This window comes from Arachis ipaensis, chromosome B10, assembly GCF_059453495.1.
Source record: "Arachis ipaensis isolate K30076 ecotype BB chromosome B10, ASM5945349v1, whole genome shotgun sequence".
NCBI classification, from domain to species: Eukaryota; Viridiplantae; Streptophyta; class Magnoliopsida; order Fabales; family Fabaceae; genus Arachis; species Arachis ipaensis.
Genome location: NC_142435.1, coordinates 89,228,307 through 89,300,395, shown reverse-complemented (window position 1 = coordinate 89,300,395; position 72,089 = coordinate 89,228,307). Strand labels below are relative to the sequence as shown.

The following is a 72,089-nucleotide window of genomic DNA, read 5'->3' as shown; positions in this document are numbered from 1 at the left end:
TCGTTAAAAAATTATTGGAAAATACTCCATATGAGATATGAAAGCGAACTCCTTTCACAATGTATTACTTTTGTGTTTATGGATGCAAGTATTTTATTTTAAACATTAAAAAAAAAACTTAAAAAATATTTGATCTAAAACTAATGAAGGCATCTTTGTTGGTTACACTACAACTAGAAAATTCATAGGATGTCTGATGAGTGGATATTTTATACGCTTTTTGCCATAGTTTTCATATAGTTTTTAGCATGTTTTGTTTAGTTTTTATAGGTTTTAGTGTTAAATTCATATTTTTAGGTTCTACTATGAGTTTTTTTGTTCTTGTGCAATTTCAGGTAATTTCTAGCTGAAATTGAGGAGCTGGAGCAAAAGTCTGATTCAGAGGCAGAGAAAGCATTGCAGATGCTGTCCAGATCTGACCTCCTTGCACTTGGAAGAGCTTTTCTGGAGCTACAGATGTACAAATCGAGCACTCTCAATAACTATGGAAATCTTACTTCCAGAGCTTTCCAGCAATGTATAATAATCCATACTTTGCTTTGGATTAGAAGGCCCAAAACTGGCATCCAATGCCAGCCTTCTGCCCCCTTCCATGCGTCCAGCGCCCAAGGAGCAGAGCCCAGCGTCCAAACGCGCAGAAAGGACCCCCTAGCCAGCGTTCAACACCCTAGAAGCCTCATAACACATGGATCTCATCAAAACTCAGCCCAAACACTCACCAAGTGGGCTCTAGAAGTAGATTTTAGCTCTAAAAAGACTGTTTTACCCTTACTAGTCATTGTTTAGTATTTAAGGGATTAGATTTATGTTATTTAAACATCTTTACCATCATTCAGAATATTTTCGAGTTTTACATTGTATTTCCTTTCAATCTGAGTTTCTAAACCTCCTAGGTTGAGGGGAGGAGCCCTGCTGAGTCCTATGAATTAATAAAAGTATTACTATTTCTCTTCGATCTGTGTTTGATTTATTCTAAGATGTATATTCGTTCTTCATCAATATGAATGCGTTGAACTGGCATCAGGTAATCACATTCCATATGGGTTCAGAGTGCGTCTTTCATCGGACAATGATGAACCACCAGCTTGATTATACATCTCTCAGATGGCTAATCCACGACTTCGTTGGGGACTTCTCGAGATATCAGTTCAGCCAATTTACGGGGAGATTAGGGTCTCTGTAGTAGAGGCTAGAACCAAAGGCACAACATCCTCTGATCCCAAAGATTTGACCTTGTCTGTGGCGTTTTGAGTAGGATCACCAAGGAGAATGAACTGCAGAAGCTTCACCCTCAATCAGAATGGATCCGCACTAACCCTGGTGGTGCGTGTACATAAACCCTACACCTTTTTGTACGGGTAGTACCAGCAAGTGCACTGGGTCGTCCAAGTAATACCTGAGTGAGTCAGGGTCGATCCCACGAGGATTGTAGCTTGAAGCAAGCTATGGTTGTCTTGTAGATCTTTGTCAGGCGGATCAGAAGTTGTTGGATTAAGTTTATGGAGTTGGATGAAGTATCATGAAACTATGAAAGGAATACTAGGAATTATATGATGGGAATAGAGTTGAGAGTTGGAGTTGCTTTGTCTTTCTGATTTAACTCTAGTACTACTGCTCTCCTTGCTTGTGAGTGATTTCTTCAATGGCAGGCTGTATGTGATTGACATTGGTTTGAGCAGTGATAAAACCCCAATTTTGTGGTTTATGTTTTGCTTATTTTGGGGGATTTTATCACCTTTTCACACATTTATTCAATGAGATAGCATAGTTTTGTAATTCTCCCTTAATTTGTGCTTAAGTGTAAAAACATGCCTTTTAGGCCCTTAAATTGGTGATTTTAATTCACTTTAATTTCATTCGATGCCTTGATGTGTTTGTTGAGTGATTTCAGGTTCATAAGGCAAGTATTGGATGGAAGAAGTGAAGAGGAAAGCATGCAAGTGGAGAATTCATAAAGAAATGAGCAGTTGGAGAATTGAAGGCTACGAGAACGCGTAAGGCACGCGTACACGTGCATTGAAGATTTGCGAGCCACGCGCACGCGTCAAGCACGCATACGCGTGAGTAGAGGTTTTGGTCAACGAGGCGCACGCGTACGCGTGACACTTGGCACATGACCCACTTAAAGTGAAATCGCTGGGGACGATTTCTGAGCTGCCCAGGCCCAAATTCAACTCGTTTCTGAGGGTATTTGATGCAGAGTTAAAGATTGAGCAAAAAGAGAGCAATTGTATGGAGTTTTTGTATCATGTAGTTTAGTGTCTAGAGAGAGAAGCTCCCTCTTCTCTCTAGAATTAGGGTTCCTAGGGTTAATTTCTCTTAGATCTAGGTCCAATTTCATGTTTTCATCTTGTTTCCTTTATGAATTCTTGCTTCATCATGTAGTTTTAATGTTAATTTTACTTTTATGCCTCTTTTATGTTCATGCACTCATGTTGGATTTGGATTTGGATCTCTTTTAATGCAATTTGATGTTGATGTGCTTTTATTGTTGATTTGAATTGTGATCTTACTTTCCTTGCAATTGGTGGTTGTTAGATTTTATGTTTTTTTTTGCTCATGATGGTTATGGATCTTGTTAATTCTTGCATTTGATGATGTTTACTTTTATTGCACTCTAGATGTTTGCTAAAATATTTTCTCTAGTTTTTGAGTAGTTTTCTTTACTCTTGGCCTAGGCTAAGGGGATTGAGTGACCTTGAGTCACTGGGTCTCATTGAATTGGTGATTTGAGAATCCTATGTGGTCAATCTGATGTCCATTGGCACTAACCTACTATTAAGTTAATTAATAGCTAGATTGGGACTTATGGTTGATGTTGATCAAGCCTATTTGACGTACTTCAAGCCTAGGAGTAGATATTACGTACTTAAGACTTTTGGAAGTAGACTTAATAGGTTAGTCCATCATAATTATCAATATTTGGTTTGTTGACAAGGATGGTGATCTCAATTTTTCATGTCTTAGTCAAGAGTTCTTCCCCTTTCTTTTGTTAGTTCTTGTTATTTTACTTTCCTTGTCATTTATTTTATTTCCTCTTTTATCAATCAAACCCCTTGTTCTTCATAGCCAATAATTGACCATTTCATTGTAATTCCTTGTGAGACGACCCGGAGTCTAAATACTTCGGTCAATTTTCATTGGGGTTTGTACTTGTGACAAAATCAATTTAAATTTGATGTGAGAATTGTTTGTTGGTTTTGAGCTACGCTTACAACGAAGTAATTCTTTTCTATAAGAGAAAATCTAGACCGACAATAATTCTCGTGTCAAATTTATGGCGCCGTTGCCGGGGAATTGCAATGGTACTATGTTGTTGGCTATTGTAAATATTGTGAATATGTTTGCCTTTTTCTTCTTCGTTAGTTTTTGCTAGTTTTAGGATTTGGTTTTCTTTGTTTCTTGTTAGAATTTGTTTTTGTTTTCTCTTATCACCATGAATTCTCATCACTTTGGCTATGAGTGTGGTTCAAACTATGTTGTAGGAAATGGAAGCTTCAATGAGGATGTGCATCAAGGATTTGGAAATCAAAGATGGGAGGAGCCCAGGCTTATGGACAACCTTCTTGGCAACAACCTCCTTCCGAATCAAGTTTGACAAGAGTGCTTGGGGATATGACTACTCTCCTCATGGAGATGCGCAAGGACCAAAAGGCATTTTATTCCATCCAAGCCGTTCAAGCGCCACCCCAACATGACTACTCTTTGGATTCTTATGGGTATAATCCTAATCCTAATGCATACCAATCTAATGTATGTGACGACCCTTATTGTGATTGTCAACCACAACCACCACATAGATATGATCCCTTCCCTCAACATAGCCCTCAACAACCATACTCACAAGCCTCATACCACCATCCACCTCCATATGATCCTAACCCCGAAGTGAAGCTCAATAAAAGTCAATGCATATGTGTGGTGATCAAAAAGAGAATACATGAGTGTGTGAGAAAAGTGAAGAATGGGTAGTTAGGTTTGTTTAGACTTGTATAGGTTGTCATAGATTAGGTGGGAAGTTTAAGTTAATCAAAGATTCGAATTTCTAGCTCACTTAACCATATGCATCCTACCTTGACCCTAGCCCCATTACAACCTATGGGAAAGACCTCATGATATTTGTATACATGCATAAATTAATTATTGATTGTTAGATGAAAAACAAATCTTGGAAAGCATGATTAGGGGAGAATTGAGTGAATCAACCCCATACACTTGAGTGCATAGAGCGGATACACATCCGACGAGGGTTCGATCGCTCAATTACATGTTTCCACCCATGATCATCTTTTATTGCAAGTTTGTGAACTCTTTCAATGACTCAATCCAATTGTGGTTTGCTTAATTGCTAACACCTTGGCCCTTGTGCTTGTATGCGTATTCTTGGAGGCTGATTCATTTTGACTAGGCCATTGCATTCGTGTAAATAGATTGCATATAGATAGATTGCATTTAGTAGTTGCATTGAATAAATGTTAATACCCTTTGCTTCTTCTTGATTTTAGCATGAGGACATGCTTAGTTTAAGTGTGGGGAGATTTGATAAACCCCGATTTCGTGATTTATCTTGTGCTTATTTTTGGGGATTCTGTCACCTTTTCTCGCATTTATTCAATGAAATAGCATAGTTTTATAATTCTCCCTTGAATTTTGCTTAAGTGTAAAAACATGCTTTTTAGGCCCTAAATTGGTGATTTTAATTCACTTTAATTCCGTTCAATGCCTTGATGTGTTTGATGAGTGAATTTAGGTTCATAAGGCAAGTATTGGATGGAAGAAATGAGGAGAAAAGCATACAAAAAGGGAGAATGCATGAAGAAACAAAGATTGAGAATGCACCAAAGGACGCGCATGCGCACCAGGTGCGCACGCGCAAAAGTGGTTTCGCCTATAGACGCACACGCGTACATGTCGCGTCTGCGCGGGTTGAGAATTTGCCAGTCGACGCGCACGCGCACATGGCGTGCACGCGCCGATACTCTCACGTGGCCCACTTGAAGGCAAAATGCTGGGGGCGATTTCTGAGCTGCCCAGGCCCAAATCTAACTTGTTTCTAAGTGTATTTCATGCAGAATTGAAGTCCAAGCAAAGGGGAGACAATTAGTTTAGCCAACATGAGCCTTTAGTTAGTTTTCTAGAGAGAGAAGCTCCCTCTTCTCTCTAGAATTAGGTTAGGATTAGGTTAGATTATCTTAAATTCATGTTTAATTACTTGATCTCATCTTGTTTCTTTTATACTTTCTCCTTTCTACATCTTGATTCTCTTAGTTTTTATGTTAATTTCCCATTTTTCTCTCTTTTGTGATGATGACTCATGTTGGATTTGTTTACATTTAATACAATTTTGATGTTGATGTTTCTTTAATTGATGAATTGAGTTGAGGTCTTACTTTTCTTGCAATTAATAGTGATAGATTTTAGTATTCTTGCAATTTATGATGTTAACTTTTATTGCATTCCAAGTGTTTGATGAAATGCTCTCCTTAGCTTTTGAGTAGTTTTGTCAACTCTTGGCTTAAGCCAAGGGGCTTGAGTGATCTTGAGTCTTTGGACATAATGGATTTGGTGATTTGAGAACCCTTGGTGATCAATTTGAAGCCCATTGACGCTAACCCACTACTAAGTCAACTAGTAGGTATGTTAGGACTTAAGGGTGGATGTGATCAAGCCTATTTGACATACTTAAAGTCTAGGAGTAAATGTTACGTACTTAAGACTTCGAGAAGTAGACTTAATAGGTTGGCCTCTCATAATTGTCAATAATTGATTTGTTGACTAGGATGGTGATCTCAAGTACCCAAGTCTTAGCCTAGAGTTCTTTATTTTGCTTTCTTTACTTATTTACTCAGTTTACTTTCTTACCATCTCATAAACAAAACCCCCTTTTACCCCATCATAGCCAATATGCATGCACTTCATTGTTTCCTAGGGAGACAATCCGGAGTCTAAATACTCTGGTTAATTTTCATTGGGGTTCGTTATTTGTGACACAAACCCATATCTTAATTTGATGCGAGAATTGTTTGTTGGTTTGGGGCTATACCTGCAACGTAGATATTTTGTGAAATTCTTTACTGACAATAAATTCTTGCGTGTCACCAACCACCATATGAACCACATTTAGAGCCACCACCATTCCAATACCAATTCTCCCATGAACCACAATTTTCTCATATACCACTTCAGGACTTTCACCAATATGAACCACCTTCCAACTACAATACCTTTCCCTCAAACAAAGAACCCTCTCTTCTACCACCGCCCCCCAATGAAGCCCTTACGCAAGAACTAAGAGATCTTGACTCTCATATCCAATGGCAACAAGATGGGACGGAAAAGGAGTTTAAAGAGCTAGAGGCCAAGATGGGTATCATGGTAGAAGCCATTAACCACATATCCTCTCATCTAAGCTCATGCATTCTAAGTACTCCCATTGAAAAATGTGGAGGATCAACCAAGGAGCTTAGTAAGGGAATGAACTCGGAGCTTCAAGGGGAAGAAGAGGAGTTAAAGCAAGAAGTGCAACAAGAGGAGGAGGTAGAGATTATTGAACAAAAGAAAGTAGTGGTTGGGTATTTAGGATATGTTGAGTACATAGAGGAATCTCAAGTTGAAGAGCCTTCTTTCACGGTGTTTGGAAGGGATGTTAAAGAGGAGAGTGATGTTAAGGAAGTGATAGAGAGTTGAGGGAAATTGATTAAGAAGTAGATTCCATCATTAGTGATTTTTTGTCCACATTGATCAATCCCCTTGATGATCTTGCTGAGCCTTCTTCCATTGGACCAGAAAGCAATGTTGAGGAGGATGTGCAACCTCCAAGGCATATTGTGAGTGAAGAATTAGAAGAAGTGTTCCAAGGAACAAGCCCTCCTATCTATGATGATTCCGCATCAACATATGATCCTTTTGAGCATGATGAGTCCTTCCCCACTATACTTGAAATTAATGATGAGGTGGACTTCACTAAACCTCCTATTTATGATTTGAGTGATGAGGAAGAGATAGAAGAACTTGGTGAAGAAGAAGGTGAACTTGAGGAAGCTTGGAAAGAGGTAGAGCTTGAAGCACCTTGTCAAGCGGTGGAAGCCTTTAGAAGAGGATGGACGGGAGTGGAGCGTGCTTTGTCAAGACTGTTGAGAACTCCTCCACCTAGGTTGTCATCTAATCCTTTATTTGAGTGGGTAAAAATTCTAACTTTTAGCTTTATTATCCCACTTGAATTTGGTTTTCTTGAAACGGATGGTCAACTTAGGGCGCTTTGTGGAATTAAGTGTAAGAGGAGGATGTTTAGTGGTTGGCGTTGTAAGTCTAGGCTCACTATGGTTGGAAGCTCGAAATTGAGGAGCATGGATTGGTGTAGTACTCAATTGAATGGGTCTAGGAGGATCGTTTGGTGCCTTCATAAGAATTCGGCTTCTCTACCACCCGGAGAGAATTACCATGATCAACTTGAAGACAGGTGTGAAAACAAAGTGTGAGATCCGGGATTACAAGGTGTGGATCAATTTTGGGAGCCTATGGTTTGTGAAGAACTCCATCATGGAGTTATTAACTTTGAATGATGAAGCACAATGGAAGTCCAAGCATTGGTGGATGTTCAAGGATGGATTCAAGCACAAGCCACCTTGATGAAGAGCTCCCCATAAGTCCAACTTAAGGACAATAAACAAAAGTGTTAGGTGGGAGACACCCCACCATGGTAAACTCTTTTTATTTTCTCTTTTGTAAATATTGGTAATTTATGTTTAATTTCATGTTTTGTTTAGTTAGTTGAGTTTAATTGGGAGTCTAGTAAATTAAATAAGGTTTTATGATGTTTTGGTAGTTGTTTGGAGGTTTGGAATGCTTGGTTTGGTGCAAGAACATGGAAAAATTTTGAAAAACAGAGCACCATCCACGCGTACGCGCGCTCCACGCGTACACGTGACTCAAGCATTTTCGACCATCCATGCGCACGCGTCAAGCACGTGTAAGCGTGGATGCAAATTTTTCACCTCCCAGCCTTTTTCCCTAGAGTTGCGCCTGCACTGCGCGCGTTTTGTGCCTTTCGCGCAAAGCTACTCACGCATAGGCGTACCTCATGCGTACGCGTTGCTCTCAAAATAACCCATCGACACGCACACGTGCTTTACGCGTACGCATCGCGTCCAGTCCACCCCAACCCATGCGCACGTGTGACGTACGCGTACGCGTGGATGCCCTTCTTTCACACACTTCTTTTCTCATCTTCTTTCCATTTCTTTCCTTTTTCTCTCTTCTCTTCTTTTCTTTCCACCCTTCAAATTAAACATCATCCAACATTACCAAACACCATATAACACTATTTCTTTTAGTTAGTTACTTAGTTTAATTTTTGTCTATTTTTTGTTTTCTAATATATTACTAATTTTGTTTACTGTTTACTGCTGCTTATTACTAATAGGATGTTAGTTTAACATTATTGTTGTTATTGTCATTGTTGGATTCCTTTGTTGAGGTTGTATTTGGTTACTTGGTTTGGAACTTTTCATGCTTAATATTTTTGAATACCAAGTACTTGTTACGTTGCCTTCATGCATCCTAACTCTTTGAATTGCATGTTTTGGCCACCATGCATTCATCATCTATTGTTAGGCAATTGTATATTACCGATGCATTATTTCTTAGGTGTTGCTCATTCATGCTTGACCCTTATTCATATCACCTATTTCATGCATTGAGATTGTAGAATTGTGAAATTGGATCGAAAGCTTACCTAGTGACATATTTTTGAGCTTTCTAAGCTTTGTGGACCATGCTTGCTATGTGATTGATTTTTGACTTCTATATTCTTTTTCCTAAGGTCCATAGCATCCATGTCTTCCACCTCTATGTCACTTAGGTGTTGCAACAACTTCAATATGTGTCATTGATTGTTGTGTAAGTTTCATATACAATTATGTTCATTAAGTTTACCTACACATCAATCAATGTCCATTCCTTATCCATTTAATAATTGCTTGACTTTTGGCTTGAATGCTTTCATGCTTCTTTATTGCTTGTTGGGTTGTTTTAACCTACAAGTTTAAAAGCATCTCAAGCACACTAGAATGAGTGAAGTGTATACTTTCTTTTATGTACTTGTGACATAACTTTTTATGCTAATGTGTGTGTATTCTAAACTGCACGCAACTTAAAACCCACACACTATTCTCTAATGTCACACCAATTCACTCACTCAATTCTAGTGATTTACCTCATTCCAACATTTTACGTTTCCTTGCTTTTGTATTTTCTCATCTTACGGTGTTACTCTTTTGTTTTTCATGAATGATGCACCACAAGCAAAAATGGAAGCGGAAGAAAGAACACGCATTAACCGGTTGACCTACCAGCTGAAGGTAGCAATTCAGAGAGTCGCTGTACCCCCTTGTTCATTTTTGAATGCACCGAGGACGGTGCAACTTCTAAGTGTGGGGAGGTCGTCCGACCAGTCGACGCTTTTGGGTGACAAGTTTCTAATTCCAACACTTTTGCATTTCATTTTTAGGTCTTTTAGGATATTTTGTTGCATTTCCTTATTTTTCATCTATATATAATAAGCTTAGTCAAAATAATGAAAATTTTCAAGAATTTTATCTATAGCGCACCCCAATTGATTGAAAAAAATTTTTCGGGACTTGCTTGAATTATATACATTGTGGATCATGTTTTGAGCTTAGAACACAAGCATGTGAGACTTGAGCCTAATTGTGTGGTTACATCATATGACCACTTATTTTCATTCTTGTGTGCATTATTCTCTTCCTATAATTGTAATCTTTGATTTGTTTAATTCTTTATGTCCATTATCTTGTGTATACATGCACTTATATGATTGAGGCCATTGTTTCAAATAGCTCACTTACCCAAACAGCCTACCTTTTATCTTCCATTGTTAGCCAATTTTGAGCCTATGCTTAACCCATTCATTCTTAAATTTATCACATTACAAGCCTAAGTGAAAAATAATAAATGTCCTTAATTTAAATCTTTGATTAGCTTAGGCTAGTGAGAGTGTTCATTATTTGATTTTGGGAGAGTTGGGAACATTGGGTAGAGATAAAAGTGTGTTTGTGTTTTTGTTGAAAAATTTTGGGAATCGGGTGCATACTCATGAATTAAATATGAAACCATATGCATTGGTACTTGTATATATACTTTATTGCAAAAAAGAAAAAATATATATATATATATATATATATATATATATAGAAAAAGAAAGGAAAAAGAAAAGCAATAAAAAGGGGACGAAAATACCCCAAAGTTCAAAGTTCAATAAAAATCAATGCATATGTGTGGTGACAAAAAAAAAAAAAAAGAATGCATGAGTGTGTGAAAAAGTGAAGAATGGGTAGTTAGGTTAGCTTTGAGTTGTATAGGTTGTCATAGGTTAGATGGTAAGTTTAAGTTAATCAAAGATTCAAATTTCAAGCTCAGTTGACCATATGTATCCTTACCTTGACCCTAGCCCCATTATAACCTATGGAAAAGTCCTCATGATATTTGTATGCATGCATGAAATAATTGTTGATTGTTAGATGAAAAACAAATCTTAGAAAGCATGATTAGGGGAGAATTGAGTGAATTAACCCCATACACTTGAGCGACTAGAGCGGATACACATCCGGTGAGGGTTCGATCGCTCAATTACGTGTTTTCACCCATGATCATCTTTTCTTGCAAGTTTGTAAAGTCTTTCAATAACTAAATTCAATTGTGGGTTGATTTGATTGCTAAAGCTTTAGCCCTTGTTTGGAAGTTGATTTATTTTGACCAAGTAGATGCATTCATGTAGATAGATTGCATATAGATAGGTTGTATATAGTTAATTTGCATTGAATAAATGTTGATACCCTTTGCTTCTTTCTTGATTTTAGCATGAGGACATGCTTGGTTTAAGTGTGGGGAGGTTTGATAAACCCCAATTTTGTGGTTTATCTTGTGCTTATTTTGGGAGATTTTATCACCTTTTCACATATTTATTCAATGAAATAGCGTGGTTTTGTAATTCTCTCTTAATTTGTGCTTAAGTGTCAAAACATGCTTTTTAGGCCCTTAAATTGGTGATTTTAATTCACTTTAATTCCATTTGATGCCTTGATGTGTTTGTTGAGTGATTTCAGATTCATAAGGCAAGTATTGGATGGAAGAAGTGAAGAGGAAAGCATGCAAGTGGAGAATTCATGAAGAAATGAGCAGTTGGAGAATTGAGGGACATGCACACGCGTAATGCACGCGTATGTGTGAGTAGAGGTTTTGGTCAGCGATGCACACACGTCATGCACGCGTACGCGTGACGCTTGGCACGTGACCCACTTAAAGTGAAATCGCTGGGGGCGATTTCTGAGCTGCCCAGGCCCAAATCCAACTCGTTTCTGAGGGTATTTGATGCAGAATTAAAGATTGAGCAAAGGGGGAGAATTGTTTGGAGTTTTTGCATCATGTAGTTTAGTTTCTAAAGAGAGAAGCTCCCTCTTCTCTCTAGAATTAGGGTTCCTAGGGTTAATTTCTCTTAGATCTAGGTCCAATTCATGTTTTCATCTTGTTTCCTTTATGAATTCTTGCTTCTACACCTTCATTATCTTAGTTTGTGATGTTAATTTTACTTTTATGCCTCTTTTATGTTCATGCACTCATGTTGGATTTGGATTTGGATCTTTTTTAATGCAATTTGATGTTGATGTTCTTTTATTGTTGATTTGAGTTGTGATCTTACTTTCCTTGCAATTGGTGGTTGTTAGATTTTATGTTTTTTTTGCTCATGATGGTTATGGATCTTGTTAATTCTTGCATTTGATGATGTTTACTTTTATTGCACTCTAGATGTTTGCTAAAATATTTTCTCTAGTTTTTGAGTAGTTTTCTTTACTCTTGGCCTAGGCTAAGGGGAATGAGTGACCTTGAGTCATTGGGTCTCATTGAATTGGTGATTTGAGAACCCTATGTGGTCAATCTGATGTCCATTGATACTAACCTACTAGTAAGTTAATTAATAGCTAGGTTGGGATTTATGGTTGATGTTGATCAAGCCTATTTGACGTACTTCAAGCCTAGGAGTAGATATTACGTACTTAAGGCTTTTGGAAGTAGACTTAATAGGTTGGTCCCTCATAATTATCAATATTTGGTTTGTTGACAAGGATGGTGATCTCAATTTCCCATGTCTTAGTCAAGAGTTCTTCCCCCTTCTTTTGTTAGTTCTTGTTATTTTACTTTCCTTGTCATTTATTTTATTGCCCCTTTTATCAATCAAACCCCTTGTTCTTCATAGCCAATAATTGACCATTTCATTGCAATTCCTTGTGAGACGACCCGGAGTCTAAATACTTCGGTTAATTTTCATTGGGTTTGTACTTGTAACAAAACCAATTTAAATTATTTGATGTGATAGTTGTTTGTTGGTTTGGAGCTATGCTTACAACGAAGTAATTCTTTTCTATAAGAGAAAATCTAGACCGACAATAATTCTCGTGTCAAGTAGCTGCCAATACTCCTCCAGGTATAAACCCCAGCTTTAGTGTGGATCCATCTCTACTTGAGGGTGAAGTTCCTGTAGGCTATTCTCCTTAATGATCCTACTCAAAACGCCACAGACAAGGTCAAAACTTCCAAATCAGAGAATGCTGCTTCCTTGGGTTCTAGCCTCTACCACAGAGACCCTAATCTCCCCAGAAATCGGATGAACTAATGTCTCTAGACGTCCTCAACGAAATCATGGATTAGCCGTCTGAGAGATGTATATTCAAACTGTTGGTCATCCTTGTCTGGTGAAAGACGCATTCTAACCCAAGTAGAAGCGAGTGTTTGTCAGGCACGTTCGTCTTAATGTGATGAACAGATCTAATTGGTTAAATCATCCTATTCACCACGTTGAAGTACGAATATACATCTTAGAATTAATCAAACACGGATCGAAAAGAAATAGGTGTACTTTTATTAATTCATAGAACTCAGCAGGGCTCCTCCCCTCAACCTAGGAGGTTTAGAAACTCATACTGAAGGTAAAAACAATGATAAAACAAAATTATGGCAGATGTTGCCTAGTGAGAGGTGTAAAAGTTCTTTAATACTAGGTTAATGATTAAGGATTACATAGAAAGGGTAAAACAGTCTATTTAGTGCTAAAATCCACTTCTGGGGTCCACTTGGTGAGTGTTTGGGCTGAGCTTTGATGAGATCCACATGCTATGAGGCTTCTTGGGCGTGTAACGCCAGCTAGGGGGTCCTCTCTGGGCCTTTGGACGCTGGACTCTGCTCTTTGAGCGCTGGACGCCTGGAAGGGGGCAGGAAGCTGGCGTTGGACGCCAGTTTTGAGCCTTCTAATCTGAAGCAAAGTATGGACTATTATATATTGCTGGAACGCTTTGGAAGTCAGATTTCCATAGCTGTTGAGAGCGTTCCATTTGGACTTCTGTAGCTCCAGAAAAGCTCTTCCGAATGTAGGCAGGTCAGATTCGAATAGAATTTGCAGTGCTTTCTCTGTCTCTGAATCAGACTTCTGCTCCAACTCCTCAATTTCAGCAAAAAAATACCTGAAATTGCCCAAAAACACAAAAAATCATAGTAGAATCCAAAAATGTGAATTTAACACTAAAACCTACTTACTAAAAACTATATGTAAATGATGTCAAAAAGCGTATAAATATATCCGCTCATCACAACACCAAACTTAAACCGTTGCTTGTCCCCAACCAACTAAAAACACAGCAGGATAAAAAAAGAAAATTAAGATATAATAAATTTCTAAGTTTCAAATAAAGCTTAGTAAAAATAAGATGAGCGGGACTTAGTAGCTTTTTGCTTCTGAATAGTTTTGGCATCTCACTTTCCATTGAAACTCAGAGACGTTGGCATCTTTAGAAACTTAGAATCCAGATGATATTATTGACTCTCCTAGTTAAGATTATTTTGATTCTTGAATACATCTTTCTGAGTCTTGACCGTGACCCTAAGCACTCTGTTTTCCAGCATTACCACCGGATGCATTCATGCCACAGACACTTTATCTGGGTGAACCCTTTCAGATTGGACTCAGCTTTGCTAGAGTCCCCAGATAGAGGTATCCAGAGTTCTTAAGCACACTCTTTTGCTTTGAACCATGACTTTAACCGCTCAGTCTCAAGCTTTTTACTTGACACCTTCACGCCACAAGCACATGGTTAGGGACAGCTTGGTTTAGCTGCTTAGGCAAGGATTTTATTTCTTTGGGCCCTCCTAACCACTGATGCTCAAAGCCTTAGGCTCTTTTACTCTTACCTTTTGGTTTAAAGGGTTATTGGCTTTTTTTGCTTGCTTTTTATTTTATTTTTTCGCCACTTTTCTTTCTCTCTCTTTTCTTTTTTTTTTTCACATGCAAGCTTTTCTTTTTCTTTCTGCTGCTTTTTCTTGCTTCAAAAATCAATTTTTAGATTTTTCAGATTATCAATAATATTTCACTTTCATCATCATTTTTTAAGAGCCAACATTCATAAATGTCAACTTCAAATATGCACTGTTTATTTCATACATTCAGAAAACAAAAGCAAATGACACCACATCAAACTAATTAAACTAATCCTATTTTAAACTTGAAATTTATGCATCTCTCAAATCTTTTCAATAAAATTTTTTCATTTAAGCAAGGTGAGAGATATATGGAACATTTTACAACTTAAAGACGTCTATGCAAATAATCATGAACCTAGAACAAGAGAACAAATAAACAGACAAAAAATAGAAAAATAACAGGAAAGGGGTGTAAAGAGAACGAATCCACCTGAATGATGGTGGATAGTGCTCCTCTTTGAGGATCCCATGTAGTGCTTGATCTTTTCTATGTCACTCCTTTGTCTTTATTGAGGCGGCTGCACAGGCTCATGTGCATGCTCTCTAATTTGCTCCATCATCTTATTCTATACTTAAGAGTGGTAGAAGTCACAAAGCAAAGCTTTTGCAACACCAAACTTAAGAGTTTTTCTCGTCCTCGAGCAAATATGATCAATGGGAAAGAAGAAGGTGGGGTAGGTAGAGCTTCTGTGGGACCTCTTGATCCTGAGAGGCTAGGGAATTCTAGATTCTCTGCTTCTCTGCATTGGCATTTGAATGCTCAGGGGCTGGTCCCTGGCTGGTGTTCAACGCCAGCAATGTTCCCCTCTTGGGGCGTTGAACGCCCAGTGAGGGCTTCCTCATTGGCGTTCAACTTTAACACTCTTTTCGGAGTGTTCTGTTTTTACTGCTGTGAATTTTGTCTCTTGACTGATGCATATGATCATGACTCTGACAACTGAAAGGAAAAACAAAATGAAATGAATAATTACGGTTAGGTTGCCTCCCAACAAGCACTTCTTTATTGTCATTAGCTTGACGGACAACTCCTTTCATGGAGGAAGATAGACATAGAGGAATAAATCCGCACTCCTTACTGGGAGCTTCCTTCCTGTGCTCTCATGGAATAGCATAATATGCTCAAGAGACAGGATTTTGTTCACTGCTTGAGGCAGAGTTGGGCTTGCAGCAGTATGCTGGTGTCCCTTTTTATCACTTCCCTCTTCCATAGTGAATACCATGATGAGATAAGTTAATACCACCATCTTCCATGGTAAAAAGCCCTCAGTAGGGATATTTTTGTTTTTCCAACCCCTAGGTATCTTCCTTTTGGGGCCTTCCTCCTTTGTGGATAGTGTACATCCCACACCGAACTTACGTTTGGTCTTAGGAGGGATTGAATTGGTTTCATCCAAGAGAGGAGGCTTGGATGCTGAATCCTTTATGCAAGTGTCTCCCTTGTCAGGGGGTAATGGAGGGTAAAGAACCTTGAATATCATCCAGTTCTTATGCAAGGTAATCCTTGTTTCCTCTTGGATTCCCAACTTTTCCATTACTTGATGAGATATTTTGATGAGAAACGAATTTCTACCAAAACACCCAAAACTAACCGGCAAGTGTACCGGGTCGTATCAAGTAATAAAAACTCACGGAAGTGAGGTCGATCCCACAGGGATTGAAGGATTGAGCAATTTTAGTTTAGTGGTTGATTTAGTCAAGCGAATCAAGTGTTGGTTGGGTGATTTGTGATTTGCAGAATGTAAATTGCATGAAATTAAAGAGAGCGGGAAAGTAAATTGCTGAAACTTAAAGGACAAGAAATTAAATGACAGAAACTTAAAGTGCAAGAAATGTAAATTGCTTGAAAAGTAAAGGGGATTGGGATGAGGATTTGCAGAATTTAAACAAGGGAAAACTAAATTGCATCAAACAGAAGAGGAAAAGGGAGTTGGGATTGAACCGGATCTTATAACAGCAAAGTAAATGAACAATGAAAGCATTAAACAGAGAATTGAAATGAGAATTTAGATCTCAGGACCCAGAGACTAGAAAACCAAGTCTAGATCTCAATGCCTTCCTAGATCCCACAAGAACAATAGCAAGGAAATTGTAAATTGCAAAGAAAAGAGATGAAGATCAAGTAACAGAAACAGAAATGCTAATTCAATTAACAGTAAAGGAAACAGAGAGATCCAAGATTGAGATTGAAACAGAATTTCTTCAATTCTCCAATCCAAGATCCAAGACAAAAGTCAAATGAAATTGAAAGCAATGAAAGCAAGAAATTAAAGTTCACTCAAGTTCAAAAGCTCTTCGAAAACTATTATGAAAATTCTAAAAGGAAAGCTCTAAAAGAAAACTCTCCAGCCAAAGCTCTCTAAACAAATTGAATTCTATCCTATTTATACACTTTCCAAAATGATCTTCAAGCCTTGAGTTGGGCCTTTGTTCTTGGTGGAATTGGGTTGAAAGAGGCCTTGGTTGATTGCTCTTGAAGATTGAAGAAGAACCGAAGTGAACCAATTGAACCGGAAATGGAGTTAGCCAACGTTGGTCTTCAACGTTAGGGTCAAAGTTAGGGGTCTAACTTTGACCCTAACTTTTCATATCAGCAAACCACATTCTTCTGGTTTAGACGTTGGCGCCAACGTTAGGGGTCTAACTTTGACCCTAACGTTGGCCTTGCTTGGTGTGATTGGTGCCAACGTTAGCCTCCACGTTAGGGGGCTAACGTTGGCGCAAACGTTGCCTACTCCCCCATTGTGATTTAAGTGCCAACGTTAGCCTCCAAGTTAGGGGGCTAACGTTGGCGCAAACGTTGGTAGCCCAGGGAGAAACTCTCAAGTTCCAACGTTAGCCTCCAAGTTAGGGGGCTAACGTTGGAGCTAACGTTGGCTACTTCCAAAGAGTGATTCAAATGCCCAACGTTAGCCTCCAAGTTAGGGGGCTAACGTTGGGGCTAACTTCATGCAACCCGGTTCAATTTTCACTTATTCCATTGTCCTCTCTTCACTCCTAGCCATTCCTCTTTGCTTCAACCTTTCTCCAAGCCTTCTTCACCTATCATTGATCAACCAAACTAATCAAAGTTTTGCTCAAAATCATGAGGTATTCAATCTTCCACAATATGCAACAAATATAGTTCAAAACCTCATGAAATGGCATGAATTCACATATGGTTGGTTCAATCAAGGGAAACATGAAAATCTACTCAATTAGCTTGCTTGTAGCTTAAGAAAGTGCATAATTCTAATGAAAACAAAAGAAAAAGACTAGCTAAAATGGGCTAAGATGACTTGTCATCACAACACCAAACTTAAAGCTTGCTTGTCCCCAAGCAAGAAATGAATTTATTAAGAAGAAAGAATGAAATGGAAGAGGAAGTTCATGCTAGCAAAGTGTTATTGATAGTTCATGGGGTTTTATGTGGATATGCAAATGCTCACTTCTTATTGACTCCTAGGCCTAGAAAGTTTCCTTCAAGTTTCAAGTGACATACTGCTATGACCTCTCATTATTCCTTTATCCTTGGCTATTACTTTATTAAAAGCTTTATTTGAGTGTCATGTGTAGCAAGTTCATTTTCTTTTTATACTTGACACATTATTCACCATAGACACTTGGCTCACATTCCTTCTTAAAACATTGATGCCCAGCACCTCTTTGGGCTACTAAATGCTTTGTAGTTAGGTTGCTCTTGATAGTGGATTTTCAGCTGATGATCCCGGGTTAGTTAACCCAAGTCACCAAGTGTTGAGGCACTCCTAAGAGCTTACTAATCCAAGCAGATCCTAGTACAAAAACATCACAGGCATATATTTCAGAGTTCAAGCTATTGGTGTCCAGCTTTATTTCTTTTTGTTTTTCTTTTGTTTTGCCACCTTTTAGCTTTCTTTGTTCTTTCTTTCTTTTTTTTTGTTTTTCTTTCTAACCAAGGAATTCTATTCAATTGAGATTCATAGACAATAGGCCACTCTCTACTTAGAAGGAGATATCTTAGCTCTTTATTCACTAAAGTGAGTTATAATGCAATCACACACACCACCACTTACTTTTATTCCACTTCTAACTAACAGAGACCATTTCACTTCACATTCAAACTGTTCTTTTATTAAATTTAAAGATGCAGGGGACAACACATACTTCTTGTTAAGTGAAAATGAACACACAAGCCAACACATGAACTAGCCTACAAAAACATAATTGATGCATACTACACTAACAGTTTCTGTTAAAATGGGCGTATTCATACTTCCAAATTTGAGCAATTCAATACTGATGGAGTTAAATGACAATACAACCTCTTGGTAGCTCCTTCTTCTTTCATCTCAGCTAATGGTGAGTAGTCCTCCCATAAGAGTGATTGATTTTCTGCAGTGTTAATGGAAGTTGCTTGTTTCTCAAGCCCTTATGTGATTTGTTAGTGTGCAAGACTTTCTTGTAGGCGTTTGAACTTACTTTGGTGTGTGAACACCAAACTCAGTCTCTTGCCATGTTTCTTATCCATAACCATATGTGAAAGCTTAAATCTTCGCTAAAGGTAATAAAATTGAAAACTAGAAACAGACAATGCTTAAATGATTTGTCAGATTGCTTGGAGCTGGTAGCTCTTTATATAGAAAGTGAGAATGTGCTTTTAAGTAAGATTTTGGTGGAACACCAAACTTAGAATCCTTCATTCTCCCTTAATATGTTTTGGTGTGAAACACCAAACTTAGCTCCTTGCAATACATACTACTCATTTAACCTTTTTATTGAACTAACTATGAAAGAAAAGTACCTCCGGTTGGGTTGCCTCCCAACAAGCGCTCTTTTATTGTCACTAGCTTGACATTGAAGCTTTCTTTTATGGTGGTTGATGACTGTAGTGCCTCAACTTGTCCCCTCTGATCGTGAGCTTCTTCTTTGTTCCTTGGTGCTCTATCTCAGCATGTTCTAGTGATAATATTTTGCTCACAGTGTAGTAATCGTTAGTCTGTTGGTCTGTTCCCAGTTGTTGATAGACTAACTGCACTTTGTCACCTTTGAAGAGCCCTTCTGTTGGGATTTTTTTGTTCTTCCACCCCTTTTTGATTCTGTTTTTGTTTTTCTTCCTTCCTTTTGTTAATTCTTCTTCTTTGAAAACAGGCTCCCTTTTGAAATTCCTTTTCTTAGCTGCCAATACTACAATGTTCCCTTGAGCTTCTTCATTACTTTGCACAGTCTCTTTCTCTTTTTGGCCTGCTGTATCGTCTATCTCTTGCTTGGGAGGGCAGTTGTTGTTTGTCTTGTTGATTTCCTCCCTCCACTGCAGATTCTCCTTGTCTGTTTCTGTACCATCCTTCTTTTCATTACTGTTCGGTGTTTCTGGTAGTACACTCAGAGTGATACTTTCATTATGCATCCTGAGGGTTAATTCTCCTTGCTCTATGTCTATGATGGCCCTAGCAGTGGCTAAAAACGGTCTTCCCAGTATAATGGAATCGCCCTCATCCTGATTCGAATCCAGGATCACAAAATCTGCTGGGAAGATGAATCTGTCTACTTTGACTAGAAGGTTCTCAATTATACCACTGGGGCATATCACTGATTTGTCCACCAATTCTAGAGACATCTGTACCGGTTTTACCTCTTTTATGCCTAACTTTTTCACTAGAGAAGCAGGCATCAGATTGATACTAGCTCCCAAGTCACACATCGCCTTCTTGATAGTCATACTGCCAATGGCGCAGGGTAGAAAGAAACTCCCAGGGTCCTCAAGTTTGGGAGGAAGTCCCTTCTGGATTAGTGCTCTGCATTCCTCAGTGAGCAGTACAGTTTCATTAACTTGCCAACTCCTCTTCTTGTTGATAAGTTCCTTCAAGAACTTTGCGTACAGGGGCATTTGCTCAAGTGCTTCAGTTAAGGGAATATTGATTTCTAACTTCTTGAAGATTTCAAGAAATTTTGGGAAGTGTTGGTCCTTAGTTTCCTTGTTAAACCTTTGAGGATATGGCAAGGGAGGAGTGAAGTTATTTCCCTGCCTTTGGTCCTCAGTTGGCTCTTCAATTACTTCCTTTCCCTTTCTTGATTTTTGTGGCTGATCTTCTTTTTCTTGAGCTTGATCCTGAGTTGGCTTGCTTGCTGCCTCCTTCTTGTCATTGACTTTCTCTTCTTCAGCTTGTTTCTTGTCACTTTCCTTTGGCTTCTTGGTTGCTTCTTCATTTTTCACCAAGACTTTTCCACTCCTCAATTGTATTGCCTTGCATTCTTCCTTAGGATTTGGGATTGTGTCACTTGGCAGTGAGCTTGAAGATTTCTCAACAGAAATCTGTTTGGAGATTTGCCCAATTTGCCTCTCTAGGCTCTTCATGGAGGCTTCATGGTTCTTGGTTGTCATTTCTTGGTGTTTCCACATTTTGTCTATCAAGGTTTCCAAGTTGGTGAGTCTTTGAGATTCAGGTGATGCTTGTGGTGGGTTGTGAAATGTGGATGGTGGATGGTAGGCATTTTGGTTGGTGGGTTGGTTATTAGATTGGTAATGGTTGGGGTTGGAGTAGTTGTTTTGAGGTTTTCTGTAGGGGTTTTGGTTGGTTTGCTGCTGGTTGTGGTTTTGGTTGTTTCTTAAAGTGTTTTGGTTTGAGTTTCTCTGCCATGGTTGTTGATTTTGGTTGTGATTGTCTCCCCACCTAAGGTTTGGGTGGTTCTTCCAAGAAGGGTTGTAAGTGTCACCATATACTTCATTTGGCCCAGAATTTTGGTTGTGCATGTACTGGACTTGTTCTTGTTGTTGCTCCTCTTGAGTCTCTTCACTCTGACCCCATGTGGTTGATGGCTGGCTAGTGTTGACTGCTGCAACTTGGAGACTGTCAATCCTCTTAGCCATTTGCTCAAATTGTTGTTGAAATTGCTGCTGCATCATCTTGTTTTGAGCTAGGATTGAATCCACTCCGTCTAGTTCCATTACTCCTCTTCTTTGTGATGGTTGGCGGCTTCTTTGATGAGCAAAGAAATATTGATTGTTGGCCACCATGTCCACAAGATTCTGAGCTTCCTCAGCAGTTTTCATTAGTTGTAGTGAACCTCCAGCAGAATGATCTAATGCCTCCTGAGATTTCAATGTCAGGCCTTCATAGAAATTTTGCAGCACATCCCATTCATTGAACATCTCTGGAGGGCACTTTCTGATTAAGGCTTTGTACCTCTCCCATGCTTCATACAAGGATTCAGCATCTAATTGTGTGAATGTCTGCACCTCAGTTTTCAGCCTGATGACTCTCTGGGGTGGATAGAATTTGGCTAGAAATTTAGCCACCAAGTCATCCCAACTAGTGATACTTGCTTGGGGAAAAGTTTCAAGCCATTGTGCAGCCTTATCCCTTAATGAGAACGGGAACAGCAGAAGCTTGTAAGTCTCAGGATTCACACCATTGGATTTGACAGTGTCACAGATCCTCAAGAAGGTAGATAGATGTTGATTTGGATCCTCCAATGGTCCTCCTCCAAATGAGCAGTTATTCTGGACCAATGTGATGAGTTGTGGCTTCAGTTCAAAGTTATTTGCATTGACATTAGGGGTGAGAATGCTGCTTCCACAATGTCTAGCATTTGCAAAAGTATAGGAAGCCAATACTCTCCTCTGTTGTGGTGGATTATTAACTCCTTCTCCTGGATTAGATGTATCTCCTTCCATCTCGTGGTATTCTTCCTCAGATTCTTCTTCTCCAACAATACTTTTCCCTCTTTCGGCTCTTCTTAACCTCCTGAGAGTTCTTTCGTCTTGTTCATGAAAATTGGGTATGGCTCTTTGTGTACCCGACATACAAGCAGAACATAAGAGCACACAAACCAGTGATACTTCAATCTACTGCTAGAATGAAGTTTTAGTTAGCTTAAGCAAAAATTCAAACAGTTAGTGGGTTAATCAAAGGTTAAAGAAAAATAAAGAAAAAGTGCTTGATCTAGATTACCACCTCACTTAATCATTGTCAATCTAATCAATCCCCGGCAACGGCGCCAAAAACTTGATGAGATATTTTGATGAGAAACGAATTTCTACCAAAACACCCAAAACTAACCGGCAAGTGTACCGGGTCGTATCAAGTAATAAAAACTCACGGAAGTGAGGTCGATCCCACAGGGATTGAAGGATTGAGCAATTTTAGTTTAGTGGTTGATTTAGTCAAGCGAATCAAGTGTTGGTTGGGTGATTTGTGATTTGCAGAATGTAAATTGCATGAAATTAAAGAGAGCGGGAAAGTAAATTGCTGAAACTTAAAGGACAAGAAATTAAATGACAGAAACTTAAAGTGCAAGAAATGTAAATTGCTTGAAAAGTAAAGGGGATTGGGATGAGGATTTGCAGAATTTAAACAAGGGAAAACTAAATTGCATCAAACAGAAGAGGAAAAGGGAGTTGGGATTGAACCGGATCTTATAACAGCAAAGTAAATGAACAATGAAAGCATTAAACAGAGAATTGAAATGAGAATTTAGATCTCAGGACCCAGAGACTAGAAAACCAAGTCTAGATCTCAATGCCTTCCTAGATCCCACAAGAACAATAGCAAGGAAATTGTAAATTGCAAAGAAAAGAGATGAAGATCAAGTAACAGAAACAGAAATGCTAATTCAATTAACAGTAAAGGAAACAGAGAGATCCAAGATTGAGATTGAAACAGAATTTCTTCAATTCTCCAATCCAAGATCCAAGACAAAAGTCAAATGAAATTGAAAGCAATGAAAGCAAGAAATTAAAGTTCACTCAAGTTCAAAAGCTCTTCGAAAACTATTATGAAAATTCTAAAAGGAAAGCTCTAAAAGAAAACTCTCCAGCCAAAGCTCTCTAAACAAATTGAATTCTATCCTATTTATACACTTTCCAAAATGATCTTCAAGCCTTGAGTTGGGCCTTTGTTCTTGGTGGAATTGGGTTGAAAGAGGCCTTGGTTGATTGCTCTTGAAGATTGAAGAAGAACCGAAGTGAACCAATTGAACCGGAAATGGAGTTAGCCAACGTTGGTCTTCAACGTTAGGGTCAAAGTTAGGGGTCTAACTTTGACCCTAACTTTTCATATCAGCAAACCACATTCTTCTGGTTTAGACGTTGGCGCCAACGTTAGGGGTCTAACTTTGACCCTAACGTTGGCCTTGCTTGGTGTGATTGGTGCCAACGTTAGCCTCCACGTTAGGGGGCTAACGTTGGCGCAAACGTTGCCTACTCCCCCATTGTGATTTAAGTGCCAACGTTAGCCTCCAAGTTAGGGGGCTAACGTTGGCGCAAACGTTGGTAGCCCAGGGAGAAACTCTCAAGTTCCAACGTTAGCCTCCAAGTTAGGGGGCTAACGTTGGAGCTAACGTTGGCTACTTCCAAAGAGTGATTCAAATGCCCAACGTTAGCCTCCAAGTTAGGGGGCTAACGTTGGGGCTAACTTCATGCAACCCGGTTCAATTTTCACTTATTCCATTGTCCTCTCTTCACTCCTAGCCATTCCTCTTTGCTTCAACCTTTCTCCAAGCCTTCTTCACCTATCATTGATCAACCAAACTAATCAAAGTTTTGCTCAAAATCATGAGGTATTCAATCTTCCACAATATGCAACAAATATAGTTCAAAACCTCATGAAATGGCATGAATTCACATATGGTTGGTTCAATCAAGGGAAACATGAAAATCTACTCAATTAGCTTGCTTGTAGCTTAAGAAAGTGCATAATTCTAATGAAAACAAAAGAAAAAGACTAGCTAAAATGGGCTAAGATGACTTGTCATCATTACTACACTTGACCATAGGTCACATAGAGCCTTCTCGAAAGTTATGGTGCCTATGGTGCAAGGAATTAGAAAGCGTCCAGGATCTGGAAGCTTCTGAGGTAGCTCTTACTGTACCAAAGCATGTAGTTCTTTAGTAAGGAATGGAGTTTCTTCCTTCTGAGACTTTGTGCCAAACAGTTTGGCATTCAGCTTCATTAGAGCTCTTAGGTACCGAGCAACTTGCTCTTCCCTAGTGTCTTCATCCTCATCAGAGGATGAGTAGTCATCAGAACTCACTCACTGTAGAAGTGCATTCAAAGGAACCTCAATGGTCTTTATGGTTTCCTTTGGTTCTGAGATAGAGGGTTCTTGAGTAGGCTTTAGGCACTCACAAGGTGTGCTTTGACTGGCGTTCACGCCAGCTCTGTCAGCTTATTGGGCGTTGAACGCCCTTGCTGCCTCTAGCATTCTGGGCGTTGAACACCCAGCAGGGATGTCCTTGCTGGCGTTCAACGCCAGCTTCTCTAGGTATGTGGGCATTGAACACCCAGTGAGGGCTTCCTCACTGGCGTTCAGTGCCAGGCTTGCTGCCAGGTTGGGCATTGAACACCCAGTGAAGTCTTCTTCAATGGCGTTTAATACCTTCCCAATTTTTCCAGATTCAGCCTTAGAGGAAGGTATCAGATTTAAACTTAAGCCAAGGTCATACAGGGCTTTGTCAAAAATGATATTTCCAGTAGTCCATAGGATCTGAAAGCTGCATGGATCTGGCATCTTCCTTGGCAACTCATGCTGAGTTAGGATACTGTACTTTTCAGTGAGTATCTCTATTCCATCTCCCCTTAGGTCCTTCTTTTCAAATACATCTATAAAAGAGATATTAACTTGCAGTTCCTTAAGGGATGCTGGGGAATGAGCTAACTGCTCATCTTCCAGTTCTTTCTACACGCCAAAGAAATGTAGCTCTTGAGGTTCTTTCATCTCTGCAAGAGCGAGCTCTGTGATCATCACAGACTCCTCTTGCACGCCTAGAGAGGAATCAACTTGAGGTTCCTTCTCTTCTGTAAGGGCATCCTCAATGGCAGTCTCGGGATCCTCTTGGTCCTTGCTTGCCTTAAGACCCTCAATAGCATGCTCTTGAGGTTCGCCCTCCCTGGTGAAGACTGCTGTCTCACCCTCTTCTAAGGTCTCCATGTCTAGAACTTCTGTCCTAGCTGGGGTCTCCTCACAGGAGTATAAGTGCTGGTTATTGGCAGCTATCTCAATGAGTTCATCTGCCTCTTCATGTGTCTCTATTAGGTCCAGAGAACCACCTGCAAAGTGATCTATTGTCTCTCTGGCCATCTTAGAGATAGTTTCATAGAAGATGATCATCTTGTCCCATCCAGAAAACACATGGGGGGTGCAATTCCTGAATATCAACTTGTACCTCTCCCAAGCATCACGGAGAGACTCACTCTCCTTCTGTCTGAAGGTCTGGACATCTGTCACTAGCTTTGCTAGTCTCTGTGAAAGAGAGAACTTGTTCAGAAAATTGTTAATAACCTGATCCCAGGTGTTCATACTTTCCCTGGGGGCAATATCCCACCAATCCTTTCAGTTTCAGAGCAAATGGGAATAATTTTAGCTTATGGAGTTTAGGGTCCACTCCATTGGTGTCTGCAGTGTCACAGAACTGTAGGAAGTCAGTGATGAATTTACTGGGGTCTTCACCCCACTCCTAGTGGGTTATTACTTGACGATATTTTGGTGTGCTTGCCAAAGAACAAATTCATTTATTAGTGAGTGAATTTCGGTCATCAGGACTTACGAATTGTTGCCCTTTTAGCACCACTATTTTTGAGATGGGCTCTTGGTCTTCTTGATGTCCAAGACTGGCATGGCACAATTCTTCTAGTGTTCAGATCCTTGAATATGACAAGATTACCATTCCGCCGCTTAGATCTAAGATGACAAAAATGTCCTCCTGACCATGTATAATGTCTTATGTCAATTTTGTAACGACCCAACTCCCAGTATGCCATGGTCATACAAGAAGCCAAGTGTTACCAACTTGTTCTTTCTAATTATTAACTATTACTTAATATATGAGCCTGTTCCTTGTTAGAACGTTGCCAATTTTACGGGTAACTTTTTTTTATATTCAATTTATGTTGTTGCGGTGAAAAGGTAAAATAAGCAAGCATACATTCAGAGCAATAAAAGGAAGCATAGAGAAATATAGAAATATAGCAGATAATATACATCATGCACACTATAACAAAACATGTAGCGTTTACACAAGATCAAGTTAGTTTACATCCTCGTCAATCTACGTAGCTAATATATACACGACACTCCCAGGGCCTGGCCCATACAAAAAGCCGCTAAACTGGCGCCCAGGCTAGCCAAACCACTATATAGCTCCTAGCTCTCGGGTGTACTAACACAAGTGAGAGACTAACTAAAAGATAATGTCAGACTAGAGTGTCATCAAAAGAATGCTCCCACTACTGTCAGACTATATCTACACGTGGCCGTTCGGAAGATCATCATGAGGCTCGCTCATCTCCTCATCCTGCTCTATCTCTATCTCAGGATCCTCCTCCTCCTCCTCGTCCGTAGCTACAGCTATACTCTCAGACCTACCAGAAGCACTACTGTCACTACGTACAAAACCATTTGCGAGCACAGGTCCGTTCTCGTAAATAGGAGCTACCTCATCGTCTGGTAGTACCGGCTCATCAGGATGTGGAAAGTCAGGGATCGGCTCAGGGGGGAAGTCCCACTCTGGTGGTATCACAGGTACGTAGTCACCAGCTAACTCGGGCTCACCAGGAATGATAGGCTCAGGTTCCACCACATTCAAAGGTTGAGCTGGTATAGGGTGTCCGGGACCATCGGGAAAAGGATGCCTAGGTGCGTCAGGGTGTAACCAGGATAAGGGAAAGTCGTCAGGAGCATCGGGGTCAAAATGCAGGCTAGACAGAGGATGTTGGAAGGGATGGTTTTGTAACGCGTAACGTCTCATGAGGCTCCGCACTCAAAATCTAGTAACCATATTACACTGGATCCTCGTAAATGTATAGGTCTTCAACTTCATAGAATATCACGCCTGTTTCCATCTGATGGGGGAGGAGAGAGAAGGGCGTAAGAACTGGGGAGTTCTTAGTAGGGCTGAGATTATTAGTTAAGTTCATTAATTCTGAGTTGTTTAGCAGATAACTAGAAGAATACCGAGAAGCAGTAAACAGAAGAAATAGATAACTAGAGAAAATAGAGAAAATAGAAAGCAAAACACAAACAAAAGAATACAACAAAACAAAACACAGACACAGTAAATAGAATACAAACAAAGAAAGCATACATTCAAACAACAACCATAACAGAGTAAATGCGCAACCAAGTATGATGCATGTCTAGCTTTAGTGCAGGTAATGAGCTCATTTGTCGGTTTCTACCCTCCTCTGTAAGTAATCCTTGTGTTACAGGTGCGGCATTCTAGCCGTGTATGAATTAATATCCTCTGCAAGTGATCCCAGGTTATCAATTGCAGGTATAGCTCTCAATAGCTGTGTAGCACTGGAAAACACTCTGTGGTCGTACCACTATCTATCTGACTGCCTTCACGCAGCAGATCATCACATAATCATTCTCATTACCATCATTCATTATCATTCTCATTATTCATCATCACTTTCACATTCTTATGCAGTACCTCTTTCTTTCTCTATTCAATCATACTATACAAACTTTACATCTTTCACTTTTACAATATCTTGGCTCAAACTATTTCTCTTTATCATATTACTCTTTTCTCTTTGTATGTCTTTACTCTGTTCTGGTTTCTCTTTTCTCTGTATCTCTTTACTCTACTCTGGTTACTCTGTTCTCTGTATCTCTTTACTTTTCTCTGATTACTCTTTCTTCTATATCTATATCACTCTTTTACTCTTTATCTCTTTACTTTACTCTGGTTACTCTCTTCTCTGTGTTATTTTATTCTGCTCTGATTTTTCTGCTTAACGTATGTATTTAAAGCTTATGTAAATTTCGGTATGAATAGTTAGCCTGTCCCAGGTATAGGTTCATTAAGTCTATACTGAAATAGTTTAACTTTTCATATAATAGCTAACTCTAGTTGCAACTCAAAGACTAACTATGTTGCCTTAGTTCGTTCACTAGTCTCTGTCTGTTTTTCTGTCGTTAAAACTTTACAGACTTTTCTTTGTTTTTTATCTTTTCTTTAGCTTTTTATATTTCTTTTATCTTTACCTCACTAATATGTTCTTACCTCTCCCTAAGTGTTTTATGAAGGTAATTATGATATTCTGCGCTTGAAGTTGTCTTTCTAAAGCTTTTACAGAAAACTGCCTTTTCGCATTATTTTATTATTTTTATTAAAATATTATTTTTAATTAAATATTATTATTTAATATTTTATTATTATTTATTATTTTATCATTAAATTTTGAAAAATTACCCCACTTTAACTTTTAACCTTTAAAATTCACTTTTTACCACCCGTAACTTTTAATATTTCTACTTTAACCACCCTAACTTTCAGAAATTACCAAATAACCCCTTAAACACAAAAAATTTTACTTCCTTGCCCTTTTAAAGATCTAAAGCCTGCTCTTCATTGTTCTTCATCACACTCAAAGTTTTCTTCATGTTCTTCATAAATTCTTCAGATTCTTTCTCTGTTTTTACCCATTTTTCAGTCTTTCCAGCAACCGATTTTTACCATAATTCATAATAAATTTGCAGCCACCAAAACCCCATATTTTCCACATGATTTCAACACAAATTGAACCGAAATTTAAGGATTAGGGTTCGTTTTTCCAGCTGCACTCAATAACATGTTTCATAGCTTGAATATCATCAAATTTCATCAAATTTTCACCAAAATTTCAACAAGAATCACTCATATATACAATCAATTTCAAGCACAGCCAAACCATATCATAATCACACAACTCAAACACAATCAATCAAGATTAATTTTGTTAAACCCTACCTGGTTTTGCTACTCCGAATTCGGTTATACTTTCAGGTGGTCCTTAAGCACTTTTTCCTCCTAATTCACATTAAGAACAACTTTAAATCCAAAAACTCTCAACTAACCAAATATCACCCAGCATGTTAGGAAGTGATTTCTAACCTTAGACTTGCTGGAAATTCACATTTCTTGGCTCTCAAGTCAAGTTAAGCATGATTCCTAAGGAAGAACATCAAGAAAACACATGTTTAAGCATGTTTCCTTGAAACCAAAGCAAAAGGGAGATGGTGCAGCCAACTCACCTTGATTCCAGCATTGATAAGTCATATGATCATGTATAGAAATTAGAGAGAATCATTTTGGTCGGATTGGAATTTTGATTGGAGTTTTAGTTCAGTAGAAATCAAGCTTTGAAGATTTGGAACTAAGAACTTTTCTCTCTTTTTCTCTCTTGGAAATTTCGGCCACAAAGTGAAAATGAACCAGCCTTGGGGGTTTTGGGGGTGTAGGGTGAGTTGTGATTGGTTGGCTTGGAGGTGGATTAAAATAATATTAAAATATCTCAGGTGTATAACTACTAAAACTAGATGTATTGGAACACTTGTGAAAATATCTCTAAAAATTATTTTCTGAGGTACTAGCATAAATGACACTAGTAACATATTTATTATGAGAATAGAACATATATGATGAGGCCTTAGCATTGCTAAAGTCATCAGAGGGTGCTGGTGCTAAGCTGCACCAGTAAACTGTGAACCTGGTTAAACTGATTTTCTGTTTTTAACTAAAACTGACCAGGTAACCTTATAATATCATTCAAGAAGCTTCTAATACTCATATAATGATAATATTATCCTATTATCTCTCTTCTCTCATGAATCGAGTCCAGTTCGTCAAACTGAGACTATTTACAGAAACCAGAATCAAAACTCCTAACTGATATGGTTCAAAAACTAGGTTCTTCGTGACTGTGTTATCGAGCTTGCCTCAGAAAAGATTCTAGCTTAAAGAATAAATAATAACAATGAGGATCGAGATATTTGATGATATATCAGAGGTTCTCCCTTACTGATCTTCTGGAGAAATCCGTACTTTCAGAAAAGATCTCGCGTACTCGAAAATCAGGGTTGTTACATTCTACCCTCCTGAAAGAAAATTTTGTCCTCAAAATTTCAATTACCTGAGGACAGACGTGGGTAATCAGCTTTCATCTTATCTTCTAGTTCCCAAGTGTGCTCTTCTTCTCCTCTTTGTCCCCATGCTACTTTGACTAAGCGAACAGTTTTGCCTCTTAGCTACCTATCACTTCTTTCTATGATCTGAACTGGTGATGCTTGATATGTCAAATTGTTTCGTAACTGTACTGTCTCTGGTTGTAAAATGTGACTCCCGTCGGGAATATATTTCTTAAGTTGCGAGACATGAAAAACATCATGAAGGTTTGACAGGTATGGAGGAAGGGCTACTAGATAAGCTATTAGCCCGACTCTTTTAAGTATTTGGAAATGTCCTATGTATCGAGGGTTAAGATTTTTAGTCTTAAGGGCTCTACCTATCCCAGTAGTCGGGGTTACTTTTAGAAAGACATGGTCTCCCTCACTAAACTCTAAGGGTCTACGTCTATTATCGGCATAGCTCTTTTGATGGCTTTGTGCTATCTGGATCTTCTGACGAATCCCCTTTATCTTCTCAGTAGTTTCTTGCACTAAGTCTGGACCTAAGACACTAGCTTCTCCGTCGTCATTCCAACACAATGGTGTCTGACATCTTCTTCCGTAGAGAGCTTCATATGGTTCCATCCCGATACTTTGTTGGTAACTGTTTTTGTAGACGAACTCGATCAACGGCAAATATTTATCCCAACTGCCTTGGTTATCTATCACACAAGATCTTAGCATGTCTTCTAATGTCTGGATTATCCGCTCGGATTGTTCGTCTGTCTGAGGATGGTATGCTGTACTCATATGTAATTTTGTTCCCAACACTTTCTGAAAAGCTCCCCAGAATCTATAAGTAAACCTCGGATCTCGATCTGAAATAATTGATGAAGGTATCCCGTGCAATTGTACGATTTCTTGAATATATATCCGTGCTAGCCTTTCTAAAGTATAGTCAACTCGAATTGGAAGGAAATGCGCCGATTTTGTCAACGTGTCTACAATTACCCAGATGGAATCATGTCCTGTTGAGGTTCTTGGCAATCCCATGACAAAATCCATAGTGATCTGCTCCCATTTCCATTGTGGTATTTTCAAGGGTTGCAGGGTTTCAGACGGCTTCTGATGTTCCACCTTCACCTTCTGGCAGGTTAAACTCTTTGAGACATAATCAGCTACTTCTTTCTTTAAGCCTGGCCACCAGAATATTCGTTTTAAATCTTGATACATCTTTGTCACTCCAAGATGCATAGGAAATCTACTTTGGGGAGCTTCTGCAAGAATTCTTTGTCGCAATTCTCTAGTGTTAGGCACACAAATTCTATTCTTGTATCTCCAGAGACTGCTACGATCTTGTCTCACAGCTCTTGGTTCTTCTGCTCCCATATGTCTCAGCATCGTCATCATTTCTGAATTCTGAATACAGTCTTTGGTATATCTGGCTACTTGAATTTGGTGATGACCCAGTCGCAAATAAATCTTTGAGAACATAGTTGCAACTTTTAGCTGATCCATCAGATCATCAATCCATGGAAGTGGGTAGTTGTTCTTGGTAGTGACTTTATTTAACTGTCGATAATTAGTGCACGAATTGTAAATCACACTTTTTACAACTCGTACCACTAACCAGCAAGTGCACTGGGTCGTCCAAGTAATACCTTACGTGAGTAAGGGTCGATCCCATGGAGATTGTTGGCTTGAAGCAATCTATGGTTATGTTGTAACTCTTAGTTAGGAAAACAATAAAATAATTCACTTATCAAATTTGATTGCAAGGAATAAAAGGGCAGAACACAAATTATACTTGTATGCACTGATGGAGAGTATGTTGGAGTTTTGGAGATGCTTTGTCTTCTGAAATTCTGCTTTCCTCTGTTTTCTGATTCACGCACGCACATCCTCCTATGGCAAGCTGTGTGTTGGGGGATCACCGTTGTCAATGGCTACCATCCATCCTTCCAGTGAAAAGGGTCCAGGTGCACTGTCACCGCACGGCTAATCATCTGCAGGTTCTCAGTCGTACTGGAATAGGATTTACTATCCTTTTGCGTCTGTCACTACGCCCAGCACTCGCGAGTTTGAAGCTCGTCACAGTCATTCAATCCCTGAATCCTACTCGGAATACCACAGACAAGGTTTAGACTTTCCGGATTCTCTTGAATGCTACCATCAATCTAGCTTATACCACGAAGATTCTAATTAAGAGATCTAAGAAATATTCATTCATTCTATGGTGGAACGTAAGTGGTTGTCAGGCACGCGTTCGTGGAGGAATAATGATGATTGTCACGTTCATCACATTCATATTGAAGTTTGAATGGATATCTTAGATAGGAACACGCATGTTTGAATGGAAAACAGAAATACTTGCATTAATTCATCGAGACACAGCAGAGATCCTCACCCCCAACAATGGAGTTTAGAGACTCATGCCGTCAAAAGGTACAAAGTTCAGATCTAAAATGTCATGAGGTACAAAACAAGTCTCTAAAAGTTGTTTAAATACTAGACTTGTAAACTAGGTTTACAGAAAATGAGTAAACTAAGATGGATGGTGCAGAAATCCACTTTTAGGGCCCACTTGGTGTGTGCTGGGGCTGAGACTTAAGCTAATCATGTGCATAGGGCTGTTTTGGGCGTTCAACACCAGCTTTGGATCCTTTTCTGGCGTTGAACTCCAACTTGTAACTTGTTTCTGGCGCTGGACGCCAGACAGCAGCATGGAACTGGCGTTGAACGCCAGTTTACGTCCTCTATCCTTGAGCAAAGTATGGACTATTATATAGTTCTGGAAAGCCCTGGATGTCTACTTTCCAATGCAATTGGAATCGCGCCATTTGGAGTTCTGTAGCTCCAAAAAATCCACTTTGAGTGCAGGAAGGTCAGAATCTAACAGCATCAGCAGTCCTTTTTCAGCCTGAATCAGATTTTTGCTCAGCTCCCTCAATTTCAGCCAGAAAATACTTGAAATCACAAAAAAAACACACAAACTCATAGTAAAGTCTAGAAATATGAATTTTGCCTAAAAAATATTGAAAATAAACTAAAAACTAACTAAAACACACTAAAAACTATATGAAATTAACCCCAAAAAGCGTATAAAATATCCGCTCATTACAACACCAAACTTAAACTATTGCTTGTCCTCAAGCAACTAGATAAACAAAATAGAATACAAATAATTTTAAGAAACAATAATATCTTAGAGTTTTTGAGTGAAGCTCAGATTCTAATTAGATGAGCGGGACTAGTAGCTTTTTGCTTCTGAACAGTTTTGGCATCTCACTTTATCCATTGAAGCTCAGAGTGATTGGCATCTATAGGAACTCAGAATGCAGATAGTGATATTGATTCTCCTAGTTCAGTATGTTGATTCTTGAACACAGCTACTTTATGAGTCTTGGCCGTGGCCCTAAGCACTTTGTTTTCCAGTATTACCTCCGGATACATAAATGCCACAGACACATAATTGGGTGAACCTTTTCAGATTGTGACTCAGCTTCGCTAAAGTCCCCAATTAGAGGTGTCCAGGGTTCTTAAGCACACTCTTCTTTTGCTTTGGACCTTGACTTTAACCGCTCAGTCTCAAGTTTTCACTTGACACCTTCACGCCACAAGCACATGGTTAGGGACAGCTTGGTTTAGCCGCTTAAGCCAGGATTTTATTCCTTTAGGCCCTCCTATCCACTGATGCTCAAAGCCTTGTGATCCTTTTTATCTACCCTTGCCTTTTGGTTTTAAGGGTTACTGGCTTTTTGCTTTTGCCTCTTGGTTTTAAGAGCTTTTGGCTTTTTCTGCTTGTTTTTTTTTTTTTTTTTTTTTTTTTTTTTTTTTGCAAGCTTTGTTCTTTGCTGCTTTTTCTTACTTCAAGAATCATTTTTATGATTTTTCAGATTATCAATAACATGTCTCATGTTCATCATTCTTTCAAGAGCCAACATATTTAACAGTCTTAAACATCAAATTCAAAAGACATATGCACTGTTCAAGCATTCATTCAGAAGACAGAAAGCATTGCCACCACATGTAAATAATTAGAATTTATCTTATTAAAAAGTCAAAAAATATTGCCTCTTATTCTAAAGAAATTATTCTATTTTATTCATGTTTAATGATGATGATAAAATTAAATTATAGCTTAATTGGGGATAAAATAAAAAATATAGATACTAATTACTACTATATGACTCCTAAGGTAAAACTAATAAAAACAGTTATCACAGAGTTAAGGCTAAGATTGGAATTTAACAACATTTGTTCTGGGAAGTGGATGTTCCTCTAATCTGCGGGGTGCTTGGTCCTTTAAGAGATAATTTCTGGTGCTTCAATTCCTTTAAATCACGCCCTTGCTCCTCCTGTTCTTTAAGCAAATAGCAAAGAATGATACTTTGTTCCTTCTGTTCTTTCTGTATTTGTTCCATAGCTTCTTGCATCTTGGTAATAGATGTTTCAAGATACTCCCAGTATTCAGATTGAGGGATTTCTGGGAGAATTTCCTGTGTTCTCTTCTTGATGGGGTCATCCTGTGCTTGTTATTTTTCCATTGATGCTTTGGTGATTGGCCGCTCAACTGAGATATACTCAGTTATTCCCATCCTTACTCCAGCGTCCTTGCAGAGCATAGAAATCAAGCTTGGATAAGCCAACCTGGCATCTTTGGAATTTTTGTTTGCAATTTTGTAGAATTCAGTTGAAATCAGTTGATGAACTTCCACTTCTTTTCCATTCATGATGCAATGGATCATCACTGCTCTTCTAATAGTGACTTCAAAACGGTTGCTAGTGGGCAACAGAGAATGCCCAATGAAGTCCAGCCATCCTCTGGCGACTGGTTTGAGATCTTCTCTTTTGAGTTGAATTGGGACACCCTTCGTGCTGGTGGTCCACCTGGCTCCAGGGATACATATATCCTCTAGACTCTTATCAAGGCCCTTGTCTGTTCTCATCATTCTCCTATTAAAGGAGTCTGGATCATCTTTCAGCTGAGGCAGCTTTAAGATCTCCCTGATCTTGTCAGGGTGGGTATGAACAATCTTTCCTCTGACCAAGGTCCGATAGTCATAGATAGCAGATCCAGATAGTCTTTGCCTGTCTGTATGCCACATATTAGCATAGAACTCCTGGACCATATTCCTTCCCACTTTCATTTCAGGATTAGCTAGGATCTCCCAGTTCCTGATTCGAATTTGCTCCTGGATCTCCGGATATTCGTCTTCTTTCAGATCGAATCTAACTTCCGGGATCACTGATCTTAGACCCATTATTTTGTAATAATGGTCTGAATGTTCTTTAGTTAAGAACTTCCCTTGATTCCAAAGTGGTTTTGGAACGCTTTCTTTCTTGCCTCTTGGAGTGGGTTGTTTTCCTTTAGGAGCCATGATCTTAGTGATCACGGATAAGCACACCAAACTTAGAGGTTTGCTTGTCCTCAAGCAAAAAGAAAAGAAAGGAGAGGGAGAGAAGGGGAGCTAGGTGCAATGGTGGATGGGAGGGGAGGGAGGCCGAACCCATTAAGAAAATTTTAAGTAAGATAAGAAAAGATATAATTTAAAATTGAAGAGATATGAAAGATATTTGAAAAAGATAGATTTGGATTTTTGAAAAAGATAGTATGGAGATTTGAAAAAGATATTGATTAGTTGAAAAGATTTTTGAATGAAAAGAGATAGATTTGTTTTGAAAATTTTGAGAAAGAGTTGAATTGGATTGAAAAAAAGGATTTGTGCTTATAGATTAAGATACATTTGATATTTTTTTTTTAAAATAGGGTTTTTAGAAATTAGGGATTTTAGAAATCAGGTTCTTAACATGTTTATGCAAGAAATCATGAATTGAAACATGAAAATTAAATTTAGAATGAAAAATATGAAGTAAAAACGAATTCACCTCCTCCCCACCATCCTGGCGTTTGAACGCCCAAACGCTGCATGTTTTGGGCGTTCAACGCCCAAATGCTGCCTCTCCTGGGCGTTCAATGCCCAATTGTTGCTTCTTTCTGGCGTTGAATTCCAGGAACTCCTTTGTCACTGGGCGTTTTTCTGAACGCCCAGGACGCTGTAAATCTGGCGTTAAACGCCCAGAAGGAGCTTCTTTCTGGCGTTTAATGCCCAGATGGCTATCCTTACTGGCGTTCAATGCCCAGTGGATGCTTCTTTTGGGCGTTGAACGCCCAAAACAGACTTTTACTGGCGTTTTCTTGCCAGTGAGCTCTTTTTCTCTGTTTTGTGTGCAGAATCCTTCTGTAGCCTTGTGAACTTATATAATTGACTCTTTACCTTAGTATCAGTGAACTTTATATAAACAAATAAAATCAAGAATAGGGCAAAATGCTTAGAGGAAGTGATGCCCCATGGCTGGGTTGCCTCCCAGCAAGCGCTTCTTTATTGTCTTTAGCTGGACCTTGCTGAGCTTTTAATCTAGCTTCAGCCTTGAGCACTCTTGCTCAACATTGCCTTCAAGATAGTGCTTGATTCTCTGTCCATTAACAATGAACTTCTTATCAGAATCAATATCTTGAAGCTCCACATAACCATATGGTGATACACTTGTAATCACATATGGTCCCCTCCACCGGGACTTCAGTTTCCCGGGGAATAACCTGAGGCTAGAGTTAAACAACAGGACCTTTTGTCCTGGTTCAAAGATTCTAGATGATAGCTTTCTGTCATGCCACTTTTTTTATTTTTCTTTATAAAGCTTGGCATTTTCGAAAGCAGTGAATCTGAATTCCTCTAGCTCATTTAGCTGGAGCAATCTTTTTTCTCCAGCTAATTTGGCATCAAAGTTTAGGAATCTGGTTGCCCAGTAGGCTTTATGTTCCAGTTCCACGGGCAGGTGACATGCCTTACCATACACAAGTTGGTATGGAGAGGTCCCTATAGGAGTCTTGAATGCTGTTCTGTATGCCCACAGAGCATCATCCAAGATTCTTGCCCAATCCTTTCTACGGGTACTTACAGTCCGTTCTAGGATTCTTTTTAGCTCTCTGTTAGAGACTTCAGCTTGCCTATTAGTCTGTGGATGATATGGAGTCGCCACCTTGTGGCGAATCCCATACCGGACTATGGCAGAGTAAAGCTGTTTGTTGCAGAAGTGAGTGCCCCCATCACTGATTAGTACTCTAGGTACCCCAAACCTGCTGAAGATATATTTCTGGAGGAACTTCAGCACTGTTTTAGCATCATTGGTGGGTGTGGCAACGGCCTCTACCCATTTTGATACGTAGTCAACTGCCACCAGAATGTAAGTGTTTGAGTATGATGGTGGGAAAGGTCCCATGAAGTCAATTCCCCATACGTCAAACAACTCAATCTCCAAGATTCCTTGTTGAGGCATGGCGTAACCATGTGGCAGATTACCAGCTCTTTGGCAACTGCCACAGTTACGTAAAAACTCTCGGGAATCTCTATAGAGTGTTGGCCAATAGAAACCACATTGGAGGACCTTGGTGGCTGTCCGCTCACCTCCGAAATGGCCTCCATATTATGATCCATGGCAATGCCATAGGATCCTCTATGCTTCTTCTCTAGGCACACATCTCCGGATTATTCCGTCTGCACATCTCTTAAAGAGATAGGGTTCATCCTACAAGTAGTACTTTGCATCAGTAATTAGTTTTTTCTTTTGTTGCCTGTTATACTCTTTGGGTATGAACCTTGCAACTTTATAGTTCGCAATGTCTGTAAACCATGGTGCTTCCTGAATGGCAAATAAATGCTCATCCGGAAAAGTCTCAGAGATCTCAAGAGAGGGGAGGGACGTCCCTTCTACTGGCTCTATCTGGGACAGATGATCAGCCTATTGGTTTTTTGTCCCTTTTCTGTCTCTTATTTCTATATCAAACTCTTGCAGAAGCAACACCCATCTTATGAGCCTGGGTTTTGAATACTGCGTTGTGAGTAGATATTTAAGAGCAGCATGGTCAGTATACACAATCACCTTTGATCCTACTAAGTATGATCTAAACTTGTCAATGGCATAAACCACTGCAAGCAATTCTTTTTCTGTGGTTGTGTAATTTTTCTGGGCATCATTTAAAACACGGCTAGCATAATAAATGACATGCAGAAGCTTGTCATTCCTCTGTCCCAGTACTGCACCAATGGCGTGATCACTGGCATCACACATTAGCTCAAATGGTAATGTCCAGTCTAGTGCAGAAATAACTGGTGCTGTGACCAGCTTGGCTTTCAGCGTCTCAAACGCTTGCAGACACTCTGTGTCAAACACAAATGGCGTGTCAGCAGCTAGCAGATTGCTCAGAGGTTTTGCGATTTTTGAAAAATCCTTTATAAACCTCCTATAGAATCCTGCATGCCCCAGAAAGCTTCTGATTGCCTTAACATTGGCAGGTGGTGGTAATTTTTCAATTACCTCTATTTTTGCTTGATCCATGATGAGCGGATAATTTATACGCTTTTTGACATTGTTTTTAGTATGTTTTTAGTAGGATCTAGTTACTTTTAGGGATGTTTTTAATAGATTTTGTGTTAAATTCACATTTCTGGACTTTACTATGAGTTTGTGTGTTTTTCTGTGATTTCAGGTATTTTCTGGCTGAAATTGAGAGACTTGAGCAAAAATCAGATTCAGAGGTTGAAAAAGGACTGCTGATGCTGTTGGATTCTGACCTCCCTGCACTCAAAGTGGATTTTCTGGAGCTACAGAACTCGAAATGGCGCGCTTCCAATTGCGTTGGAAAGTAGACATCCAGGGCTTTCCAGCAATATATAATAGTCCATACTTTGGCCAAGAATTGACGACGTAAACTGGCGTTCAACGCCAGCCTTCTGCCCAAATCTGGCGTCCAGCGCCAGAAAAGGATCCAAAACCAGAGTTGAACGCCCAAACTGGCACAGAAACTGGCGTTCAACTCCACAAATGGCCTCTGCACGTGTAACACTCAAGCCCAAGCCCAAGCACACACCAAGTGGGCCCCGGAAGTGGATTTGTACATCAATTACTTACTCATGTAAACCCTAGTGACTAGTTTATTATAAATAGGACCTCTTACTATTGTATTAGGCATCCTGGATTGTATTTTGATCCTGTGATCTCGTTTAGGGAGGCTGGCCATCTCGGCCATGCCTGGACCTTTCACTTATGTATTTTTAACGGTAGAGTTTCTACACTCCATAGATTAAGGTGTGGAGCTCTGCTGTTCCTCAAAGATTAATGCAAAGTACTACTGTTTTCTATTCAATTCTTCTTATTTCGCTTCTAAGATATCCATTCGCACCCAAGAACGTGATGAAGGTGATGATTATGTGTGACGCTCATCACCATTCTCCCCTATGAACGCGTGCCTGACAAACACTTCTGTTCTACATGAATTAAGCTAGAATGAGTATCTCTTAGATCTCCTAACCAGAATCTTCGTGGCGTAAGCTAGAATGATGGCGGCATTCAAGAGAATCCGGAAGGTCTAAACCTTGTCTGTGGTATTCTGAGTAGGATTCAATGATTGAATGACTGTGACGAGCTTCAAACTCGCGAGTGCTGGGCGTTAGTGACAGACGCAAAAGGAGGGTGAATCCTATTCCAGCATGATCGGGAACCGACAGATGAATAGCCGTGCCGTGACAGGGTGCGTGAGCATATGATTCACTGAGAGGAGGGGATGTAGCCACTGACAACGGTGATGCCCTTGCATAAAGCCAGCCATGGAAAGGAGTAAGACTGATTGGATGAAGATAGCAGGAAAGCAGAGGTTCAGAGGAACGAAAAGCATCTCCATTCGCTTATCTGAAATTCCTACCAATGATTTACATAAGTATCTCTATCCCTATTTTATTATTTATTATTCGAAAACTCCATGATTATTTTATATCCGCCTGACTGAGATTTGCAAGGTGACCATAGCTTGCTTCATACCAACAATCTCCGTGGGATTCGACCCTTACTCACGTAAGGTATTACTTGGACGACCCAGTGCACTTGCTGGTTAGTTGTATCGAAGTTGTGACAATTATGAATTAAGATCAAAGCACCAAGCTTTGGAGCCATTACCAGGGATTGTTCGAGCCTGGACATCACAATTTCGTGCACCAAGTCTTTGGCGCTGTTGCCGGGGATTGTTCGTGTTTGAACAACTGACGGATTATTTTGTTGCTTAGATTAGGAAAAATATTTCTTTTTTGGTTTAGAGTCTTTTATTATTTATCCCTTGTTAAAATACTTTAAACTTATAGCTCAGTTATTTAGAACGTGGTGTTTATGTTCATGATAATTGGCTATCATATTTTTTTAAAAAAAAAACCTTTTTCAAAAATAATTTTTCTATTAAATCCTGTGCCAAACTTTAAGTTTGGTGTTTTCAAAAATAATCTCTCTTAAAATTTCATCCTAAGGTCCCATAACTCATTTGGCTAGAACATTAATTTGATTGGGTTAGACTCTTTTATACTCTTTTCAAAACATTCTTTTTCAAAAACATTTTTTTCTATTAAATCTTGTGCCAAACTTTAAGTTTGGTGTTTTCTTGTTGATTTCCCTTTGATTTTCGAAAATTTTGTTTGGTTTTCAAAAAATTTTTAAGTTTGGTGTTCTTCCTTCATGTTCTTGTGTTCTTGTGAGTCTTCAAAGTGTTCTTGAGTTTTCCTTGTGTCTTGATCTTAAAATTTTTAAGTTTGGTGTTCCTTGGTGTTTTCCCTCCAAATTTTTCGAAAACAAGGAGCATTAGATCTAAAAATTTTTAAATCTTGTACTATCTTATTGTTTTTCTCTCTCCTCACTAAATTCAAAATATCTTTTCAAAATATCTTTTCTAACTTCCTATCTTTTCAAAATTTGTTTCAACTAACTAACCAACTTTTTGTTTGTTTCTTAACTTTTTCAAAACTACCTAACTAACTCTCTCTCTCTCTCAAATTTTCGAAAATATCTCCCTTTTTCAAAAATTTCTTTTTAATTAACTAATTATTTTTATTTTTTATTTTTGAATTCAAAAATTTTCGAAAAATACTAACTAATTTTCAAAAACCAATTTTCAAAAATCACTAACTCTTTTTCAAAATAAATTTCGAAAATTATTCCTCCCCCATCTCATTCTATTTATTCATTCATGTCCTAACATCTCATCTCACATTCTAATCCTCACAGTTGTGTTTCTTCCTTTACATCACATCCTTTATCTCCCCCTCTTCTTCTACTTACAAAGGGATCCCCATACTGTGGTATAAAGGATCTCTATCATTATTATCATTTTTCTGGCCATTCTTCCTTGTCATATGAGCAGGAGCAAGGATAAGAACATTCTTGTGGAAGCAGATCCAGAACCTGAAAGAACTCTGAAGAGAAAATTAAGAGAAGCTAAAATACAACAATCCAGAGATAACCTTTCAGAAATTTTCAAACAGGCAGAGGAGATGGCAGGCGAAAATAATAATAATATAAGGAAGATGCTTGGTGACTTCACTGCACCTAATTCCAATTTACATGGAAGAAGCATCTCCATTCCTGCCATTGGAGCAAACAACTTTGAGCTTAAACCTCAATTAGTTTCTCTAATGCAGCAGAACTGCAAGTTTCATGGACTTCCATCTGAAGATCCTTTTCAGTTCTTAACTGAATTCTTGCAGATATGTGATACTGTTAAGACTAATGGAGTAGATCCTGAAGTCTACAGGCTCATGCTTTTCCCTTTTGCTGTAAGAGACAGAGCTAGATTATGGTTGGATTCTCAACCCAAAGACAGCCTGAACTCTTGGGATAAGCTGGTCACGGCTTTCTTAGCCAAGTACTTTCCTCCTCAAAAGCTGAGCAAGCTTAGAGCTGATGTTCAAACCTTCAGACAGAAAGAAGGTGAATCCCTCTATGAAGCTTGGGAAAGATACAAACAATTGACCAAAAAGTGTCCTTCTGACATGCTTTCAGAATGGACCATCCTGGATATATTCTATGATGGTTTATCTGAGCTATCAAAGATGTCACTGGACACTTCTGCAGGTGGATCCATTCACCTAAAGAAAACGCCTACAGAAGCTCAAGAACTCATTGACATGGTTGCTAATAACCAGTTCATGTACACTTCTGAAAGGAATCCTGTGAATAATGGGACGCCTATGAAGAAGGGAGTTCTTGAGGTTGATACTCTGAATGCCATATTGGCTCAGAATAAAATATTGACTCAGCAAGTCAATATGATTTCTCAGAGTCTGCATGGAATGCAAGCTGCATCCAACAGTACTCAAGAGGCATCTTCTGAAGAAGAAGCCTATGATCCTGAGAACCCTACAATAGCAGAGGTAAATTACTTAGGTGAACCTTATGGAAACACCTATAACTCAACATGGAGAAATCATCCAAATTTCTCATGGAAGGATCAAAAGCCCCAACAAGGCTTTAATAATGGTGGAAGAAACAGGTTTAGCAATAGCAAACCTTTTCCATCATCAACTCAGCAACAGACAGAGAACTCTGAACAAAATGCTTCTAATTAGCAAATCTAGTCTCTGATCTATCTAAGGCCACTGTACGTTTCATGAATGAAACAAGGTCTTCCATTAGAAATCTGGAAGCACAAGTGGGCCAGCTGAGTAAAAGGATCACTGAAATCCCTCCTAGTACTCTCCCAAGCAATACAGAAGAGAACCCAAAAGGAGAGTGCAAGGCCATTGACATAAGCACCATGGCCGAACCTGTAAGGAGAGGAGAGGACGTGAATCCCAAGGAGGAAGACCTCCTGGGACGTCCAGTGATCAATAAGGAGCTTCCCTCTGGGGAACCAAAGGACTCTGAGGCTCATCTAGAGACCATAGAGATCCCATTGAACCTCCTTATGCCCTTCATGAGCTCTGATGAGTATTCCTCTTCTGAAGAGAATGAGGATGTTACTGAAGAGCAAACTGCCAAGTTTCTTGGTGCAATCATGAAGCTAAATGCCAAATTGTTTGGCATTGATGCTTGGGAAGTTGAACCTCCCTTGTTCATCAATGAACTAAGTGATTTGGATCAACTGACATTACCTCAGAAGAGACAGGATCCTGGAAAGTTCATACTACCTTGTACCATAGGCACCATGATCTTCAAAGCTCTGTGTGACCTTGGTTCAGGTATAAACCTCATGCCCCTCTCTGTAATAGAGAAACTGGGAATCTATGGGGTGCACGCTACTAAAATCTCACTAGAGATGGCAGACAGCTCAAGAAGACAGGCTTATGGACACGTAGAAGATGTATTGGTAAAAGTTGAGGGCCTTTACATCCCTGCTGATTTCATAGTCCTGGATACTGGAAAGAAAGAGGATGAATCCATCATCCTAGGAAGACCTTTCCTGGCCATAGCAAGAGCTGTGATTGATGTTGACAGAGGTGAAATAGTCCTTCAATGGAATGAGGACTCCCTTGTGTTTAAAACTCAAGGATCTCCCTCTGCAACCATGGAGAGGAAGCAGAAAAAGCTTCTCTCCAAGCAGAGTCAACCAGAGCCCCCACAGTCAAACTCTAAGTTTGGTGTTGGGAGGCCACAACCAAACTCTAAGTTTGGTGTTGAACTCCCATATCCAAACTCTAAGTTTGGTGTTGGAGAGTCTCAACAAAGCTCTGCACATCTGTGAGGCTCCATGAGAGCCCACTGTCAAGCTATTGACATTAAAGAAGCGCTTGTTGGGAGGCAACCCAATGTTTATCTAATTCTTATTTTTATTGTTTTTCATGTTTTCTTAGGTTCATGATCATGTGGAGTCACAAAATAAATAAAAAATTTCAAAAACGGAATCAAAAACAGCAGAAGAAAAATCACACCCTGGAGGAGCATCTGTCTGGCGTTCAAACGCCAGAACAGAGCATAGTTCTGGCGCTGAACGCCCAGAATGGGAGCATCCTGGCGCTGAACGCCCAGAACAAGCATGGTTCTGGCGTTCAACGCCAGAAATGGCAGCAAGGGGGCGTTGAACGCCCAAAATGGGCACCAACCTGGCGCTGAGCGCCCAGAGTTGTGTGCAAGGGCATTTTACATGCCTAAATTGGTACAGGGATGTAAATGCCTTGACACCTCAGGATCTGTGGACCCCACAGGATCCCCACCTACCTCATCATCTCTCTTCCCATTCATGATCATCCCTTCTACTTTCCATTTACCACTCACATCCATACAACCACTACCTTCAAAATTCAACATCTCTCTCCCACCCAATCCCACCCATATGGCCGAATACATACTCCCATCCATCTCCTCCATATCTTCTTCTTCTTCTTCTATTCTTTCTTCTTTTGCTCGAGGGCGAGCAACATTCTAAGTTTGGTGTGGTAAAAGCATAGCTTTTTTTGTTTTTTTCCATAACCATTGATGGAACCTAAGGCCAGAGAAACCTCTAGAAAGAGGAAAGGGAAGACAAAAACTTCCATCAAGGGTCTATAGCTCAGTGGTAGAACATTTGACTGCAAATCAAGAGATCCCTGAGATACCTCAGGGGATTCATTTTCTTCCACACAATTATTGGAAGCAACTAAGGGTAGAACATCAGGAGCACTCCATCATCCTTCATGAAATCAGAGAAGATCTAAAAGCAATGAAGGAGGAGCAGCAAAGACAAGGAAGAGACATAGAAGAGCTCAAGGACATCACTAAGGTGGACTCATTCCTTGTTCTTACTTTCTCTGTTTTTTCGTTTTATATGTTATGTGCTTATCCATGTTTGTGTCTTCATTACATGATCATTAGTAGTTAGTAACTTTGTCTTAAAGTTATAAATGTCCTATGAATCCATCACCTCTCTTAAATGAAAAATGTTTTAATTCAAAAGAACAAGAAGTACATGAGTTTCGAATTTATCCTTGAACTTAGTTTAATTATATTGATGTGGTGACAAATGCTTCTTGTTTTCTGAATGTATGCTTGAACAGTGCATATGTCTTTTGAAGTTGTTGTTTAAGAATGTTAAATATGTTGGCTCTTGAAAGAATGATGACTAGGAGACATGTTATTTGATAATCTGAAAAATCATAAAAATGATTCTTGAAGCAAGAAAAAGCAGCAAAGAACAAAGCTTGCAGAAAAAAAAAAAAAAGAGAGAAAAAAAAAATAGGCGAAAAAAAAATAGAAAGAAAAAGAAAAAGCAAGCAGAAAAAGCCAATAACCCTTAAAACCAAAAGGCAAGGGCAAATAAAAAGGATCCCAAGGCTTTGAGCATCAGTGGATAGGAGGGCCTAAAGGAATAAAATCCTGGTCTAAGCGGCTAAACCAAGCTGTCCCTATCCATGTGCTTGTGGCGTGTAGGTGTCAAGTGAAAACTTGAGACTGAGCGGTTAAAGTCAAGGTCCAAAGCAAAAGAAGAGTGTGCTTAAGAACCCTGGACACCTCTAATTGGGGACTTTAGCAAAGCTGAGTAACAATCTGAAAAGGTTCACCCAATTATGTGTCTGTGGCATTTATGTATCCGGTGGTAATACTGGAAAACAAAGTGCTTAGGGCCACGGCCAAGACTCATAAGGAAGCTGTGTTCAAGAATCATCATACTGAACTAGGAGAATCAATAACACTATCTGAACTCTGAGTTCCTATAGATGCCAATCATTCTGAACCTCAATGGATAAAGTAAGATGCCAAAACTATTTAAGAGGCAAAAAGCTATAAGTCCCGCTCATATGATTGGAGCTATGTTTCATTGATAGTTTGGAATTTATAGTATATTTTATTCTTTTTATCCTATTTTGATTTTCAGTTGCTTGGGGACAAGCAACAATTTAAGTTTGGTGTTGTGATGAGCGGATAATTTATACGCTTTTTGACATTGTTTTTAGTATGTTTTTAGTAGGATCTAGTTACTTTTAGGGATGTTTTTAATAGATTTTGTGTTAAATTCACATTTCTGGACTTTACTATGAGTTTGTGTGTTTTTCTGTGATTTCAGGTATTTTCTGGCTGAAATTGAGAGACTTGAGCAAAAATCAGATTCAGAGGTTGAAAAAGGACTGCTGATGCTGTTGGATTCTGACCTCCCTGCACTCAAAGTGGATTTTCTGGAGCTACAGAACTCGAAATGGCGCGCTTCCAATTGCGTTGGAAAGTAGACATCCAGGGCTTTCCAGCAATATATAATAGTCCATACTTTGGCCAAGAATTGACGACGTAAACTGGCGTTCAACGCCAGCCTTCTGCCCAAATCTGGCGTCCAGCGCCAGAAAAGGATCCAAAACCAGAGTTGAACGCCCAAACTGGCACAGAAACTGGCGTTCAACTCCACAAATGGCCTCTGCACGTGTAACACTCAAGCCCAAGCCCAAGCACACACCAAGTGGGCCCCGGAAGTGGATTTGTACATCAATTACTTACTCATGTAAACCCTAGTGACTAGTTTATTATAAATAGGACCTCTTACTATTGTATTAGGCATCCTGGATTGTATTTTGATCCTGTGATCTCGTTTAGGGAGGCTGGCCATCTCGGCCATGCCTGGACCTTTCACTTATGTATTTTTAACGGTAGAGTTTCTACACTCCATAGATTAAGGTGTGGAGCTCTGCTGTTCCTCAAAGATTAATGCAAAGTACTACTGTTTTCTATTCAATTCTTCTTATTTCGCTTCTAAGATATCCATTCGCACCCAAGAACGTGATGAAGGTGATGATTATGTGTGACGCTCATCACCATTCTCCCCTATGAACGCGTGCCTGACAAACACTTTTGTTCTACATGAATTAAGCTAGAATGAGTATCTCTTAGATCTCCTAACCAGAATCTTCGTGGCGTAAGCTAGAATGATGGCGGCATTCAAGAGAATCCGGAAGGTCTAAACCTTGTCTGTGGTATTCTGAGTAGGATTCAATGATTGAATGACTGTGACGAGCTTCAAACTCGCGAGTGCTGGGCGTTAGTGACAGACGCAAAAGGAGGGTGAATCCTATTCCAGCATGATCGGGAACCGACAGATGAATAGCCGTGCCGTGACAGGGTGCGTGAGCATATGATTCACTGAGAGGAGGGGATGTAGCCACTGACAATGGTGATGCCCTTGCATAAAGCCAGCCATGGAAAGGAGTAAGACTGATTAGATGAAGATAGCAGGAAACCAGAGGTTCAGAGGAACGAAAAGCATCTCCATTCGCTTATCTAAAATTCCTACCAATGATTTACATAAGTATCTCTATCCCTATTTTATTATTTATTATTCGAAAACTCCATGATTATTTTATATCCGCCTGACTGAGATTTGCAAGGTGACCATAGCTTGCTTCATACCAACAATCTCCGTGGGATTCGACCCTTACTCACGTAAGGTATTACTTGGACGACCCAGTGCACTTGCTGGTTAGTTGTATCGAAGTTGTGACAATTATGAATTAAGATCAAAGCACCAAGCTTTGGAGCCATTACCAGGGATTGTTCGAGCCTGGACATCACAATTTCGTGCACCAATCCACCTCTATTCCCTTGTTTGAAATTTTATGCCCAAGGACAATCCCTTCAGTCACCATAAAGTGACATTTTTCCCAGTTCAAAACCAGGTTGGTCTCTTGGCATCTTTTCAGAACTAGTTTCAGGTGATCGAGACAGGAGCTGAATGAGTCTCCATATACTGAGAAGTCATCCATGAAGACTTCCAGGAATTTTTCCACCATATCAGAGAAAATAGAGAGCATGCATCTCTGGAAGGTTGCAGGTGCATTACACAGCCCAAATGGCATCCTTCTATAAGCAAACACTTCAGATGGACATGTGAATGCTGTTTTCTCTTGATCCTGGAGATCTACTGCAATCTGGTTATAGCCTGAGTAGCCATCCAAAAAGCAGTAATAATCATGACCTGCCAGTCTTTCTAGCATCTGGTCTATGAATGGTAAAGGAAAATGATCCTTTCTGGTGGCTGTATTGAGCCTTCTGTAGTCAATACACATGCGCCACCCTGTAACTGTTCTTGTAGGAACCAGTTCATTCTTTTCATTATGAACCACTATCATGCCTCCCTTTTTGGGGACAACTTGAACATGGCTCACCCAGGGGCTATCAGAAATAGGATAAATAATCCCAGCCTACAGTAATTTGGTGACCTCTTTCTGCACCACTTCCTTCATGGCTGGATTTAGCCGCCTTTGTGGTTGAACCACTGGTTTAGCATTATCCTCCAATAAGATTTTGTGCATGTATCTAGCTGGGCTTATGCCCTTAAGGTCACCTATGGACCACCCAAGAGCTGTCTTGTGTGTCCTTAGCACTTGAATAAGTGCTTCCTCTTCCTGTGGATTTAAAGCAGAGCTTATGATCACTGGAAAAGTGTCACCTTCTCCTAGAAATACATATTTCAGGGATGGTGGTAATAGTTTGAGCTCGGGTTTAGGAGGTTTTTCCTCTTTCTGAGGAAATCTCAGAGGCTCTTTCATTTCCTCTGAATCCTCCAAATCAGGCTGAACATCTTTAAAGATGTCTTCCAACTCTGATTCGAGACTCTCAGCCATGTTGATCTCTTATACCAAAGAGTCAATAAGATCAACTTTCATGCAGTCTTTTGATGTGTCTGGATGCTGCATGGCTTTGACAGCATTCAACTTAAACTCATCATCATTGACTCTCAGGGTTATTTCCCCCTGTTGGACATCAATGAGAGTTCGTACAGTTGCTAGGAAGGGTCTTCCTAGAATGAGAGTGGCACTCTTGTGCTCCTCCATTTCCAACACTACAAAGTCAATGGGAAAGGCGAATGGCCCAACTCTGACAATCATGTCTTCAATCACGCCTGATGGGTATTTAATGGAGCCATCAGCAAGTTGGAGACATATCCGGGTTGGTTTAACTTCTTCAGTTAAACCAAGCTTTCTGATAGTAGATGCAGGTATTAGGTTGATGCTTGCCCCAAGATCACATAAAGCTGTCTTGGTGCAATTACCTTCTAATGTGCATGGTATCAGAAAACTCCCAGGGTCTTTAAGCTTTTCAGGAAAGCTTTTCAGAATGACTGCACTGCATTCTTCAGTGAGGAGAACTCTTTCAGTTTCTCTCCAATCCTTCTTATGACTCAAGATCTCTTTCATGAACTTGGCATAAGAAGGTATTTGCTCAAGTGCCTCTGCAAATGGAATCTTTATTTCAAGAGTCCTGAGATAATCTGCAAAGCGAGCAAATCGCTTATCCTGCTCCTCTTGGCGGAGTTTTTGAGGATAAGGTATCTTGGCTTTATATTCCTCAACCTTAGTTGCTGTAAGTTTATTTCCTACAGAAGTGGTTGAAGAAGCCTTTTTAGAATGGTTGTTATCAGCACTTGTGTGTGTCTGATCCCTCACTGGCAATTGAGTGCCAGAGTTAGAAGCTGGAGTGACGTTAGACGCCAGCTCCTCATCTGTTCCTGGCGTTTGAATGCCAGAACTGTGCTTCTTTTGGGTGTTCAACGCCAGATCCTTGCTTGTTTCTGGCATTGAACGCCAGTCCTGAGCATGGTCTGGGCGTTCAGTGCCAGCCTTCCACCTAACTTCTGGCGTTTTAACGCCAGAATTATTTTTCCCTGGGCTCTTACTGTACTCAAATGGATTTTGGGTGGTTTGCTCATTTCTTGGTTTCCTGCTGCTTTGAAGTGGGGTATTTAGTGCTTTCCCACTTCTTAATTGAACTGCTTGGCATTCTTCGGTTATTTGTTTTGACAGCTGCTGCTTTGTTTGCTTTAATTGTACTTTCATGTTTATATTAGCCATCCTTGTCTCTTGTAGTTTATCCTTGAATTCAGCTAACTACTTTGTTAGAAAATCCAATTGCTGATTGAATTCAGCAGCTTGCTCTGCAGGACTGAGTTCAGCAGTTACTGTTTTAGCCTCTTCTTTCATGGAAGGGTCACTGCTTAAGTACAGATGCTGATTTCTAGCAACTGTATCAATGAGCTCTTGAGCTTCTTCAATTATCTTTCTCATGTGGATAGATCCACCAGCTGAGCAATCTAAAGAGATCTGAGCTCTTTCTGTAAGCCCATAATAGAAGATGTCTAACTGAACCCACTCTGAAAACATTTCAGAGGGGCATTTTCGTAGCAACTCTCTGTATCTCTTCCAGGCATCATAAAGAGATTCATTATCTCCTTGTTTAAAGCCTTGGATGCCCAGCCTTAGCTGTGTCATCCGTTTTGGAGGAAAGTATTGATTCAGAAATTTTTCTGTCAGCTGTTTCCATGTCCTTATGCTAGCCTTAGGTTGGTTATTTAACCACCTCTTGGCTTGATCTTTTACAGCAAATGGAAACAGTAATAATCTGTAGACATCCTGATCTACCTCCTTATCATGTACTGTGTCAGCAATTTGTAAAAACTGTGCCAGAAACTCTGTAGGTTCTTCCTGTGGAAGACCGGAATACTGGCAGCTTTGCTGCACCATGATAATGAGCTGAGGATTCAACTCAAAGCTACTGACTCCAATGGAGGGTATGCAGATACTACTCCCATATGAAGCAGTAGAAGGGTTAGCATATGACCCCAGAGTCCTCCTGGACTGTTCATTTCCACTTAGATCCATGATGGAGAAAGGGAGATGATGTAAAATAAAAATTTTATTTTTATTTATTTATTTATTTATTTAATTATTTCGAAAATAAAATAAATTAAAATAAAATAAATAAAAATAGGTGAAGATTTTTCGAAAAAATGAGGAGAGAGAATGTGATCAGGAAGTTTTGAAAAAGATATGATTTGAAAAAGATTTTAAATTTTTGAAAAAAAATCTGAATTTTAAAAATAATTTTCAAAAATTTGTTTTTAAAAATAGAGAGAAAAGATATTTTTGAATTTAAAGAGGAAAGAGAGAAACAGTAAGATAGCCCAAGATTTAAAATTTTTAGATCTAATGCTCCTTGTTTTCGAAAATTTGCAGGGAAAACACCAAGGAACACCAAACTTAAAAATTTTAAGATCAAGACGCACAGAAAACTCAAGAACACTTTGAAGACTCACAACAACACAAGAACATGAAGAAAGAACACCAAACTTAAAATTTTTAGAAAACCAAAATAAAATTTTCAAAAAACAAAGGAAAACCAACAAGAAAACACCAAACTTAAAGTTTGGCACGATATTTAATAGAAAAATTATTTTTGAAAAATTTTTGAAAAGAAAATAAAAGACTTTGACCCAAAAGGCAAAAATTTCCTAATCTAAGCAACAAGATTCACCGTTAGTTGTTCAAACTCAAACAATCCCCGGCAACGGCGCCAAAAACTTGGTGCACGAATTGTAAATCACACTTTTTACAACTCGTACCACTAACCAGCAAGTGCACTGGGTCGTCCAAGTAATACCTTACGTGAGTAAGGGTCGATCCCACGGAGATTGTTGGCTTGAAGCAATCTATGGTTATCTTGTAACTCTTAGTCAGGAAAACAATAAAATAATTCACTTATCAAATTTGATTGCAAGGAATAAAAGGGCAGAACACAAATTATACTTGTATGCACCGATGGAGAGTATGTTGGAGTTTTGGAGATGCTTTGTCTTCTGAAATTCTGCTTTCCTCTGTTTTCTGATTCACGCACGAACGTCCTCCTATGGCAAGCTGTGTGTTGGGGGATCACCGTTGTCAATGGCTACCATCTATCCTTCCAGTGAAAAGGGTCCAGGTGCGCTGTCACCGCACGGCTAATCATCTGCAGGTTCTCAGTCGTACCGGAATAGGATTTACTATCCTTTTGCGTCTGTCACTATGCCCAGCACTCGCGAGTTTGATGCTCGTCACAGTCATTCAATCCCTGAATCCTACTCGGAATACCACAGACAAGGTTTAGACTTTCCGGATTCTCTTGAATGCTGCCATCAATCTAGCTTATACCACGAAGATTCTGATTAAGAGATCTAAGAGATATTCATTCATTCTATGGTGGAACGTAAGTGGTTGTCAGGCACGCGTTCGTGGAGGAATGATGATGATTGTCACGTTCATCACATTCATATTGAAGTTCGAATGGATATCTTAGATAGGAACACGCATGTTTGAATGAAAAACAGAAATACTTGCATTAATTCATCGAGACACAGCAGAGCTCCTCACCCCCAACAATGGAGTTTAGAGACTCATGCCGTCAAAAGGTACAAAGTTCAGATCTAAAATGTCATGAGGTACAAAACAAGTCTCTAAAAGTTGTTTAAATACTAGACTCGTAAACTAGGTTTACAGAAAATGAGTAAACTAAGATGGATGGTGCAGAAATCCACTTCTGGGGCCCACTTGGTGTGTGCTGAGGCTGAGACTTAAGCTAATCACGTGCATAGGGCTGTTTTGGGCGTTCAACGCCAGCTTTGGATCCTTTTCTGGCGTTGAACTCCAACTTGTAACTTGTTTCTGGCGCTGGACGCCAGACAGCAGCATGAAACTGGCGTTGAACGCCAGTTTACGTCATCTATCCTTGAGCAAAGTATGGACTATTATATATTGCTGGAAAGCCCTAGATGTATAATTTCTAATGCAATTGAAAGCGCGCCATTTGGAGTTCTGTAGCTCCAGAAAATCCACTTTGAGTGCAGGGAGGTCAGAATCTAACAGCATCAGTAGTCCTTTTTCAGCCTGAATCAGATTTTTGCTCAGCTCCCTCAATTTCAGCCAGAAAATACCTAAAATCACAAAAAAAATACACAAACTCATAGTAAAGTTTAGAAATATGAATTTTGCCTAAAAACTACTGAAAATAAACTAAAAACTAACTAAAACACACTAAAAACTATATGAAATTAACCCCAAAAAGCGTATAAAATATCCGCTCATCAATAATCTACACAAAGTCTCATTCCACCGTCCTTCTTTTTACTAATAATACCGGAGCTCCCCAAGGTGATGCACTTGGACGAATAAATTTCTTTCCAAGTAGCTCATCCAATTTCTTCTTTAACTCTGCATGTTCCAATGGTGACATCCGGTACGGTGCTATGGAAATTGGTCCGGTTCCAAGTACCAGATCAATGCTGAACTCTATCTCTCACTGAGGAGGAAAATCAGGTATGTTGTCGGGGAAAACATAAGGAAATTCTTTCACCACTTGGATTCGTTCTAAGCTTAGTTCACTGTCATTCGAGCTAGCCGCTAACAGAACGTAGCCCTCACAATCACTCCCGTCTAAGGTAACTTTTATAGAATTTAGATATAAGGTATGAAATAGAAATGGTTTAGTATGTGGACTATCAGATGGAATAACAACAGTTCTTTCAAAGCAATCAAGGAAAACATGATACTTAGATAACCAATCTAATCCTAGAATAACTTCTAAACCACAAAGAGGCAAACAGATTAGATCATGTATAAAAGTCCTATCCATAATAGCAAATGGTACTTGCAGGCACACTAAACTGGTTAACGTATTTTGGGATGCAGGTGTATGGACAATTAAATCAAAGTTTAATTCAGAAAAATCTAATCCCAACTCACGAGAAATAGTTAAAGAGATAAAGGAGTGCGATACACCCGAATCATACAGTACAGTTAGAAATCGATTCTTGACATAACACTGACCTTGGATCAGGGCGTCTGATTGCATAGCATCATCAGCAGTCATAGCAAACACTCGACCTTGTTGCTGGATTCGCACTGGATTCCGAACAAACTTTCTTGGGTAGATCCTAGCTGTGTGTCCAGATTCCTCACAAGTAAAACAAGTGTTCGTTCCTTACAACATCCAAATCTAACATAGCCATAGCCATGGAGATCATAACAGCTATGGGGATAGCTGTACCTCGCATCGATTTGTCATTTGGAACTCGATTAAACTATGCCTATTCGCAGTCATTAAGGTCCTATCCGCACCAAACAATCAACATTAAGGTGATTAGTCTCAATATTTCAAGTAAGGCATGAACATTTCCAAAATGAGCACTCATAGACATTCATGCCAAATGTATCTTGAAGATACACTAACATCATGAGACACACAACAGAGTATGCAGTGAAGCATAGTCAGTCCATTCCTCAGGCTCTATTGGGATCGAATTGCTCTGATACCAAATTGTAACGACCCAACTTCTAGTATGCCATGGTCATACAAGAAGCCAAGTGTTACCAACTTATTCTTCCTAATTATTAACTATTACTTAATATATGAGCCTATTCATTGTTAGAACATTGTCAATTTTACGAGGATTGTGGTTTGAGCAAGCTATGGTTATCTTGCAGGTCTTAGTCAGGCATATTAGAAGGTTGATATATTTTTATTCATAAAGAAAAACTATTTAATGCGGAATAAAGAAAAAGAGGTAGAAAATACTGATAGGAATATGGTTAAGGATTGGAGTTGCTTTGTTTTTCTGAATTAACTCTAGTACTACTATTTTCTTTGCTTGTGAATGATCTTCTTCTATGGCAAGCTGTATGTGATCAACGCCATGGGCAATGGTCATCGATCTCCTCTGCTACAGATTGAACGCCATTGACCGTGGTCATCCAATCTGACGAAGGGTGAAGCGCATAGCAGTCTATTCTCTTAGTGATCCTACTCAAAATGCTACAGACAAGGTCGAATCTTCCGGATCAGAGAATGCTGCTTCTTAGGATTCTAGCCTATATCACGGAGACCCTAATCTCCCCAGAAATTGGCTGAACTGGTGATGCCAAGGCATCTTCGCTAGTTTCACAAGCCATTTTTTATTTGTTTTAGAGTATTTTCATGCATTTATTAGGCAATAGGTAAGAACTTGGATGAGAATTTCATGCATGCCTTGATTCAATCAAACATTATTAATTTTGTACATCTTCATGAGATTTATGCAAGAATTATCTAATCCTATGAATGATGCAAAATCTTGTGAGTATGGCAAGGCTTTTATGTATTTGTTTGGTTGATGATAGGTGGAAAGAAGCAGAGGAAGAGCAAGGAAAAGGAGAAGGAAGCAACGTTGGTGGCCAAAGTTGGCTCACCAACGTTGCATCCAACGTTGATGAGGAGGAAAGTGCAACGTTGGTGGCCAAACCAATGTTGCTGGCATTGATGAGGGAAAATTGATTCCACATAAATTAACCGGCAAGTATACCGGGTCGCATCAAGTAGTAAAACTCACAAGAGTGAGGTCGATCCAACGAGGATTGATGGATCAAGCAACTTTAGTGAGGTGATTAGTCTAGTCAAGCTAACAGTGGTGAATTGAGTGAAATTGAATCAACAGAATATGAATTGCAAGGAATTTAAAGTGTTGAAAGTAAATGGCAGAACCTTAAATGGCAAGAAAAGTAAATGGCATCAAATGTATAGGGCTTTGGATGCTGGGAAATTAAAGAAAGCAGTAAATCAAAGCAATTAAAGCCAACTCAAGGACAAGTAACAGAAAGAAAGACTCATTAGGGATTGGAGATATCATAATCCACAATGAATCAAATGTGTCTCAACTTCCTTGTCAATCATATGAGTAGATGTATGGCAGATTGAAATTGATTGGATCCCAATTCTTTGGCAATCTAATCTCTCTAATCACAATTAATCTTGCCAATTCCTTGATCCAATTGTCATGAGAAGAGGTTAAGTGCATGTCTCTCATCCATAAGAGATAAACCACAAAATTGGGGTTTATCAAATCTTTCCACACTTAAACCAAGCATGTCCTCATGCTAAAAATAAAGAAGGACAAGAACAGGGGTATGAACATTTATTCAATGTGAATAAACTATATGCACCTATCTATATGAATGCAACTAAATGCAATATGATTCTACTTACTTGGTTAAAAATGAATCAATCTCCAAAAACATATATAAACAAGTAGGGCAAAGGTCATATGATGACTCACAAACTCTACCAATTCAAATATCAAAATAAAGCACAAATAGACTTGCAAGAAGAAAAGCACATGAAAGCCGGAAACAAGGAATTGAGCATTGAACCCTCACCGGAAGTGTATCCGCTCTATTCGCTCAAGTGTATAGGGTCGATCACTCAATTCTCTTCTAATCATGCTTTCCATGATTTATTTTTCATCTAACAATCAATAATTATTCAATGCATGCATACATTCATCATGAGGACTTATTCATAGGTTGTAATGGGTTAGGGTAAAGGTAAGGGTGCATATGGTCAAGTGAGATTGAAATTTGTATCTTTGATTAGCCTAAGCTCTCACCAAACACATATAACAACCTATACAATTTTAATACATAACCTAGCTACCCATGATTCCCACTTTTTCACATACTCATGCATTCTCTTTAGTTCACATTCCATATGCATCGTTATTGTACTTTACTTTGGGGCACTTTTGTCCCCTTTTTATTTCTTTTTCTCTTTTTTCTTTTTTTCTGTATATTTGTTTCTTTTATATATATATATATATATATATGTTATTTTTCTTTTTCTTTATCATTTTTTTAAAGTATATACAAACGTATCAATGCATATGGTTTTACATATAGTGCATGAATATGTACCCAAATCCCAATATTTTCAACAAAAATAAAAATTACACTTTTACCTCAACCAATGTCCCAAGTTTCCCCTACCCAAATGATACACACCCTCACTAGCCTAAGCTAATCAAAGATCCAAATTAAGGGCATTTATTGTTTTTCACTTTGGGGTAGTGATGTGCTAAAATTAAGAACAAAAGGGATTAAATAGGCTCAAAATTGGCTAACAATGGTTGATGAAAGGTAGGCTATTTGGGTAAGTGAGCTAATTGAAATGATGGCCTCAATCATATAAATGCATGTATACATGGAATAATGGACATAAAGAATCGAACAAATCACAGATTACAATCATAGAGAGAGAATAATGCACGCAAGAATGGAAAATAAGTGGTTATAAGATGTAACCACGCAATTGGGCTCAAAACTCACATGCTTGTGTCCTTAGCTCAAAAATCATGTTCCAAAATACATTCTTCAAGCAAGTTCAACACAAAATTTTTTTCAAATTGGTAGGGTGCCCTAAAAATAGTTTCTTGGAAAAGAAATCATCACCTTAACCAAGTAGTCCTAACATGAAAAGAAAGTGGTAAAAATATGTACAAATTCTAATTAACATGCAATCTATTATGCAATACAACAACTAACTGACAAAGACAAAAATTAAAAATTGGTGTTGAAAAAGGGAGTTGTTACCCATGGAGGTCGGTCGGACGACCTCCCCACACTTAGAAATTTACACCGTCCTCAGTGCATGCAAAGAAGAGCAAGGTGGACGGGTTGCTACAATTGATGAGCTCCTCCAAAAGGTTGTGCAGAAGGACTTGTTTGTTGCCCCATTTAGAAGCTTTTCCTTTTCCTCTTTCGGTGGCCAACCTAAAAGGAAAGAAAAAGAAAAAAAATTAAGCCTACAACAAAGATATCAAAGCAAATAGAACATAGGCGAGGGCTAATGCCAAATAAGAGTAAGGTTCTCACTACATGTTAGCTATGCATGTAAGTGAGAAAATAATATAGGCAAAGGGCATATCAATTAATACTTGATGCAAGAGTAAAGTCAAAGCATGAAGAGCACTCAAAAGCATCAAGTTCGACTAGAAATAGTGGGTCATGAAAAACATGCAAGTTCATATCAATGCACAAAGAGTATAAGAGTCATACAAGATTAAGCATTGATTTAAAAGTTTCATCATCCAACAATATCAAACAAGTCAAGAAGCACCAAGATTAACCAAGAAATTCTCAACAATTGAGTAAGAGAATTCAACACCATTATTAAAATAAGAAACTCGAAAAAAATAAAGTAAAAACAGGCTATAATAACAAAATGAAAATGCGAAGAATAAAAGTATGCGAATGCAATGGAAAAAAGAAAATAGAAGATGAGAAAAAAACTCTTTTTTTTTGCGACGCGGACGCGTCATGCACGCCCACGCGCCGATGCGCAGATTGGCAGAAGGACGCGTACGCGCCATGTGCGCTTATGTGCAGATGCAGCAGGGACAATCAGCGCGTACGCGCCATGCGTGCTTACACGCGGATCGCCTGGCACAAATTAGGCATAAAGTGGGCACAAATCTCGGATTTCAGTACTAGGAGTTGTGAAACCACGCCGACGCGCGCGCGCACAGCGCGCTTGCGCGTCGATGCCTGTTTTTTTTTTTTTTTTGAAAATTTTCAAATAAACTAAAAACAAAACTTATACTACAAGCAAAATGCAATCTAATAACAACTATTCTAATCAAAGCATGAATGCAACAAACAACCTATCAATAAAAGCAAAACGCATAAGAGTATAGAAAATAAGAAGAACTACCTATAATGGCAACTCAATTCATCCATTGATTATATTTACAAGAGAATGGAAAGAGTTTATCATGGTGGGGTGTCTCCCACCTAGCACTTTTAGTTTAAGTCCTTAAGTTGGACATTTGGGAAGCTCCTTGTCATGGTGGCTTATGCTTGAACTCATCTTGAAACTTCCACCAATGCTTGAACTTCAAGTAAGCTCCGAAATTCAAGATCAATGGCACCAAGCTTTGATGAAGTTCCACACAAGCTAAGGGCTTCCAAAATTGGTCTTCATATATTCCCGGATCTCAAATCTTGTTTCCACACCCATCTTCAAGTTGATCATCACAATTCTAATTGGGTGAGTAGTGATCTGAATTCTCAAGTAAACACCAAAGCATCTTCCTAAACCCCTTTAGTTGAGAACTATACCAACCATTGTACTTAGACTTTGAGTTTCCAACCATAAGGAACCTTGATTGGCATTTCCACCCACTAACCAATTCTCTCATACTCTTGACTCCACAAAGAGCTCTAAGTTGCCCATCCGTCTCAAGCAAATCATATTCAAGTGGAAAAGTAAAGATTAGAGATAATAATTTTACCCACTTGAATGTTATGTTGGATGGTGACTTAGGAAGGGACGTCTCCAATGGTCTTGTAAGTTCCATTCCCTTGTGCTCTTCTTTGAATACCTCCAGCTCTTGGCAAGCTTCTTCAACTTCAACCTCTTTCTCTTGACAAAGTTCTTCACATTCAACCACCTCTTCACCAACTTCTTCTAGCTCTACCCCACTCTTCATGTCACAACATGGAGGTAATGTGGAACTTATCTCAACATTTACCTCAATATCAATAGGAGAAGATTCCTCAAATACTAAAGGATCATGTGTTGGTGTGGGCTTATAAGGTGGTGGTTCTTGAGGGTATTGGTGGTGTAATTGGGATGGTTCTACATATGGTTCATATGGCTTATAAGGTGGTTGGTATGGTGGGTAAGGATTAGGGTCATATGGAGGTGTTTGGTGAAAAGGGGCTTGTGAGTAAGGTGGTTCAAAATTATGTTGAGGAGGTGGTTCATAGGCATATGGTGGAAGGAGGTTGTTGCCAAGAAGGTTGTTCATAAGCTTGGGGCTCCTCCCACCTTTGATCTCCAAATCCTTGATGCATGTCCTCATTAAAGCTTTCATTTCCTACAACATAATTTGAACCAAACTCATAGTCAAAGTGATGAGAATTCATAGTGGCAAGAGAAAATAAAGCAAATAATAATAATAACTAATAAAAACTAACTCCTAAAACAAGAAAAAACTAGCAAAGAAGCATATTAACATATATACAATAGCCAATAACATAACACCATTGCAACTCTCCGGCAACGGCGCCATTTTGATAGATGAGATTTTACTCGATGGTCTAGATTTTCTTCTTATAGAAAGAATTACTTCGTTGTAAGCATAGCTCCAAACCAACAAACAATTCCCCCATAAAAAATTTGAGTTGTCACAAGTACAAACCCCAAATGAAAATTAACCGAAGTATTTAAACTCCGGGTCGTCTCACAAGGAATTGCAATGAAGTGCTCAATTATTGGCTATGAAGATGCAAGGGGGTTTGGTTTTTTTTTTTTTTTTTTGCAAGAAAAATAAATGACAAGAAAGTAAAATAACAAGAACTAATAAAATAAGGGAAAAGTACTTTTGGCTAGACATAGGTAATTGAGATCACCATCCTTGTCTACAAACCATATATTGACAATTTTGAGGAACAAAGCTCATTAAGTCTACTTCCAAAAGTCTTAAGTACGTAATATCTACTCCTAGACTTGAAGTACGTCAAATGGCTTTGATCACATCAACCCATAAGTTCCAACCTATCTACTAATTAGATTAGTAGTGGGTTGGTGTCAATAAGTATCAAATTGATCACCAAGGGTTCTCAAATCACCAAATCAAATAGACCCAATAACTCAAGGTCACTCAATTCCCTTAGCCTAGGCCAAGAGCAAAGAAAACTACTTAAAAACTAAAGGAAATATTCTATCAAACACCTAGTGTGCAATAAAAGTAAACATCATAAAATACAAGAATTAAAAAAACCCACAACTAACATAAGCAAGAAATTATAATAACAATCAAGATCAACATAAAAAAATATGGAAACATAAAATTGCATTAAAGGAAATTAAGATCCAACAATTGTTCATAAACATAAAAGAGAGCAAAAGAAGAAATTAACAAGAGAAACTAAGAAGATTAAGACAATAGAACACTAAAATATAAAGATAATTGAAATCAAAATAAGAATTGAAAGAGAAATTTGAGAGTGATTAACCTAACTTTACCCTAATTTCTATCCTAAATCTAGAGAGAGGAGAGAGCCTCTCTCTCTAGAATTCTACCCTAAAACATGATGAAAACTTAATTATGACTACTTGGTTCATTCCCCCCTCAATCCTTGGGTTCAATAGTATCAGAAATGAGTTGGATTGGGGCCAAAATGAGCTAGAAATCGCCCCCAACGAGTTGCCCAAAGTGGACTCACGCTGCTCCATCAGCGCACACGCGTACAGTGCGTGTGCGCATCCCTAAACATCAGGAAACTATAGCAAATTTTATATCATTTTGATGCTCCGGATGTTAGCTTTCCAATGCAACTGGAACCGCCTCATTTGGACCTTTGTAGCTCAAGTTATGATCGATTGAGTGCGAAGAGGTCAGGCTTGATAGCTTTACAGTTCCTTCATTTCTTCATGGGTTCTCCCACTTTGCATGCTTCTCTCCTCACTTCTTCCATCCAATACTTGCCTTATGAACCTGAAATCACTCAACAAATACATCAAGGTATCGAATGGAATTAAAGTGAATTGAATTTAACTATTTTAAGGCCTAAAAATTATGTTTTCACATTTAAGCACAAATTTTGGGAGAATTGCAAAACCATGCAATTTAAGCCACACAAATTCTCAAGATCTCAATTCCTCCCGAATAGTGTTGATCAAGAGATTTGTGAGAGATAGAGCTTCAGTTCTAATTTCCATGATTCTCCTTCCGAGGCTCCCATGGAAATTCAATGGATCCAAACCCCCTTCCGAAGTGAATGGATCAAATCAAAACAGAAGATATCTCTTAGCTACCCAAGTGAATTGAGAGGAAGAAGAATGTCAGTTAATTCATATGAATCACAATAGAGCTCTTTCCCTAATGAGTTAGGGTTTAATTGATCATCGCCCTAAGAACACTTCCAGAAAATTTAAATTGTATGAAAGTAAATCAAGCTTAATAAGAACAGAAATGTAAAATTGGCAGAAAGGAAAGTTGCAGAAGAGAATTGCAAGAAATTGAAATTGCATACGCTAAACTGAATTTAATACACTGAAATGTAAAAGTGCAGAAAGGTAAAAGTGTATCAAACTATGCTATGCTCTCTGGAGTTTCTAATCGTCCAAGAGAGCTCTGGAGTCTCTAATACTCCAGCCTTCTATTCTACTCCTACTCATATAGTCCGTGAGAGCCTCCTAATTATATGAAACTAAAGCCCTTATATAGGCTTTCCTAAATTACAAATTGAAATAAAATTTCAATTAAATAAAAATTCCTATTCTAGATGCTTCTTGTGCCTTTGATTGAGTGACCAGAGTGGGCTTTCTTGCTTGTAGTTCAATTGGGCTTGGAGTGAAGTTATTTGAACCAGAATTCTACTCCCAGGAGAGCGTAACATTCTTTTGGAGAATGTAGCGCTCGGGCATCCATGCGTACGCATCCTATATGCATGCGCGTCCATTGCATTTTGGCACATTGACGCGTACGCGTCACCCATGCGTATGCATCCCTTGCAGCGTTCTTTAAACGAGCGCTACATTCGCACCATGAGCGCTCCCCACGCGTACGCGTCCTCTACGCGTACACGTGGATCTTCAAAAATGCCACTTTTACGCTGCACTTCATTCACGCATTCGCATGCTTCTTCAGATATGTCACACCGACGTGTATGCCATGCGTACGCGTCGCCAGCTGAATTCTCCCACTTCATTTATCGCTGGCGTTCTTGGTTAAAGAGCGTAGCGCTCTTGCCTAAGAGCGCTCTTGGTCATGTGCAGTGCTCTTAGAGCAAAACAGAGCGCCAAGCTTCCTTGATTAAATCATGGGCCACGCTTTTAAAAGCGTGGCCTAACATTTCAAAGCATGCTCAAACTTCAAAGTGTGCCCTAGAATTCCTTTTGAGCTTAATTTGTGCTTTTTTGCTTCTTTTTCTTCTTATTTCCTACAAAATTTATAAAATCAAAAGATCAAAGAAATATACTATTTAAGCACAAAAAAACATTCAACAATTAAGCATTAATCATTAATTTCTTGTGTGAAAAAGCATAGAAAAACATGATATGATGTGCAGTCATCACAACACCAAACTTAAACTTTGCTTGTCCTCAAGCAAACAAAGAATCATGCAATATATTTTGACAATCCAAGGTAAGAAGAATAGCAACTCAATGTTCATGGTTGGCTAGTTTTCTATGCATGCTACAATTACAAAAGAAATTCAAATGATTGATGCTTCTATCTAGCTCATTTTATGAAATCTTTTCTTTATATTCCTTCCTTGAAACAAGCCTTTAATTCTTTTCTTAGCTTATCCTTTTGGGTGCTTTGCACCATGAATTCAAAAGCTACAACTCTAAATGCTTTGTTTTCAAGTATTACCACTTGATACATAAGCACCACAAGCATTTAATTAGAGGACTTCTTTTAAGCTCATTTGTTTCTTTTCTTTACTCTCTAATTATTGATGCTCAGAGCCTTGAGCTTTGAGGGAGTGGTTTTACACTTGAGCCTAGCCTTGACTCTAAGTGTTATGTTTTCAAGCTTTTTGCTTGATACATAAACACCACAAGTACTTGACAATTGTCATTGGTACTCAGAGCCTTCAGCTTTCTCATTCTTTCCCTTTTTCTTTTCTTGCCTTAATTGCATTTGCTTCTTCAAGGTTTTCATGATTTCAAAAAAATTTCATAAAATGTCCCAGATGAAAACTTCAATTAAATGATTTCAAATACAATTGAGCAATAACAATTAATCATGCTAGCCTTCCAATACTTGTATGCCCATGCTAAGTTCTTCTTAAATGGCCTTGTTTGTTTATGATCATGATTCTTAATTACTTTGACTCACAAAAGTTCAAGATGGTAATCCTAATGTCACAACAGCATGTTACAATTCAAGAATCAAGCTATGCTTATTCACAATGCACATGCATACAGAGAAAATAAAGATAATCATGCAATTTAAAGTGCTGCAAATAAGTAGGAGGAAAAAGGAACGTTACCACCTTGTAGTTCATCTTCATTATTGTTGTCTTTTTCCTCCTATTCTTCCCCTTTCCACACCAAACTTAGAATGCTTGCTTATCCTTAAGTAACAATTAACACAGTGGTGATGGGGTCTATGATGGGTCATGAGTGTCTTAAACAATGGAGTGTCAGTAGTACATGTGTTTAAGCAAGCAAAATGAAAAATAACAGTGAAGGCATAAGAAACAGAGACATTGTGATTGCGAAAACAAGTGGGGTGTGCATGATACATTGTATGAAGGATAAGTGGCACACCAAACTTAATGTGACACTTTCACTTGGAATTGATGCAAGTATCCAAAAGTTTGGAAATAAATTGTGTTGCACGGCAACACCAAACTTAGAATGCAATCACATGTCAATTTATTTGAACTAAAACTAAGCAAAGGAAACTGTTCTAATAACACAACCACCAAGAGAAAAATTTGTCACGAGTAAGAATTTCTTTGTGTGGCATTAACAAAAACAGTTAAGGAGCAAAATAAAAAAAGGTATTAAAAACAAAGGAATGATTAAAAGAAAGAGGAAGAAAAAGTGTCAAACTAAAAGAAAGATAATACTACAAAGGAATTATGATTATGCAAACAAGTGGTGTTGCTGGATTCCTTGGATAGAAAATTAAGTGGCACACCAAACTTAGAAATTTAGTGTGACATTTTCATTTTAGAATGATGCAAATACCTAGTGAAGATTGAAACTTAATTTGTTGCATGGCAACACCAAACTTAGAATGTAATCATATGCTAAATTATTGAAAATAAACAAAGCAAAGAAAGGAAATGTTACCTACGGTTGGGTTGCCTCCCAACAAGCGCTTTTCTATTGTCACTAGCTCGACATGTTGATCTCAAATTTCTTCCTCTTCTTCTAGTTTGTTAAGAGGAATGACCTCAGGGATAGAGGAGAGCCATTCAGTATCCCCTGTCTTGGCCTCTTCCCAGCAAACTTTCTTTTGTTAATTGCTTGATTTGCTTTGCTTGTTGGGGGCAGGGGTTGGATTGTTTACAGTTGACCTTTTCTTCTTCATGAATGTTGTCTTTGGTATCTTGCTAACAATCCTCTTTTTGGTGGTCTTATTAGTTGCCTTCACTTCTTGGATATCAAGACTTGAGTGTTGTGTGATTGTTGGAGTGTTCTCTTCATCAAAAACCTCTTGAATTGGTGGTTTAATGAACCCTTCCTCTATGCAACTTTCTGCTTCACTTGAGTGTGGTCTCCCTTGATTTACTCCCTCCCTTTCTTCTTCATGGTGTTCCACTAAGTCCTTTGGGAGTGAGTCTTTATTTTCCTCTGTCACCTCAATTAGCCTCTGTGGATATGGAATCCTAGGCTCATATACCTCCACCACCTCATTCTTCATTGAAATTTCACTTGATACAAGGGCCTCTTCATCTTGCTCTTCCATTTCCTCCTTTACACTTATCATTTGGTCTAAAAGCACTTCCATGTTTTTGAAAGAGGTTTCTTGTTCTTCCCAAGCTTTCTTCATCTCCTCTTCATATCTTTCAAGCATAGATTCAAACTTTGAAAGTCTTTGGTTCAGGAAAGTTTGTGTGGGTTGTGAGTTTTGGAAGGGATTTTGTGTGGAGACAAGGTCAAGTGATGAAGAATCTTTAAATCAAGAACTGGGAGGTGGGGTTGGAAAATTTTGCATAAATGCATTGAAGGTACTCTCAAGTGATGATGGCTCTTGATGAATGGAGTATGGACTATTGAATGCTCTTTGGTTTTGATCCTCCCACCCACAACTTGAATCATTGTCGAATTCATCATAGTATGGATCATTTTATGGTCCTGGGGAGCAATCTTCCATGTATGTATTGATAGCATAATCAAGTGATGATGTCTTTGAATGATTAGAATATGCAGTATTTAAATTTCCTTCCCAGCCACAACATGAGTAGCTGTTAGATTCATCAAAATCTGGGTCATATTGTATCTCTGGGAGGTATCCCATTTCATTTGATTGTTTATACTCAATCATTTCTTGTTGATATTCCCATCCACCATTAGCATAATGATATGAATCATTTTATGGTGTTGGGCAATATCCCATAAAATTGTCTTGATCATTTTGTGGCTCTGGAGCATATCCCCACTGGTTGGATTGCTCATAATCTGTCATTTCTTTTTAATATTCCCAGCCACCGTTAGTATAATGACTTGAATCATTTTGTGGCGGTGGGAAATATCCCATGAAATGTGCTTGATCAAAGGATGAAGAAAACTCGATTTGAATTTTGTAAAACACAATCACTAAAGAAAATTGAAATTCCTCATCTCACAGAAAAGAATTTCTTAGTGAGGCAATAACACAAACACCTTAGTATCAACAGAAAACAGAAAATTAAAAGAACTTTAATTAACAAAAACAAAGAAAATACTTAATCTAGACTTATCACCCACTTAATCATTGTCGATCTAAATCAATCCCCGGCAACAACGCCAAAAACTTGATGAGGGAAAAATGATTCCACACAAACTAACCGGCAAGTATACCGGGTCGCATCAAGTAGTAAAACTAACAAGAGTGAGGTCAATCCCACGAGGATCTTTAGTGAGGTGATTAGTCTAGTCAAGCTAACAGTGGTGAATTGAGTGAAATTGAATCAACAGAATATGAATTGCAAGGAATTTAAAGTGCAGAAAGTAAATGACAGAAACGTAAATGGCAAGAAAAGGGCTTTGGGTGCTGGAAAATTAAAGAAAGCAGTAAATCAAAGCAATTAAAGTGAACTCAAGGACAAGTAACAGAAAGAAAGACTCATCAGGGATTGGAGATATCATAATCCACAATGAATCAAATGGGTCTCAACTTCCTTCTCAATCATATGAGTAGATCTATGGCAGATTGAAATTGATTAGATCCCAATTCCTTGGCAACCCGATCTCTCTAATCACAATCAATCTTGCCAATTCCTTGATCCAATTGTCATGAGAAGAGGTTAAGTTCATGTTTTTCATCTATAAGCCACACAAATTCTCAAGATCTCAATTCCTCCCGAATAGTGTTGATCAAGAGATTTATGAGAGATAGAGCTTCAGTTCTAATTTCCATGATTCCCCTTCCGAGGCTCACATGGAAATTCAATGGATCCAAACCCCCTTCTGGAGTGAATGGATAAAATCAATACAGAAGATATCTCTTAGCTACCCAAGTAAATTGAGAGGAAGAAGAATTTTAGTTAATTCGTATGAATCACAATAGAGCTCTTCGCCCTAATGAGTTGGGGTTTAATTGATCATCGCTCTAAGAACACTTGCAGAAAATTTAAATTGTATGAAAGTAAATCAAGTTTAATAAGAACAAAAATGTAAAATTGGCAGAAAGGAAAGTTGCAGAAGAGAATTGCAAGAAATTGAAATTGCATACGCTAAACTGAATTTAATACACTGAAATGTAAAAGTACAGAAAGGTAAAAGTGTATCAAACTATGCTAAGCTCTCTCGAGACTTTAATCCTCCAAGAGAGCTCTGGAGTCTCTAATCCTCCAGCCTTCTATTCTACTCCTACTCCTACTGTCCGTGAGAGCCTCCTAATTCTATAAAACTAGAGCCCTTATATAGGCTTTCCTAAATTACAAATTGAAATAAAATTTCAATTAAATGAAAATTCCTATTCTACATGTTTCTTGTGCCTTTGATTGAGTGATCAGAGTGGGCTTGCTTGCTTGTAGTTCAATTGGGCTTGGAGTGAAGTTATTTGAATCAGAATTCTGCTCCCAGGAGAGCGTAGCGTTCTTTTGGAGAACGTAGCGCTCGGGCATCCACGCGTATGCGTATTATATGCGTGCGTGTCCATTGCATTTTGGCACATCGATGCGTATGCGTCTCCCACGCATACGCGTCCCTTGCAGCATTCTTTAAACGAGTGCTATGTTCGTGCCATGAGCACTCCCCACGCGTACACGCCCCCTACGCGTACGCGTGGATCTTCAAAAATGCCAATTTTACGCTGGGCTTCATTCACGCGTTCGCGTGCTTCTTCAGAAATGTCACACCGACGCGTACGCGTGCGCCACGCGTACGCGTCTCCTGCTGAATTCTCCCACTTCATTTATCGCAGGCATTCTTGGTTGAAGAGCGTAGCGCTCTTGCCTAAGAGCGCTCTTGGTCATGTGTAGCGCTCTTAGAGCAAAACGGAGCAACAAGCTTCCTTGATTAAATCATGGGTCACGCTTTTAAAAGCGTGGCCTAAGGTTCCAAAGCGTGCTCAAACTTCAAAGTGTGCCCTAGAATTCCTTTTGAGTTTAATTTGTGCTTTTTTGCTTATTTTTCTTCTTATTTCCTACAAAATTTATAAAATCAAAAGATCAAAGAAATATACTATTTAAGCACAAAAAACACTCAACAATTAAGCATTAATCATTAATTTCTTGTGTGAAAAAGTATAGAAAAACATGACATGATGCGTATTCATCAGGCAACGTTATGCAAATATGGTGCCAACGTTGGAAGGAATGTACCTCCAACATCTTCGATAAAATCTGAATTTGGAATTGGAAAAATTTTCTGCGACGCGTACGCGTGGATCGTGGAATTTTAACAATCCACGCGTATGCGTGGTGACGCACACGCGTGACTAGCCAACATTGGAGCGAACGTTGGTGAACCAACGTTAAGTCCAACGCCTACGAAAAAGAATTTCAATTCTGGAGTTGGAAAAAGTTGCAGTTACGCGTACGCATGAAAGCGCATTTTGGCCTGTCACGCGAATGCCTGAGCGACGCACACGCACAAAATCCACTTTGACGCGTACGCGTGGGCAATCCGCACGCATGGAATGGCAAAATTGACAATTCACGTGTATGCGTGGGCCACGCGTATGTGTGGGCCATGCACATGCGTGACTGCGCAAACATTGGTGCACCAACGTTGAGTCAAACGTTCCTGGCAACGCCCAAAAAATATTTTTACATGCAACATTTAACTCAACGTTTTTATACAAACGTTGCTCACCAACGTTGAGGCCAATTCCATTCCAAAATATACCCATGCAAACTTGTGAACGTTAGTTGCCAAATGACCCTTATCAACGGACGAAGAGTCACTCCTAACTGCTTCATTCAAGGCCAAGGCCCACATCCAAGTACAATGAAGACTCAATTGAAGATGGAAAGGAGAGTATAAATAGAGGAGTCTTTGAAGATTGAGGGGAGCTCTCGGAAGGCCTTGAGGGGGGATTTAGGAGTTCAGAATCTTGCTTCTATTTTCTTTGCACTTTACTTTTAGTTTTTTGTATTTTCTTTTCCTTTTCCTTTTATGAAGCTTTTACACACTGGGAGGATTGTAACTCTCTGCACAATTTACTTTCTCTGCAAATTTTAGTTTACTTTTGCCATGCACTCTTTAATTTCATTTTCCATTCCCAGAGCTATGAACAACTAAACCTCTCTTCATTGGGTTAGGGAGCTCTGTTATAATTCAATGGATCAATAACAGATTTCATTCTTCTTTCTCTGTCTTTTCTCTTGATTTTGCTAGAAAGCTTTCAATCTTCATTCAATTGAACAATTGTCTCGATAGAGAAATTGTTCATAATTGGATTTTCTCTGATCCTTGAGAGAGGAATGAGAAAATCATGCTAGAAATGCTTTCTCACATTAGATTAGATTGGGGGTTGGATGGATATAGTGACATGTAATCCTACCAATACTTTGATCTATGAAATTGTGTGGTATAATCAGTGACCAAACTTCATCTCTTCCCATGAGCAATTAAATCAAGATATTGGGATCTAATAACCTAAGATTGCCAACCAAGATCAATGAATGTATTAATTGAGGAAGAGTTAAAAATAATTTGATCCGAAGAATACAATATCTCCTAAGCCCAATGAATTCCCCACTTCTGATCTTACCCATTCTCTTTAATTCTGCAATTTACTTTGATGCTCAACTACCGCCATTCCCTTTTAAATTTCCTGCAAATTTAAGTTTCTACAATTTAGATTCCTGCAATCTACTTTCTGCAATTTAATTTCTACTATTTACCTTCTGTTGTTTACATTTCTTGTCATTTAATTTTCCCGCCATTTAACTTTCTACAATTCTCAATTCAATCTGATTCAGTTCAACTAGAATAATCCTCTAACTAAAGTTGCTCAACCAATCAATCCCTGTGGGATTTGACCTCACTCTATTGTGAGTTTTTACTTGATGACAATCCGGTGCACTTGCCGGTGGAAATTTGTTGAGAGATATATTTTCGTGCATCAACTGGTGTCTTGAGAAGTCCCCAATGAAGTCGTGGATTAGCCGTCTGAGAGATGTATAAACATAGCTATTAGCTCGTGCTTTCCAGTCACGTATTCATATGAACCCAAGTAGACACGGTTGTTCGTCAGGCACGTTCATCTTAATGTGATGAATAGAGCTAATTGTTTAGATCATCCTATTTACCACGATGAAGATCGAATTATACATCTTAGAGATAAATCAAACACAGATCGAAGAAGAAACAGTAATACTTTTATTAATTCATGGGACTCAGTAGGGTGTCTTCCCCTCAACCTAGGAGGTTTAGAAACTCATACTGAAGTAAAAACTCATTTTGAAAACATTTCAGTGGGACATTTTCTTAACATCCTTCTATACATTTTCCAAGCATTATAAAGAGATTCATTATCTCCTTGTCTGAAACCTTGGATGTCCAGCCTCAGCTGGGTCATCTTTCTTGGGTGGAGGTATTGATTTAAAAACTTTTTCACTAACTATTTCAAAGTTTTTAAACTAGCTTTAGGCTGGTTATCCAACCACCCTTTTGCTTGATCCTTTACAGCAAAAGGAAAAAGCAATAATCTGTAGACATCTTGGTCTACTCACTCACTGTGTACTGTATCAGCAATCTTTAAAAAATCTGCCAGGAACTCTGTAGGTTCTTCCTGAGGAAGCCCAGAGTATTGGCAGTTTTGCTGCACTAGAGTAATGAGTTGAGGGTTCAGTTCAAAGCTACTTGTTTTGATTTGAGGTATGCTAATACTTCTTCCATAGAAGTCAGCAGTGGGATCTGTATAAGATTCTAGAGTTCTTCTGAACTCTTCATTCCCACTTGGGTTCACAATGAAGAAAGGTAGAAGAAGAGAAGAAAAAAGAAAGGTAGAAGAGGTAGAAGAAGTATAGAAGATAAACAGAATTAAAATATTTTTGTTTTTATTTTATTTATTAATTAATTTAAAAAAATAAGTTTAATAATTTAAAAATAATTAAAAATTAAATTATGAAATTCGAAAATAGAAGAGAGAAAAGAAGAAAATAATTTTCGAAAAATAAGAAACAGAAGAATTATTTAAGAGAGAAGATATGTAACTAATTGAGAAAAGATTTGAATTTAAGATTTAAAATTTGAAAATTAAATTTTTAAAATTTAAAATTTAAAATTTAAATTTGAATTTTAAACTTTGAATTTGAAATTTTAAAATTTGAAATTTGAAATTTTGAATTTTGAAAAAGCCAACAAGATAAGATTTGAAACTTGATTCAAGAAAAGATTTAATTTTGAAATCTAAAATTTCTATTTTAAATATTGAAATTTGAAATTTGGATTTTGAAAATTGAATTTTGAAATTCAAAATTTAAAATTTAAAATTTGAAATTGAATTTTAAAATTTTGAATTTTAAATAGGATAAGATAAGATTTTGAAAAAGATATGATTTTTGAAATTTAAAGCTAAGATAAGATTAGATAAAAAATTTTAAAATTAAAATCTGAATTTTCAAAGGAATTTTCAAAAATTATAATTAAAATAAAGATAGAAAAGATATTTTTTATTTTTGAATTTAATGAGGAGAGAGAAAAACAAGTAAAAGGCACCAAACTTAAAATTTTTAGATCTAGTTACTCCTAGTGTGCGAAAATTTGAGGAAAAATACCAAGGAACACCAAACTTAAAAATTTTAAGATTAAAACACAAAAAAGACCCAAGAACACCTTGAAGACTAACAAGAACATGAAGAACAAAATTAAAAAATACTCAAAGAACACAGGAACATAAAATGAACACCAAACTTAATTTTTAGAAAACCAAAAAATAAATTTTTAAAAATTGAAAGAAAATAAACAAAAAAACCCCAAACTTAAATATTTGACACAAGAATTAAACAAAGAAACTACTTTTAAAAATTTTTTGAAAAGAAAACTCAAAAGGCACGAAAAATTCAACAAGAACAAAACAAAAAGACTCAAACCAAGAACAACAATTAAACAAGGAAAAAAATATTTTGGAAAAGCTTTTTGATTTTTTGAAAAATAGAGAAAAAGGAAATAAAAATAAAAATAAAAGAATCAGATCAAAAAAGAAAGTTATACTCTTGCAAAAATCAAAGACTCAACAAGAACATAAATTGAACAAAGAAAAGAAAAATATTTTTTGAAAAAGATTTTTAATTTTTTTTGAAAATTAAGAAAAAAACAAAAATAAAAGACGCAAACAAAAATAAAAATTACCTGATCTAGAGAGCAAGACAATCCGTTAGTTTGTCCAAACTCAACAATCCCCGGCAATGGCGCTAAAAACTTGGTGC

The 72,089-nt window shown here is 38.5% G+C and overlaps 1 non-coding gene across 1 annotated transcript; it reads right to left on the bottom strand.

Moving 5' to 3' along the window:
• Positions 1-41,915: 41,915 nt before the first annotated feature.
• LOC148580806 (small nucleolar RNA R71) lies at positions 41,916-42,023 on the bottom strand. The gene has a single exon (XR_015895640.1). It is a non-coding gene; the product is annotated as a small nucleolar RNA R71 (small nucleolar RNA).
• Positions 42,024-72,089: the final 30,066 nt, after the last annotated feature.